At 42.3% G+C, this 72,089-nt stretch overlaps 1 protein-coding gene and 2 long non-coding RNA genes across 3 annotated transcripts; all 3 read left to right on the top strand.

The window, feature by feature from the left end:
• The first annotated feature begins 23,588 nt into the window (after nucleotides 1-23,588).
• Nucleotides 23,589-61,908, top strand: LOC143808947 (uncharacterized). Its single transcript, XM_077292123.1, has 15 exons — nucleotides 23,589-23,710; nucleotides 29,871-29,897; nucleotides 36,250-36,285; nucleotides 36,869-36,904; nucleotides 41,731-41,760; nucleotides 42,172-42,195; nucleotides 42,697-42,726; nucleotides 43,208-43,237; nucleotides 43,697-43,726; nucleotides 48,262-48,291; nucleotides 50,774-50,803; nucleotides 51,221-51,250; nucleotides 51,735-51,764; nucleotides 59,032-59,061; nucleotides 61,862-61,908. The coding sequence occupies exons 1-15, from the start codon at nucleotides 23,647-23,649 to the stop codon at nucleotides 61,906-61,908; spliced, it is 504 nt and encodes a 167-aa protein (XP_077148238.1). The 5' UTR covers nucleotides 23,589-23,646.
• LOC143806072 (uncharacterized) lies at nucleotides 43,963-47,290 on the top strand. The gene is made up of 4 exons (XR_013221381.1): nucleotides 43,963-43,998; nucleotides 46,162-46,191; nucleotides 46,743-46,772; nucleotides 47,260-47,290. It is a non-coding gene; the product is annotated as an uncharacterized LOC143806072 (long non-coding RNA).
• Nucleotides 61,909-62,344: 436 nt separating the features above from the next.
• Nucleotides 62,345-64,952, top strand: LOC143806071 (uncharacterized). Its single transcript, XR_013221380.1, has 5 exons — nucleotides 62,345-62,377; nucleotides 63,002-63,031; nucleotides 63,833-63,862; nucleotides 64,428-64,457; nucleotides 64,922-64,952. It is a non-coding gene; the product is annotated as an uncharacterized LOC143806071 (long non-coding RNA).
• Nucleotides 64,953-72,089: the final 7,137 nt, after the last annotated feature.

The raw sequence follows: 72,089 nt of genomic DNA, 5'->3' as shown, positions 1-72,089 counted from the left end.
CGGAGCTGAATGTGTATGAGGTGTACGGAGTGGAGCTGAATGTGTACGAGGTGTACGGAGCGGAGCTGTGTGTGTATGAGGTGTACGGAGCAGAGCCGTGTGTGTATGAGGTGTACGGAGCAGAGCCGTGTGTGTATGAGGTGTACGGAGCAGAGCCATGTGTGTATGAGGTGTATGGAGTGGAGCCGTGTGTGTATGAGGTGTATGGAGCGGAGCTAACTGTGTACGAGGTAAAAGGGGGAGAGCCGCGTGTGTACGAGGTGTATGGAGCAGAGCGCGTGTGTACGGAGTGGAGCTGTGTGTGCAAAGTGTACGGAGCACAGCCGCGTGTGTAGGAGTAGCTATGTGTGGCCATTATATGGTGCGAAGTATCATGTGCGGCCAATATACAGTATGGAGCATCATGTGTGGTCATTATACAGTATGGAGCATCATGTGTGGTCATTATACAGAATGGAGCATCATGTGGGGCCATTATACAGTATGGAGCATCATGTGCGGTCATTATACAGTATTGAGCATCATGTGGGGTCATTATACAGTATGGAGCATCATGTGCAGCCAGTATACAGTATGGAGCATCATGTGCAGTCATTATACAGTATGGAGCATCATTGCGGTCATTATACAGTATGGAGCATCATGTGTGGTCATTATACAGTATGGAGAATCATGTGGGGCCATTATACAGTATGGAGCATCATGTGCGGTCATCATACAGTATGGAGCATCATGTGTGGCCATTATACAGTGTGGAGCACTGTGTGGTCATTATACAGTATGGAGCATCATGTGCGGTCATTATACAGTATGGAGCATCATGTGCAGTCATTATACAGTATGGAGCATCATTGCGGTCATTATACAGTATGGAGCATCATGTGTGGTCATTATACAGTATGGAGCATCATGTGGGGCCATTATACAGTATGGAGCATCATGTGCGGTCATCATACAGTATGGAGCATCATGTGTGGCCATTATACAGTATGGAGCACTGTGTGGCCATTATACGGTATGGAGCATCATGTGCGGTCATTATACAGTATGGAGCATCATGTGCAGTCATTATACAGTATGGAGCATCATTGCGGTCATTATACAGTATGGAGCATCATGTGTGGTCATTATACAGTATGGAGAATCATGTGGGGCCATTATACAGTATGGAGCATCATGTGCGGTCATCATACAGTATGGAGCATCATGTGTGGCCATTATACAGTATGGAGCACTGTGTGGCCATTATACAGTATGGAGCATCATGTGCGGTCATTATACAGTATGGAGCATCATGTGCAGTCATTATACAGTATGGATCATCATGTGTGGTCATCATACAGTATTGAGCATCATGTGTGGCCATTTTACAGTATGGAGCACTGTGTGGCCATATTTTTTTGTTTATAATTATTGTATATGAAACAGTGTGATCAGCAGTGCTAAATGGGAGTGGTTGGGACGTGGATATGGGTGTGACTAATTATGAATGGGTGTGGTCAGAGTTGCGCGCCGCAAACTTTGTCCCTCTTTCACATCTTCAAAAGTTGGGAGGTATGGTGACAGCACCAGCAGAATAGTGAGTGCAGCTCTGGGATATAATACAGGATGTAACTCAGGATCAGTACAGGATCAGTAATGTAATGTATGTACACAGTGACTGCAGCAGCAGAGTAGTGAGTGCAGCTCTGGGGTATAATACAGGATGTAACTCAGGATCAGTAATGTAATGTACACAGTGACTGCACCAGCAGAATAATGAGTGCAGCTCTGGAGTATAATTCAGGATGTAACTCCGGATCAGTACAGGATCAGTAATGTAATGTATGCACACAGTGACTGCACCAGCAGAATAGTGAGTGCAGCTCTGGAGGAGGTTACTCAGGATCAGTACAGGATCAGTAATGTAATGTATGTACACAGTAAGGCTACGTTCACATTTGCGGCCAGCGCCGCAGCGTCGGGCGCCGCAGCGTCGCCGCATGCGTCATGCGCCCCTATATTTAACATGGGGGCGCATGGACATGCGGCGCACTTGCGTTTTGCGCCGCATGCGTCGCTGCGGCGCCCGCGTCGGGGCGCAGAGGACGCAGCAAGTTGCATTTTTGCTGCGTCCAAATTCAATGAAAAAAACGACGCATGCGGCGCAAAACGCAGCGTTGTGCATGCGTTTTGCTGAGTTTTTGTTTGCGTTGTGCGCTGCGGCGCCGACGCTGCGGCGCACAACGCAAATGTGAACGTAGCCTTACTGCACCAGCAGAATAGTGAGTGCAGCTCTGGAGTATAATAAGATGTATACTAAGGACTGGGCAGCAGCGATTACTGAGTCTATACTGTATATTATCATTTCTAATGACATTTTCTATTCCCAGGTCATCCTGGATTCTTACCACAGATCGGGTTTACAGATAAATAGGTCTTGAAAAACTGGTTAGTCCTTATCAGAGACAAGGTAAACAGAGTAGCAGGCGGAGGATTATATGTTCTTAATTATTCATCCCTTGTTAAAAGCTCTTAAAAACATAGATGAGAAAACTAAACTGATCCTTCTGTGTTGGAGGGAACGGCTTCAGCAAGGTTCTGTGGCTGAAACTGGTTTTATTGAGTGTAATACTAATTAATTGCTAAAAATACTGTGTATTATTTGATCACCATGTGGCATGGTGTATGAGTTGTATATGGCAGCATTCTCGTGATACTATATGGTGGAAATATGTGGTTTGTATGTGACATATCTTAACACTACATGGCAGTATTGTTTTGGTTGTTTGTTTCAGTTTTATCCTGCCACTACATGGTCGTTTTATGTGGGCTTTATATGGGAATATTATCTTGGCACTATATGGTGGTATTACATGGGTTGTACAGGGCAGTATTTTCTTGGCACTATATGGCTGTTTTATGTGGGTTGTATATGGGAATATTATCTTAGTACTATTTGGTGGGATTACATGGGTTGTATACGGCAGTATTATCTTGGTGTTACATGATGGTATTATGTGAATTGTATAAAGCAGCATTATCTCAGCACTATATGGTGGTATTATGTGAGTTGTATAAGGCAGTATTATCTCAGCACTATATGGTGGTATTATGGGAGTTGTATAAGGCAGTATTATCTCAGCATTATAAGATGGTGTTATGTGAGTTGTATAAGGGCTGTCCCACACATCCAGATAATTCCGGTACCGGAATAAATCGGTACCGGAGTTTTCCGTGTCCGTGTGCCTGGGAACTCACGGAGGCCATACGTGCGGCACACGTGTGCCGCCCGTATGGCGAGTGGGAACCACACGGAGCGTGTGGTACCCACTCTGCATGGTGCTGAAGCTGCGATTCATATCTTCCCTGCAGCAGCGTTTGCTGCAGAGAAAATATGAAGAATAGTGTTTAAAATAAAGATTTAGGTGTCCGCCGCCCTCCCACCCCCTGTGCGCCCCCCCACCCCCTGTGCGCCCCCCCGCTGGTCAGAAAATACTTACCCGCTCCCTCGCTGCTTCCTGGTCTGGCCGCGGCTTCTCCTGCATGCGGTCACGTGGGGCCGATCATTTACAGTCATGAATAGTCGGCTCCGCCCCTATGGGAGGTGGAGCCGACTATTCATGATTGTAAATGATCGGCCCCACGTGACCGCATACAGTAGGAGGCGCGGGGCAGAGAGGAAGGAGCGAGGGAGCGGGTAAGTATTTTCTGACCAGCGGGGGGGCGCACAGGGGGTGGGGGGCGGCGGACACCTAAATCTTTATTTTTAACACTATTCTTCATATTTTCTCTACAGCAAACGCTGCTGCAGGGAAGATATGAATCGCGGCTTCAGCACCATGTGGAGGGGACAGCGCTTACTGTAGCGCTGTCTCCTGCACGCACACGGACCCCAGGCGGAGAATGTCCGTGTGAGGTCCGTGTTTTACGCGGACCCATTGACTCTATTGGGTCCGTGTAAAACGTGCGCTCCCACGAACACTGACATGTCTCCGTGTTTGGCACACGGAGACACGGTCCGCAAAAAATCAATGACATCTGAACAGATGCATTGATTTTTATGGGTCTACGTGTGTCAGTGTCTCCGGTACGTGAGGAAACTGTCACCTCACGTACCGGAGCCACTGACGTGTGAAACCGGCCTAAGGCAGTATTATCTCAGCACTATATGGTGGTATTATGTGACTTGTATAAGGCAGTATTATCTCAGCACTATATGGTGGTATTATGTGACTTGTATAAGGCAGTATTATCTCAGCACTATATGATGGTATTATGTGAGTTGTATAAGGCAGTATTATCTCAGCACTACATGGTGGTATTATGTGAGTTGTATATGGCAATATCATCTCAGCACTATATGGTGGTATTATGGGAGTTGTATAAGGCAGTATTATCTTAGCACTTTATAGTGGTATTATGTGAGTTGTATTAGGCAGTATTATATTAGCACTGTATGGTGGTATTCTGTGCGTTATATAAGCCAGTATTATCTTAGCACTTTATGATGGTATTATGTCAGTTGTATAAGGCAATATTATCTTAGCACTTAAATTTGGAGGGGTTATATGGCAGTATTCTGTTGGCACTCAGTGATTGTATTATTTGGATTGTATATGTCAGTATAATCTTGGCACTATATGGTGGTATTATGTGGGTTACATATTTTTTATTTATTTTTCTCACTTATATAGCACCATTAATTGCACAGTGCTTTCCAGACATCATCATCACTGTCCCCAATAGGGCTCACAATTGAAATTTCATACCATTATGTCTTTGGACATACGGTCATATGGCATTTGGTCTATATGGCAGTAATATCTTAGCATCATATGGCAGTAGTAGGTGGGTTATATATAGTAGCATTGTTTTGGCACTACAAAGTGATATTTTCTGAGTTGTATGTGACAGCCATATCTTGACCCCATATGGCGGTATTATGTAGGCAGAAGTTGCTAGAAAATCTAAATATCATGCAGGGTGCTCTACTTTGCTTGTTGTCCTTTTTTAGATGAAACTTGCACCGTTTGGTGTTTGGGAGACAAATAATCCCTATGTCAGATATTTATATAATCCTCTATGTCACTGGGGTAGGGTGAAGGTACCTTCACACGAAGCGACGCTGCAGCGATAGCGACAACGATGCCGATCGCTGCAGCGTCGCTGTTTGGTCGCTGGAGAGCTGTCACACAGACCGCTCTCCAGCGACCAACGATGCCGAGGTCCCCGGGTAACCAGGGTAAACATCGGGTTGCTAAGCGCAGGGCCGCGCTTAGTAACCCGATGTTTACCCTGGTTACCAGCGTAAAAGTAAAAATAACAAACAGTACATGCTCACCTGCGCGTCCCCCGGCGTCCGCTTCCTGTACTGTGTGAGCGCCGGCCCTAACAGCAGAGTGGTGACGTCACCGCTGTGCTTTTACTTTCACTTTAGGGCCGGCGCTCAGTCAGAGCAGGAAGCGGACGCCGGGGGACGCGCAGGTGAGTATGTACTGTTTGTTTTTTTTACTTTTACGCTGGTAACCAGGGTAAACATCGGGTTACTAAGCACGGCCCTGCGCTTAGTAACCCGATATTTACCCTGGTTACCAGCGTAAAACATTGCTGGTATCGTTGCTTTTGGTGTCAAACAACGATACACGGCGATCGGACGACCAAATAAAGTTCTGAACTTTATTCAACGACCAGCGATATCACAGCAGGATCCAGATCGCTGCTGCGTGTCAAACACAACGAGATCGCTATCCAGGACGCTGCAACGTCACGGATCATTGTCGTTCTCGTTGTAAAGTCGTTTCGTGTGAAGGTACCTTGAGCCTGTGACAACCATCTGAAAGAGAACAGAATGGCATTTTCAGGTCATGAGCTGACATTATATTTACTTTCCAGTAGGTTGGAAAATGTTTCCAGAGATGACCTATTTGAGCGTCATGAACTTCACCTTTGATTTTCATTTGCAATAAAGAGTCCCCGATGTATTTAGTTCATGACTTGGAGGAAACTTATAATTATCTAATTATTTAGTATTGTCCGGGTGAGACAGGATTAAGGCAATGATTGCATAACTGTGCAAGGTTTATGTAAAGTATCCATTTTAAAAATGCCGCCAAACACGGAACCAATAATAATGGCTATATATATATATATATATATATATATATATATATATATATATATATATAAATAATACCACCATATAGTGCCAGATATCTGGACCAGAGACTATCTGTACAGAAGTGCCATACTATGTCTATATAATAAAGTATAAAAGTGATAAACATTGCATATATAATTAGTGCCACATAGGGCCCTTATAGATATGATAAACGTTGCAGATTTAATTATTGCCATATGGTGCCCATATAGAAGTGAGAAAAGTAGTGTCATATAGTCACTCCATAGAAGTGATACACTTTGGATATTTAATTAGTGCAATATAGTGCCAAAATAGAAATGATATAATTAGTGCCATATAGCGCCTGCATAAAAGTGATACACTTTACATATTTAATAAATGCCATATAGTGCATGCATAGAAATATACACTTTGTATATTTAATAAGTGCCATATAGTGCCCACATAGAAATGATATAATAAGTGCCATATAGTGCCCACATAGAAATTATATAATTACTGCCACATAGTGCCTGCATAAAAGTGATGCACTTTACATATTTAATAAGTTATCACATAACAACTTCACAAGACGCATGCCCACAATACAATATAATACAATGAATATATAAACATTAGTACTAGGTAGTGGGCTGATAAATGGATAATTCTGGGGTAATCGCACTTTAAAGTACCAAAAAACCACCGCAAACAACGATCAGAAAAGAACCCCAAAGGACTAAGTTGTTGATAAATATAGAAATATTTTTATTAATAAACAGGATCAGGGTGGGAGACAAAGGACAAAGCAAGGCAGATGTTAATCCACACATGTTAGGAAACGCTAGGGTGTATGTTGTACAGCTGGCTCAGAGTATGCAGAGGAATACAATTAATCATAGTTGTAAAATATATACACAGTATGAGCCTCTGAGTAGACAGCACAGATAACTACATCATTGGGTAATAGTCAATTACAACACAAATAGCCTGCAGATTACCTGAGAGATGTAGAGATAAGAACAGCCGCAGCATACACCCGCCCCAACGCGCGTTTCGGCGTGATGGCCTTTTTCAAGGGGTAACGTGAAGGGGAAGGGGATGTGCATAAAAAGGAACCAACCACCAATAGTAAATGGATCACATAATCATGTGATACCTCTGTGCTGGGACTGCTGGGAAAAGAATTAAGCCAATGTAAACGCCGCATTCACCCGCCCGCGTTCGTCCCCGCAATCATGCGATGTGTTAAAATCATAAGGCTGCGACACACCGTCCACCAATGATGACGCATGCACTACTACGGTAGCCGGAAGACACCAGTCGGCGCCGGCGTCATGTGCACGGCGGCGGGCGCCATGACAACAAAGACGCCGGAAGCCGACGAGCGTGTGAGGGTCCGTAGCGCGCATGCGTGCTGGTTAGGAGCGGTGCTGGAGAGTAGGCAATATTGGAATACCTGCAGCGTATACGGCATCTATGAAAATGCGGGGATTATGTCTAACGGTGGGAATAGAAGGCGAAATAGTTAGAATAAATGTTAATGCAGCAGTAAATAATATGGGTGAATGGATGGGGGAATAAGGTAGGGAACAGATCCCCGGGAGTAATATTTGTGCATAGTAATTTATCATTAATACGCTGACCACCAATGATAACTAGAAAACACATTATATAATTACTAATAATATGACATAATAATGTAGATGGTCAGTGTGAATGAACATATTATTTTTTGCAGCAAATGAATCATATTCCAATCCTGCGAAGATGAAATAAACGGCCTGAAGAAGGACATGTGCATCCAGTCTCAGACACCATCCAAAGGAACACCCATAGAGAACCAGCACAAGGTGGTAAGTACTAAATAAGAAAGATAAAAATAAGTTAAAATCACAAACATGTGGCAAAAAACCAAGAAGACCAAAACCTCTATAAAAACGGAACAAAACTAATTGTTTCATTAAGCCCTTTTGGACGGACAGTATCCAGTGCCCAGATCCATCTTGTTTCACAGCATGCCAATTTTTGTTTCAAACCACCCCCCCGAATGTTTGGAGTGATCATGTCAATCCCTCTAATCAATAGTAGGGAGCTATCGCATCCATGATGTTCTTTAAAATGCCGTGGTATTGTCCTAAGCGTGGTTACATCATCGCGGTCAGCCGCCTCCTGGATCCCCAGTATATGCTCGCGAACACGCACCTTCAATTGACGAGAGGTCATACCGATATAGATCATTCTACAAGGACAAAGAGCAAAATACACCACATACCGAGATGTACAGGTAATGTACTTTCTAATCTCATATGTTCTTGTTTCGGCTGAATTGAAAAATGTAGTGGTGCGTTCCACGTTGGGGCAGGCGACGCACCGGCCACAAGGAGTGCAACCACGCTTAGGACGTCCACCATCAAGGAAGGTGGGCTTGAGTTCATGTTGGTAGTGGCTGTGCACAAGATGGTCTCTGAGATTCCTGGCACGCCTAATGGTAATATTAGGTGTAGGCGAGATAAATTGACTCAAGACTGGGTCGGTCTGAAGAATGGGCCATGCCTTTTGAAGGCAGCCTTTCATTCGGGCAAACTGGGCATGATAATTAGTGATAAATCTTACTTTCCTGTCACATTTCTCAACCTTTCGTTTGTATAATAGAGATTGACGTGACGAGTACTTAGCCCTGTTGAAGGCTCTTTTGATTACTCTGCCACTTCAAAGGGCATGGCCCATTCTTCAGACCGACCCAGTCTTGAGTCAATTTATCTCGCCTACACCTAATATTACCATTAGGCGTGCCAGGAATCTCAGAGACCATCTTGTGCACAGCCACTACCAACATGAACTCAAGCCCACCTTCCTTGATGGTGGACGTCCTAAGCGTGGTTGCACTCCTTGTGGCCGGTGCGTCGCCTGCCCCAACGTGGAACGCACCACTACATTTTTCAATTCAGCCGAAACAAGAACATATGAGATTAGAAAGTACATTACCTGTACATCTCGGTATGTGGTGTATTTTGCTCTTTGTCCTTGTAGAATGATCTATATCGGTATGACCTCTCGTCAATTGAAGGTGCGTGTTCGCGAGCATATACTGGGGATCCAGGAGGCGGCTGACCGCAATGATGTAACCACGCTTAGGACAATACCACGGCATTTTAAAGAACATCATGGATGCGATAGCTCCCTACTATTGATTAGAGGGATTGACATGATCACTCCAAACATTCGGGGGGGTGGTTTGAAACAAAAATTGGCATGCTGTGAAACAAGATGGATCTGGGCACTGGATACTGTCCATCCAAAAGGGCTTAACGAAACAATTAGTTTTGTTCCGTTTTTATAGAGGTTTTGGTCTTCTTGGTTTTTTGCCACATGTTTGTGATTTTAACTTATTTTTATCTTTCTTATTTAGTACTTACCACCTTGTGCTGGTTCTCTATGGGTGTTCCTTTGGATGGTGTCTGAGACTGGATGCACATGTCCTTCTTCAGGCCGTTTATTTCATCTTCGCAGGATTGGAATATGATTCATTTGCTGCAAAAAATAATATGTTCATTCACACTGACCATCTACATTATTATGTCATATTATTAGTAATTATATAATGTGTTTTCTAGTTATCATTGGTGGTCAGCGTATTAATGATAAATTACTATGCACAAATATTACTCCCGGGGATCTGTTCCCTACCTTATTCCCCCATCCATTCACCCATATTATTTACTGCTGCATTAACATTTATTCTAACTATTTCGCCTTCTATTCCCACCGTTAGACATAATCTCCGCATTTTCATAGATGCCGTATACGCTGCAGGTATTCCAATATTGCCTACTCTCCAGCACCGCTCCTAACCAGCACGCATGCGCGCTACGGACCCTCACACGCTCGTCGGCTTCCGGCGTCTTTGTTGTCATGGCGCCCGCCGCCGTGCACATGACGCCGGCGCCGACTGGTGTCTTCCGGCTACCGTAGTAGTGCATGCGTCATCATTGGTGGACGGTGTGTCGCAGCCTTATGATTTTAACACATCGCATGATTGCGGGGACGAACGCGGGCGGGTGAATGCGGCGTTTACATTGGCTTAATTCTTTTCCCAGCAGTCCCAGCACAGAGGTATCACATGATTATGTGATCCATTTACTATTGGTGGTTGGTTCCTTTTTATGCACATCCCCTTCCCCTTCACGTTACCCCTTGAAAAAGGCCATCACGCCGAAACGCGCGTTGGGGCGGGTGTATGCTGCGGCTGTTCTTATCTCTACATCTCTCAGGTAATCTGCAGGCTATTTGTGTTGTAATTGACTATTACCCAATGATGTAGTTATCTGTGCTGTCTACTCAGAGGCTCATACTGTGTATATATTTTACAACTATGATTAATTGTATTCCTCTGCATACTCTGAGCCAGCTGTACAACATACACCCTAGCGTTTCCTAACATGTGTGGATTAACATCTGCCTTGCTTTGTCCTTTGTCTCCCACCCTGATCCTGTTTATTAATAAAAATATTTCTATATTTATCAACAACTTAGTCCTTTGGGGTTCTTTTCTGATCGTTGTTTGCGGTGGTTTTTTGATATTTAATAAGTTCCATATAATGCCCTTCTAGAAGTCATATAATTAGGTCCTCTATGGTCACCAATTAATATTGCCATTCAGTGCCTGAATAAAGCCACCATACAGTCCAACATGAGAGTACCATAGACTACTAATGACAGTACCATAGACTAGGCACTGCCATGCAGACCATGCCTAAATATTACCATAACGGGTAACAAGAGATTAGTTTTCAACAATCTTCTAGGAGGAAAGTGTGTGATAGGAATGGTTTGGTGGAGCCAGGGCTTTAACAAAAAGTATGTAGAGTAAGCAGTTGCCAAGGGCACCATGGAAGAGATGGCAAATTATGCATCTCTAACTAAAAAAAAAATTGGGAAATCCAGAAACCAGGGCACCAGACGTCCTCCTTTTGGTGAATTTATTAGTGCAGAAAAATCACGTTTCAGCTGCACAGGGCCTTTATCAGCCCATAGAAAAAGATAGAGATGCATATGATAAAGGCCCTGCGCAGCTGAAACGCTGTGATTTTTCTGCACTAATAAATTCACTAAAACGAGGATGTCTTGTGCCCTGGTTCCTGGATTTCTCCGAATTGCTACATTTTGCGTCCTCCCATTGAACTTTCATTGTATTTTTTTGCATTTTTGCAAATAGTAGGGCTCATGGGAAAATCTGTCCACGTCTGTGTATATTTTCTATGCAACCTGTAACCTTATCGTACATCACATTGGGTCACTCAAGGCTTGATCATGTTTTTGTTCCATGTATAATTGATTTTGAATGTGAGTAATACAGCAGCATTGTTTGGATAGTACAGCCCTATACATGTAGTATCCTGCCGTTCAGCACTGTTTTATAGAAAAGAAGCTCGGGCCTCTTTGTAAACCAGGAAGAAAACGTAAAATTTCTGGGCAATGGCCCGACCTTATTTTTAGACAGCACAATAGATGCCATTCATTCAGTGCTACACCCTCCGACAACAGGATCCCTACTGTACACAATAAAGACTTTCTTCTTCTATTTTACACCCAGTAGTCACCATAGATAAAGAATGAAAGAAGAACCAATGGCTTATCACTCAGAAGGACAAAAAATATTTAGTTCGGGCGACTTCATTGTAATGGTTATTGGGGGCTTCAGCATCAAGTGTTTAGTTTCCCTATAGCACCCCCACAAGGAAAACAAAGTATTGTACAACTGAAATAAAAAGCATGTCTACACAATATTCAGACATGCTGAATCAAAGAAGGATCAAACAGATGGCTTTATGTTTTATTCATTGACACTAAAAGGACTGTACTACAAGTTGTCGCTGGAACTTGATTTTGGAAACTGTATAAAAAACCTATATTCTTATATTCTTAAGTAGGAAAACCTGAAGAACATACACTATAGGGAAAAGTATTAGAACATCTCCACATTACACCTCGAAGAGCCTTTGTGACCTCCCATTTTACATCCATAGACATTAATATGGAGTTGTCCCCTCCATAGATGGAACAGTTCTCGCTCTTCTCTTAAGGATTTCTACAAGATTTTGGAGGCATCTGTGGGAGTTTTGACTACTTCATCCAGAAGAGCATTTGTGAGGTCAGCCCCTATGATGAGGAGAGGTCGGGCTCACAACAATCTCCAGTCTAGTTCATCCAAAGATGTTGGATGGAGCTCTGTGCGGTCAGTCATGGTCTTCTCACCAATCTCTCCCCTCCATGTTTGTATGAACCTTGTGCACTGGGCACAGTCAAGGGGAACAGATAAGGGCCTTCCCCAAATTGTTCCCACAAAGCTGGAAGCTACAATTGTCCTTAATGTCTTGTGCTGCAGCATTAAAGAGGTATTCCCATCTCAAAAATCCTATCCCAATATGTAGCAGGTGTAATAATAAAAATAATATTAGCAAATACCTCCAATTAGAAATTGCAGCTATGTAGTTAGCGGAGCGTTGGTGACTTTTCTTCGCCCTCTGCTCCTCAGCACTCGGTCCCCCATTCTGTCACGTTGCAGGGTCTCCACTCATGGCTTTGTTCTTTCCACTGCTCAATAATACCCCTCAGTGAGCATTCAATAAAAGTGTGAAGAGTTTTTTATGTGAATATTATAGGGCATCCACTTCAGTCCTACTTAAAAAAACTTTATGTGAACCTGGCCTGTGACGATATAGGCATTTCAGCACAAGTTCCAGCAAGATCTTAGAGATTTGCAGGCGCCATGCATTTAGGAAACTGGCGATGGTGATGACTAAAAATTTGTGACAGAAGTGGAGAGATCATTTACATATTGTAACAGGAAAAGGACATTTAGTGACGTATTGTCGCATTCCTCAATACTATTCTTTAATTCTCGTAAAGAAAAGACCATTGTTTTAACAGCCTAATTACAGGAGAGCTCGCCTTCATATACATAGTTGTGCCCTCTTCAGGAGATTTTCTCTGACGCCATATTTTCCACATTCCAGACTTGAGTTTGCTGTTTCAGTTTGGGCGGTGTCTCAGGATTAGCTTAATAAACCCTATGCTTTAAGTATCCCTATAGATAAAAGCAGCACACGTTCGGTCTGGTGATGATGGAGGTCACAATTTTGTGCTTAATTATTCTATGAATACCGAATTAAGTCAAGACTGGTAGTTGCCGAAAGTCGCCCAATCTTGCTGACAGAAACAATCCTCACACCGGTGACCAAGTAACTGTGCAGAGATTTACTGTAAGACGTCAATGTATATGGCCATGTAGATAATTGCTTTCCTTAGAGATTATCGGACCCACAGTCCGTGTGGTCATAGACGCCCACAGTTTTTTGGTTAGTGTAGTGGCTGCTGGAGCAGCTCGTGTGAATTTTCTGTGTGCCAGCGCCTATTGTTCTAGGAGGTAACACACCCGGGTATATAGAACCGCACATCACTGAACATGATGCAGTAGCCTACAACAATACACCATACGCTTTTTGTTTATCCCCTTCTTTAACCCTTACATTGGTAACACTTGGTGTTATGGTTCTCAATGGCAAGAGAACATAGCCCAGCAAACATAAGAACTAGCTCTTGGAAGGATGGAAACTAAACTGACCATGAACTAAACCTGCCGCACAACTAACAGTAGCCGGGTAGCGTAGCCTGCGTTTTATCCCTAGACGCCCAGCGCCGGCCGGAGGACTAACTAATCCTGGCAGAGGAAAATATAGTCCTGGCTCACCTCTAGAGAAATTTCCCCGAAAGGCAGACAGAGGCCCCCACAAATATTGGCGGTGATTTTAGATGAAATGACAAACGTAGTATGAAAATAGGTTTAGCAAAATTGAGGTCCGCTTACTAGATAGCAGGAAGACAGAAAGGGCACTTTCATGGTCAGCTGAAAACCCTATCAAAACACCATCCTGAAATTACTTTAAGACTCTAGTATTAACTCATAACATCAGAGTGGCAATTTCAGATCACAAGAGCTTTCCAGACACAGAAACGAAACTACAGCTGTGAACTGGAACAAAATGCAAAAACAAACAAGGACTAAAGTCCAACTTAGCTGGGAGTTGTCTAGCAGCAGGAACATGCACAGAAAGGCTTCTGATTACAATGTTGACCGGCATGGAAGTGACAGAGGAGCAAGGCTAAATAGCGACTCCCACATCCTGATGGAAACAGGTGAACAGAGAGGATGATGCACACCAGTTCAATTCCACCAGTGGCCACCGGGGGAGCCCAAAATCCAAATTCACAACAGTACCCCCCCCTCAAGGAGGGGGCACCGAACCCTCACCAGAACCACCAGGGCGATCAGGATGAGCCCTATGAAAGGCACGGACCAAATCGGAGGCATGAACATCAGAGGCAGTCACCCAAGAATTATCCTCCTGACCGTATCCCTTCCATTTGACCAGATACTGGAGTTTCCGTCTGGAAACACGGGAGTCCAAGATTTTTTCCACAACGTACTCCAACTCGCCCTCAACCAACACCGGAGCAGGAGGCTCAACGGAAGGCACAACCGGTACCTCATACCTGCGCAATAATGACCGATGAAAAACATTATGAATAGAAAAAGATGCAGGGAGGTCCAAACGGAAGGACACAGGGTTAAGAATCTCCAATATCTTGTACGGGCCGATGAACCGAGGCTTAAACTTGGGAGAAGAAACCCTCATAGGGACAAAACGAGAAGACAACCACACCAAGTCCCCAACACAAAGCCGAGGACCAACCCGACGCCGGCGGTTGGCAAAAAGCTGAGTCTTCTCCTGGGACAACTTCAAATTGTCCACTACCTGCCCCCAAATCTGATGCAACCTCTCCACCACAGCATCCACTCCAGGACAATCCGAAGATTCCACCTGACCAGAAGAAAATCGAGGATGAAACCCCGAATTACAGAAAAAGGGAGACACCAAGGTGGCAGAGCTGGCCCGATTATTGAGGGCAAACTCCGCTAAAGGCAAAAAAGCAACCCAATCATCCTGATCTGCAGACACAAAACACCTCAAATATGTCTCCAAGGTCTGATTCGTCCGCTCGGTCTGGCCATTAGTCTGAGGATGGAAAGCAGACGAGAAAGACAAATCTATGCCCATCCTAGCACAGAATGCTCGCCAAAATCTAGACACGAATTGGGTACCTCTGTCAGAAACGATATTCTCCGGAATACCATGCAAACGGACCACATTTTGAAAAAACAGAGGAACCAACTCGGAAGAAGAAGGCAACTTAGGCAGGGGAACCAAATGGACCATCTTAGAGAAACGATCACACACCACCCAGATGACAGACATCTTCTGAGAAACAGGAAGATCCGAAATAAAATCCATCGAGATGTGCGTCCAGGGCCTCTTCGGGATAGGCAAGGGCAACAACAATCCAGTAGCCCGAGAACAACAAGGCTTGGCCCGAGCACAAACGTCACAAGACTGCACGAAGCCTCGCACATCTCGAGACAGGGAAGGCCACCAGAAGGACCTTGCCACCAAATCCCTGGTACCAAAGATTCCAGGATGACCTGCCAACGCAGAAGAATGAACCTCAGAAATGACTTTACTGGTCCAATCATCAGGAACAAACAGTCTACCAGGTGGGCAACGATCAGGTCTATCCGCCTGAAACTCCTGCAAGGCCCGCCGCAGATCTGGAGAAACGGCAGACAATATCACTCCATCCTTAAGGATACCTGTAGGTTCAGAATTACCAGGGGAGTCAGGCTCAAAACTCCTAGAAAGGGCATCCGCCTTAACATTCTTAGAACCCGGCAGGTAGGACACCACAAAATTAAACCGAGAGAAAAACAACGACCAGCGCGCCTGTCTAGGATTCAGGCGTCTGGCGGACTCAAGATAAATTAGATTTTTGTGGTCAGTCAATACCACCACCTGATGTCTAGCCCCCTCAAGCCAATGACGCCACTCCTCAAAAGCCCACTTCATGGCCAAAAGCTCCCGATTCCCAACATCATAATTCCGCTCGGCGGGCGAAAATTTACGTGAGAAAAAAGCACAAGGTCTCATCACGGAGCAATCGGAACTTCTCTGCGACAACACCGCCCCAGCTCCGATTTCAGAAGCGTCGACCTCAACCTGAAAAGGAAGAGCAACATCAGGCTGACGCAACACAGGGGCGGAAGAAAAGCGGCGCTTAAGCTCCCGAAAGGCCTCCACAGCAGCAGGGGACCAATCAGCAACATCAGCACCCTTCTTAGTCAAATCAGTCAATGGTTTAACAACATCAGAAAAACCAGCAATAAATCGACGATAAAAGTTAGCAAAGCCCAAAAATTTCTGAAGACTCTTAAGAGAAGAGGGTTGCGTCCAATCACAAATAGCCTGAACCTTGACAGGATCCATCTCGATGGAAGAGGGGGAAAAAATATATCCCAAAAAGGAAATCTTTTGAACCCCAAAAACGCACTTAGAACCCTTCACACACAAGGAATTAGACCGCAAAACCTGAAAAACCCTCCTGACCTGCTGGACATGAGAGTCCCAGTCATCCGAAAAAATCAAAATATCATCCAGATACACAATCATAAATTTATCCAAATAATCACGGAAAATGTCATGCATAAAGGACTGAAAGACTGAAGGGGCATTTGAAAGACCAAAAGGCATCACCAAATACTCAAAGTGGCCCTCGGGCGTATTAAATGCGGTTTTCCACTCATCCCCCTGCTTAATTCGCACCAAATTATACGCCCCACGGAGATCTATCTTAGAGAACCACTTGGCCCCCTTTATGCGAGCAAACAAATCAGTCAGCAGTGGCAACGGATATTGATATTTAACCGTGATTTTATTCAAAAGCCGATAATCAATGCACGGCCTCAAAGAGCCATCTTTCTTAGCCACAAAGAAAAAACCGGCTCCTAAGGGAGATGACGAAGGACGAATATGTCCCTTTTCCAAGGACTCCTTTATATATTCTCGCATAGCAGCATGTTCAGGCACAGACAGATTAAATAAACGACCCTTAGGGTATTTACTACCCGGAATCAAATCTATGGCACAATCACACTCCCGGTGCGGAGGTAATGAACCAAGCTTAGGTTCTTCAAAAACGTCACGATATTCAGTCAAGAATTCAGGAATCTCAGAGGGAATAGATGATGAAATGGAAACCACAGGTACGTCCCCATGCGTCCCCTTACATCCCCAGCTTAACACAGACATAGCTTTCCAGTCAAGGACTGGGTTATGAGATTGCAGCCACGGCAATCCAAGCACCAACACATCATGTAGGTTATACAGCACAAGAAAGCGAATAATCTCCTGGTGATCCGGATTAATCCGCATAGTTACTTGTGTCCAGTATTGTGGTTTATTGCTAGCCAATGGGGTGGAGTCAATCCCCTTCAGGGGTATAGGAGTTTCAAGAGGCTCCAAATCATACCCACAGCGTTTGGCAAAGGACCAATCCATAAGACTCAAAGCGGCGCCAGAGTCGACATAGGCATCCGCGGTAATAGATGATAAAGAACAAATCAGGGTCACAGATAGAATAAACTTAGACTGTAAAGTGCCAATTGAAACAGACTTATCAAGCTTCTTAGTACGCTTAGAGCATGCTGATATAACATGAGTTGAATCACCGCAATAGAAGCACAACCCATTTTTTCGTCTAAAATTCTGCCGTTCACTTCTGGACAGAATTCTATCACATTGCATATTCTCTGGCGTCTTCTCAGTAGACACCGCCAAATGGTGCACAGGTTTGCGCTCCCGCAGACGCCTATCGATCTGGATAGCCATTGTCATGGACTCATTCAGACCCGCAGGCACAGGGAACCCCACCATAACATCCTTAATGGCATCAGAGAGACCCTCTCTGAAATTCGCCGCCAGGGCGCACTCATTCCACTGAGTAAGCACAGCCCATTTACGGAATTTCTGGCAGTATATTTCAGCTTCGTCTTGCCCCTGAGATAGGGACATCAAGGCCTTTTCCGCCTGAAGTTCTAACTGAGGTTCCTCATAAAGCAACCCCAAGGCCAGAAAAAACGCATCCACATTGAGCAACGCAGGATCCCCTGGAGCCAATGCAAAAGCCCAATCCTGAGGGTCGCCCCGGAGCAAGGAAATCACAATCCTGACCTGCTGAGCAGGATCTCCAGCAGAGCGAGATTTCAGGGACAAAAACAACTTGCAATTATTTTTGAAATTTTGAAAGCAAGATCTATTCCCCGAGAAAAATTCAGGCAAAGGAATTCTAGGTTCAGATATAGGAACATGAACAACAAAATCTTGTAAATTTTGAACTTTCGTGGTGAGATTATTCAAACCTGCAGCTAAACTCTGAATATCCATTTTAAACAGGTGAACACAGAGCCATTCCAGGATTAGAAGGAGAGAGAGAGAGAAAGGCTGCAATATAGGCAGACTTGCAAGAGATTCAATTACAAGCACACTCAGAACTGAAGCAAAAAAAAAAAAAAAAATCTTCAGCAGACTTCTCTTTTCTCTCCTTTCTCTGTCAATTAATTTAACCCTTTTTGGTCCGGTCAAACTGTTATGGTTCTCAATGGCAAGAGAACATAGCCCAGCAAACATAAGAACTAGCTCTTGGAAGGATGGAAACTAAACTGACCATGAACTAAACCTGCCGCACAACTAACAGTAGCCGGGTAGCGTAGCCTGCGTTTTATCCCTAGACGCCCAGCGCCGGCCGGAGGACTAACTAATCCTGGCAGAGGAAAATATAGTCCTGGCTCACCTCTAGAGAAATTTCCCCGAAAGGCAGACAGAGGCCCCCACAAATATTGGCGGTGATTTTAGATGAAATGACAAACGTAGTATGAAAATAGGTTTAGCAAAATTGAGGTCCGCTTACTAGATAGCAGGAAGACAGAAAGGGCACTTTCATGGTCAGCTGAAAACCCTATCAAAACACCATCCTGAAATTACTTTAAGACTCTAGTATTAACTCATAACATCAGAGTGGCAATTTCAGATCACAAGAGCTTTCCAGACACAGAAACGAAACTACAGCTGTGAACTGGAACAAAATGCAAAAACAAACAAGGACTAAAGTCCAACTTAGCTGGGAGTTGTCTAGCAGCAGGAACATGCACAGAAAGGCTTCTGATTACAATGTTGACCGGCATGGAAGTGACAGAGGAGCAAGGCTAAATAGCGACTCCCACATCCTGATGGAAACAGGTGAACAGAGAGGATGATGCACACCAGTTCAATTCCACCAGTGGCCACCGGGGGAGCCCAAAATCCAAATTCACAACAACTCGGAGCATTGTTGTTTCGGTACACGGCGGCATGTTGTTTTGGTGTCGTAAAGATGCAGGGATCATTTTCTCCATAAATTCCTCTCCTGGATGTCTGCAACAATGACGGGTGTCCAAATTCATCTTTACCTATTATTTGGGGGGTTTTTTGCATTTCCTTTTGATCTTCTGCTATATCATTTCTGTCCCAATCCATTTCTAACATACACTGTATACTCCTTTATGATGGAACATCAAAGTCAAGAAACTGAGCAACAGAACAGTCGTGTATGTCTGTGAATGATCTTGTGTCTACGTGGAACTCCGTTATCACAATACACCATGATGGACACCCCGTGTTGATCTATTTTTTTCTGTGAAAAAGATTGCTGTACGGTGTAGAAACTCATTGTAAAATAAAGGAACCTTCATTTACTATTTTTGCAGCAAGAGACGTCCGCCGCGCAGCATATTTTAAAGTGTTTTTTTTCTTCTAGTGAATGTTGGACATCATTACTGCCCTAAGATGGAAAACTACCTTAGGCGGCTTTCACACTGGCGTCGTACGACGCACGTCGCAATGCGTCGTTTTGCAGAAAAAACTCATCCTGCAAAGTTGTCTGCAGGATGCGTTTTTTCTCCATAGGCTTGTATTAGCGACGCATTGCGACGCATTGCCACACGTCGCAACCATCGTGCGACGGTTACGTCGTGTTGTGGCGGACCGTCGGCACCAAAAAACGTTGCATGTAACGTTTTTTGGTGCGTCGTGTCCGCCATTTCCGACCGCGCATGCGCAGTCGGAACTCCACCCCCTCCTCCCCGGAGCTCAAAATGGGGCAGCGGATGCGTTGTAAAACTGCATCCGCTGCCCCCGTTGTGCTGCGCTTTCACAGCATGCGTCGGTACGTCGCCACGACGCATTGCGTCGTGCGTCGTGCGACGCCAGTGTGAAAGCAGCCTTACTTGCAGGAAGGAGACGATGGCCCTCAATTATTTCTCACAATGCTGAGGTAAAGTGAAAGCTGAGCTCTGATTGGTTTCTCTGGGAAAAAAATGAAAGCTGAATTATGATTGGCTGCTCTGAGAAAATATAAAAACAGGGTTTTTTTGTCAGACAGTTCTGATAAGGCCCGATAAGGCTACTTTCACACTAGCGTCGGGCTCGGCCCGTCGCTGTGCGTCGGGCCGACGTTCCCGACGCTAGCGTTGTCTCCGCCGCACAACGGGGGCAGCGGATGCATTTTTCCAGCGCATCCGCTGTCCCATTGTGAGGTGCGGGGAGGTGGGGGCGGAGTTCCGGACGCGCATGCGCGGTCTGAAAAGACGTTTACAACGGAGCAAAAAACGTTGCAAGCAACGTTTTTTGCTCCCGACGGTCCGCCACTGCACGACGCATCCGTCGCACGACGGGTGCGACGTGTGGCAATCCGTCACAATGCGTCGCTTAATGTTAATCAATGGTGAAAAAATGCATCCTGCAAACACTTTTGCAGGATGCGTTTTTTCGGCAAAACGACGCATTGTGACGGAATGCAGTTAACGCCAGTGTGAAAGTAGCCTAAGCCTACATACAGTACCACACAAGGGATACAGTTGGCAGATTTGTGTGATCTACTATGTACTATAGTGATCATTGGCTTCCACTATCACAAAAAGCCATTTTGGATACTCACACACAACACTACAGCCTAAATGGAGAAAAACCCAGCTGGCAAGAAAGCAATAATGGGCCTCAGTTATTTCTCTCAATGCTGAGGTAAAGTGAAAGCTGAGCTCTGATTGGTTGCTCTGATAAACTATAAGCTCTGATTGGTTGTTATGGGCAATAAAAACAGTTTTACAGACCGACTGTTCTAATAAATGAGTCCGACAAGCCAACAGACCACTTCGAGCAGGGCACGGGAGCGCCGCTCTTACTGGAGATCCAGGACACCGCAGGTCCAGCACTCCTGGTACAGAAATATCATTGGGGACACATAGAACCGCTATCTCCCTTCATCTAAGTGCACCAAATTCAACTTGGCACATATGTGCCACTATTCCAGGATACCGCAGGTCTAGTACTTCGGGTGCAACATTACTATTGGGGGCACATAAACCCGCCATCCTCCTTCATCCTAGTGCACCATATCGAACTTGGCACGGATGTGCCACTATTCCAGGACACCACCAGCAATTTTGTTACAACTTTACTCCTGGCAGCACACAAATCCGCCATCTCCCCTGACATTAGCACACTACGTTCTACTGGACACGGGAACGCCGCCTTTATATGTTCTCCAGGATACTGCAGGCCCATCACAACTGTTACGGCCATCTCCCCTGAATTCCCACTACTTATTAGGAATTTTGCATACTCTCAACGCCTTTTACCAAGTGACAGGATTTATATTAAAGGGACTGTCCTCCTGCCCTCCTCCTTTGCCATTTATGTATGCACATCTGGAAACCAAGTCATCCCATGAATAAGACCCTGGTGGGTCGAAACGTTGGGTTGATTTCGCCTTACACGTACTGCTCTTGTTACCCTGTGGCAACCTTTTCTTTTTTGTTATGACAATAAATTTGTTGAACTCTTTTTTGCATCATATCAAGTTTGAGTGTGCGGTAATTTTTTGTATAAGCCAACAGACTACACATGGGGACACAGTTGGCAGACTTTTGTGATCCGCCATGTACTATAGTATATATATATATATATATATATATATATATATATATATATATATATATATATATATATATATATTAATGCATGAGGCTTTCATTAAGTAATAAAACCATGATTATAAGATCAACAATCAGCAGTAATTAAAGTAATTATTCAATTAATTGCAATACATTTTAATAATTACATGGCAGCTTCCATATATAAAGTTAGGGGTTTTTTAACTACTTTATCAGGTCACACATTTTCCTAGGTCAGACATTTGTCACACAATTCCTAGAGTTTCATTTTCTAGTCAAGCTCTCGCATTGAAGACCCACTAAGGTATTGGGGCCTCTCGCTCGGTCGACTCATTCAACGCCCTTTTGTAAAAATTTAGAACTAATATCACGTGAATCCCACTGTTATGTTCTGAATTGTCCAGGATCGCCATATCCCTTGCTGGTTGTTATGCGTTACTATAGACAATGTTGTTGTTTGGACACCATCTTGTTCCATTAAGGGGTTGTTCACTATTGAACAACCTATGATTAATCAATACAAGGCCCTGTAGAAAATAATAACAGTGTATACTCACATCCCGCCGAGGCGCTGATCCAGCAATGTTGGCTGGAACAGTGCCGATGCGGGAGGTGTGTATAAGCTTTTTTTATCTTACTCTGAGGATTCGGGCAATTAAGAAGAAGGTGTATAAGAAATGGACAACACCATAGTTTATTACTATGCAAATGTTAATCTAGAGCTAAATAAACGTTCAATCATGCCATTTCATGTGCTACATTATGTCATGTTAGGTAGGGTGAGTACAGCATAGCAATGTATGTTAATATCATTTTATTATGTGTGTTATGTGTCAGATCTGTGAAAATTATGTTCCAAATATGTATGATATGCAAGTTACTAGTGACATTAGAGCTACTGGTATATAGGAGATATATCCTGGGTAAAGAAATGCTTTATTTTTCACCAATGATAACTAATATTTGTATTATTGATCTCCTGTTTTGAGGGCATATAATCAAAGATGTTCTATGAATTGATAAGTGGGGATTTTCCATTTGGGTCCACATCTAACCCAACATTTCCCTTTTTTGTCAGAGAACAATATCTGGATCACCCATGAGCAACTTAACATTGATGGGTCTTTGGAAAAAAATGGTGATTGTCCATATAGAACAACCTATTTACATTAGAAATTTCCACGATCACTTTAACTTTATAAGTTGCATTGGCCATTGTCTTATTTTTGGTGCCCCTTGGTCTTCATAACAGGTTCTTCAAACTAGAAAGAGAGCAGAATCTTTAGCTGGACACGACCGTATGACAAGTTTGATAACTATCATTATACTAAACTCACAATAACAAGATAAGTCAAGTTCCTCCCAAACAAGTCCCTCCTAGACCAGTCAAATTCCTCGTAAACAAGTCCCTCCTAGGACCATTCAAGAGCCTTTTCAGAGAGATATCTTTACGATGAGACATGATAACAGTTGAGAAATTATTCTGTTGTTGCTTCTGCCAAAAAAGGTGTGTAACCAAGGCTTTAAATAAGCTAAGCCAAGAAGGAAATGTAGTATAATTATCATATCTGACCAAGAGCAGAACATCAGTCTGGCACCAGGAAAGATGATGCGCCCAACTTGTTTCGCAGCAATATTGATGCTGTCACTGCTCTGCTTTCAAGCACCAGGTGAGACATCCAGATATCAGCTATAACCTGGAGGTGATATAGATTAGTATATTGGCAAGTGTGTTGTACATTTTTAGAGTGTATCCTAGTTTTAGGTGCTAGGTATAGATATTGTAATAATTAGTTGGGGTGCATTCATCTACTAGATCCTCTATATATTGGTCGATTCTCAAGTAAGACAAAGATCTGCAATTATTCCAATATGGTAAGAGAAATTAGGAGTAATGGTTCTGTTGGTCCAAGTCCTTCTACCTCTACTATCACTAAAGGTAGTTTAAAGTTCCATAGGTGGTGTATAGTCCTGAAGGTGATGTAAAGTTCTGAAGGTGCTGTATAGTTCTCAAGATGGTGTAAAATTCTGTATGGGCCATATAGTTCTGAAGATGGTGTATAGTTCTGAAGGTGCTGTGTGGTTTTCAAGATAATGTATAGTTCTGAAGGTGCTGTATAGTTCTAAAGATGGTGCATAATTCTGTATGGGACACATAGTTCTGAAGATGCTGTATAGTTCTGAAGGTGCTGTGTGGTTTTGAAGATAACGTATAGTTCTGAAGGTGCTATATATAGTTCTGAAGGTGCTATAAAGTTCTGAAGGTTCCATACAGTTATGAAAGTGCTGCAAAGTTCTGAAGGTGCCGTTTAGTTCTGAAGGTGCTGTATAGTCCTGAAAGTGCTGTGTGTAGCTCTAACTTTTTGTATAGTTCTGAAGATGCTGTATAGTCTTGAAGGTGCTGTATAGTCCTTAAAGTTTATAGTTCTAAAGGTGTTTTTTCGTTCTGAAGGTGCTGCACAGCTCTGAAAGTGCTGTATAATTCTGAAGGTGTTGTATAGTCCTGAAAGTGCAGGATAGTTCTGAAGGTTCTGTATAGTTCTGAAGGTGGTATATAATGTAAAAATTCTGGGCCTTAAGAAAGTAGGCCTCCCCTGGTCTTACTTGATGGCCCCTGTCTATGGTTTTAAGGTTGTAGGATTCATTTTGATTTGTTCAGACTATGCCTAATTGGTCGGTGGTACATTCATTTTTTTAAATGTTTTAAAATCTAAAGTTTAGCATTTTTCTGTAATCCCATTAATTTTTTTTATGTATAACCATGCTCCCACCCTCTTTTCAGTTCACACCCAATGGTAAAAGGTACTACGGATAAATAGGAACCTATTGGAAGTCTATAGAATGCGTTGACTGGAAGGATATACTATGAGAAAAAAAAGATTACCTACTAAAAAGAACATGGGTCCTCACCTTATCTTAGTTTTGCTTTTCAACATCTCTCCAGATGTATGACTCTTATAGGGTTGATGCCATCCACACTGCGATCTGGGAGATTTATACATTGAGCTTGTTGACTTTTTTCACCCTTTTATTTTCAGAACGCACAGCTTTACTGAAATTCTGAGTAGTCTCTTAGCCAGCCCTAAACCCACTCTTTGGGCCCCAAAGGTTTCTACTTTGGTCCTTAAATTTTTCCATGACAACTCTAAGTTAAGATTACTTTCATAGTTCTAAACAGTGGCTCCCAACAGGACAGCGCACAGGGCATATGGACATAGGGCTGTGTAAGATTTTGCCCCCATATCCTGTAACCTGAGGGTCCTCCTCTATGAGCCTGGCCTTCTAGTATTTTTATTCTCACATTTTTGCTCATTCTAGCTTTCTTCTCCCAATGTAAAAAACACAATAAGGAACAATGAAAAAAAAAAATAAAAAGTCTCTAATTAAAGAGAGTGTAGGACGCCTCCAAACAAGGAACATAACCTGTAATTGTAGCAAATGGTGGTTACTTTATACCCTAAGTACAATCAATAAAAATAACAGCTCTTTATTATGAGCCAATTAAAGAAGTCCTCCCATGTAATCTGCACATGTGTGTTGATATTTTCCCCTTCTTTGGTATCCAGTGCCGTCCTGCTCATCTTCTCAGCGGCGTCACCACAATTTTGACTATCCGGCTCAATGTATGTTCTATGCTCGAGCCGGAAGTCTCTTTTACAATGTAAGGTTATGGGGCCTCGTTCTGATGCTCCATAGACTTATACTGTAAAAGCCACTTCTGGGTCACGCAGAGCACAGCGTGGTCAGGAAAGTCTGAAGAAACAGTGACGTCACTGGGAAGAAGAGTGAAATGGCGCTGGATCCCAGAGAATGCGGCAGTGAGTGAGCATATTAACACACACATACCTGATACATACTGTATATATACTGGTTTAATGAGAGGAAAAAAAACATCATGGCAGTGCTTTTTAATATAACCGCAACCTGGTGAGAAGTGTGTTCTAGTATTATATTGATTGTTGAACTGTAGAATTGCACAATATTACATATATAATGTACCGTATATGTATATAGTGTAGGAGATTGCTAAAGAGGTCACATTTTAATACTTATCATATTGTACATAAGGGGCAGTATTATAGTAGTTATATTCTTCTACATAGGGGCAGTATTATAGTAGTTATATTTTGGCACATAGAGGCAGTATCATAGGAGTTATATTCTTGTACATAGGAGGCAATATTATACTAGTTATATTCTTGTACATAGAGGCAGTATTATAGTAGTTATATTCTTGTACATAGGGGCAGTATTATAGTAGTTATATTCTTGTACATAGGAGGCAATATTATACTAGTTATATTCTTGTACATAGGAGCAGTATTAAAATAGATATATTTTGGCACATAAAGGCAGTATCATAGGCGTTATATTCTTGTACATAGTGGGTAGTATTATACTAGTTATATTCTTGTACGTAGAGGCAGTATTACAGTAGTTTTATTCTTGCACATAGGAGGCAGTATTATAGTAGTTATATTCTTCTACATAGGTGCAGCATTATAGTAGTTATAGTCTTGTTCATAGGGTCAGTATTATAGTAGTTATATTCCTGTACATAGGGGGCAGTATTATAGTAGTTATATTCTTGTACATAGGGGCAGTATTATAGTAGTTATATTCTTGTACATAGGGGGCAGTATTATAGTCGTTATATTCTTGTACATAGGGGCAGTATTATAGTAGTTATATTCTTGTACATAGGGGGCAGTATTATAGTAGTTATATTCTTGTACATAGGAGCAGTATTATAGTAGTTATATTCTTGTACATAGGAGACAGTATCATAGTAGTTATATTCTTGTACATAGGAGCAGTATTATAGTAGTTATATTCTTGTACATAGGGGTAGTATTATAGTTGTCATATTCTTGTACATAGAAGCAGTATTATAGTAGTTATATTCTTGTACATAGGAGCAGTATTATAGTAGTTATATTTTTGTACGTAGTAGTAGTAGTATTATAGTAGTTATATTCTTGTACATAGGAGCAGTATTATAGTAGTTATAGTCTTGTTCATAGGGGCAGTATTATAGTTGTTATATTCTTGTACATGGGGCAGTATTATAGTAGTTATATTCTTGTACATAGGGGCAGTATTATAGTAGTTATATTCTTTTACATAGGGAACAGTATTATAGTAGTTATAGTCTTGTACATAGGGGGCAGTATTATAGTTGTTACATTCTTGTACATGGGGCAGTATTATAGTAGTTATATTCTTTTACATAGGGAACAGTATTATAGTAGTTATAGTCTTGTACATAGGGGGCAGTATTATAGTTGTTATATTCTTGTACATGGGGCAGTATTATAGTAGTTATATTCTTGTACATAGGGGGCAGTATTATAGTAGTTATATTCTTGTACATAGGAGCAGTATTATAGTAGTTATATTCTTGTACATAGGAGACAGTATCATAGTAGTTATATTCTTGTACATAGGAGCAGTATTATAGTAGTTATATTCTTGTACATAGGAGCAGTATTATAGTACGGTAGTTATATTCTTGTACATAGGGGTAGTATTATAGTAGTTATATTATTCTACATAGGAGCAGTATTATAGTAGTTATATTCTTGCACATAGGAGCAGTATTATAGTAGTTATATTCTTGTACATAGGGGTAGTATTATAGTTGTCATATTCTTGTACATAGAAGCAGTATTATAGTAGTTATATTCTTGTACATAGGAGCAGTATTATAGTAGTTATATTCTTGTACATAGGGGTAGTATTATAGTAGTTATATTCTTCTACATAGGAGCAGTATTATAGCAGTTATATTCTTGTACATAGGGAGCAGTATTATAGTAGTTATATTCTTGTACATAGGGAGCAGTATTATAGTAGTTATATTCTTGTACATAGGGGCAGTATTATAGTAGTTATATTCTTGTACATAGGGAGCAGTATTATAGTAGTTATATTCTTGTACATAGGGAGCAGTATTATAGTAGTTATATTCTTGTACATAGGGGGCAGTATTATAGTAGTTATAGTCTTGTTCATAGGGTCAGTATTATAGTAGTTATATTCCTGTACATAGGGGGCAGTATTATAGTAGTTATATTCTTGTACATAGGGGCAGTATTATAGTAGTTATATTCTTGTACATAGGGGGCAGTATTATAGTCGTTATATTCTTGTACATAGGGGCAGTATTATAGTAGTTATATTCTTGTACATAGGGGGCAGTATTATAGTAGTTATATTCTTGTACATAGGAGCAGTATTATAGTAGTTATATTCTTGTACATAGGAGACAGTATCATAGTAGTTATATTCTTGTACATAGGAGCAGTATTATAGTAGTTATATTCTTGTACATAGGGGTAGTATTATAGTTGTCATATTCTTGTACATAGAAGCAGTATTATAGTAGTTATATTCTTGTACATAGGAGCAGTATTATAGTAGTTATATTTTTGTACGTAGTAGTAGTAGTATTATAGTAGTTATATTCTTGTACATAGGAGCAGTATTATAGTAGTTATAGTCTTGTTCATAGGGGCAGTATTATAGTTGTTATATTCTTGTACATGGGGCAGTATTATAGTAGTTATATTCTTGTACATAGGGGCAGTATTATAGTAGTTATATTCTTTTACATAGGGAACAGTATTATAGTAGTTATAGTCTTGTACATAGGGGGCAGTATTATAGTTGTTACATTCTTGTACATGGGGCAGTATTATAGTAGTTATATTCTTTTACATAGGGAACAGTATTATAGTAGTTATAGTCTTGTACATAGGGGGCAGTATTATAGTTGTTATATTCTTGTACATAGGGGCAGTATTATAGTAGTTATATTCTTGTACATAGGGGGCAGTATTATAGTAGTTATATTCTTGTACATAGGAGCAGTATTATAGTAGTTATATTCTTGTACATAGGAGACAGTATCATAGTAGTTATATTCTTGTACATAGGAGCAGTATTATAGTAGTTATATTCTTGTACATAGGAGCAGTATTATAGTAGTTATATTCTTGTACATAGGGGTAGTATTATAGTAGTTATATTCTTCTACATAGGAGCAGTATTATAGTAGTTATATTCTTGCACATAGGAGCAGTATTATAGTAGTTATATTCTTGTACATAGGGGTAGTATTATAGTTGTCATATTCTTGTACATAGAAGCAGTATTATAGTAGTTATATTCTTGTACATAGGAGCAGTATTATAGTAGTTATATTCTTGTACATAGGGGTAGTATTATAGTAGTTATATTCTTCTACATAGGAGCAGTATTATAGCAGTTATATTCTTGTACATAGGGAGCAGTATTATAGTTGTCATATTCTTGTACATAGGGAGCAGTATTATAGTAGTTATATTCTTGTACATAGGAGCAGTATTATAGTAGTTATATTCTTGTACATAGGGGGCAGTATTATAGTAGTTATATTCTTGTACATAGGGGGCAGTATTATAGTAGTTATATTCTTGTACATAGGGGGCAGTATTATAGTAGTTATATTCTTGTACATAGGGAGCAGTATTATAGTAGTTATAGTCTTGTACATAGGAGCAGTATTATAGTAGTTATATTCTTGTACATAGGGGCAGTATCATAGAAGTTACATTCTTGTATATAGGGGCAGTATTATAGTAGTTACATTCTTGTATATAGGGGTCAGTATTGTAGTAGTTATATTCTTGTACAAAGAGAGCAGTTGGGCTATTCAGTAACCAATAAAGAAATAAAAATGTGATTTTGGTACCTGCACTGCAGCTGGGGCCAGTTATTAGAATTCTTTATCACTAATAATAATAACGTAACGTAAATCTCATTAATGTCTCTTTTTTTCTCCCACAGTACCAGGATCAGCTCAAACCACAACATGTAAGAAGATAGATAATATTCTAGTAGTATTATGATTTATGTCATAGAACCCACAGTCCAATGATTAACATATCTAGTGGAGAAGTACAAAAATTGTATCTTGGTCTGCAATGGCAAAATTGGAATTTCTAAAATAGAAAAGGGGGTCATTTACTTTTGCACGAGTGACATCATTGCTGTAGGGGTATTAAATGAAACATTAATATAAAAACTTTGTAAATGTTTAAGTTCCTTTAAGGGCCATTTTCCGGAGTTTATCTTCCCTTGATCAACAAAATCACTGTCAGTCCAAAACCTAACCCAATTGTTACGGACTCCCAAAGGTCCTGGCATCTGCATGGACTGGCTTCATATTATTCTTAATCCTATCCCAAATATTTTGGGACTTATTAAGATGAAAAAGCGCAATAATTTGAATGGTTAACGTATGGGTTAATTTGATGTTTTTCCTCTCACATGCTTTCCTCCTCGTAACTTTCCTCTCCCGCTGTATAAATGGCAATACAATACGAAGCAATGAAAAAGAATAACATGTCTCTAATTAATGAGCGTGTACGACGCCTCCAAACAAGAAACCTGACCCGTAATTATACCAAATGGCTGCGACACTATCTCCTAGTTACAATTAATAAAAACAACAGCTCTAGTTTATGAGCCAATTAAAATAACCGCAAACAAGTGAGGAATGTGTCCAAGTATTATGACATTTGCAGAACAGTACAATTATGAAATATTACGAGGTTATTAGAGAGGCCGCATTCTAGCACTTATATTCTTGTACATAGGGGGCAGTATTATAGTAGTTATATTCTTGTACATAGGAGCAGTATTATAGTAGTTCTATTCTTGTACATAGGGGCAGTATTATAGTAGTTATATTCTTGTACATAGGGGGCAGTATTATAGTAGTTATATTCTTGTACATAGGGGCAGTATTATAGTAGTTATATTCTTGTACATAGAGACAGTATTATAGTAGTTATATCCTTGTACATAGGAGCAGTATTATAGTAGTTATATTCTTGTACATAGGGGCAGTATTATAGTAGTTATATTCTTGTACATAGGGGGCAGTATTATAGTAGTTATATTCTTGTACATAGGGGGCAGTATTATAGTAGTTATATTCTTGTACATAGGAGGCAGTATTATAGTAGTTATATTCTTGTACATAGGGGGCAGTATTATAGTAGTTATATTCTTGTACATAGGAGGCTGTATTATAGTAGTTATATTCTTGTACATAGGAGGCTGTATTATAGTAGTTATATTCTTGTACATAGGAGCAGTATTATAGTAGTTATATTCTAGTACATAGGGGCAGTATTATAGTAGTTATATTCTTGTACATAGGGGGCAGTATTATAGCAGTTATATTCTTGTACATAGGAGCAGTGTTATAGCAGTTATATTCTTGTATATAGTGGGCAGTATTATAGTAGTTATATTCTTGTATATAGTGGGCAGTATTATAGTATATTCTTGTACATAGGGAGCAGTATTATAGTAGTTAAATTCTTGTACATAGGGGGCAGTGTTATAGGAGTTATATTCTTGTACATGGGGCAGTATTATAGTAGTTATATTCTTGTACATAGGGGCAGTATTATAGTAGTTATAATTTTGTACATAGGGGCAGTATTATAGTAGTTATATTCTTGTACATAGGGGCAGTATTATAGTAGTTATACTCTTGTACACAGGGGCAGTATTATAGCAGTTATATTCTTGTATATAGGGGCAGTATTTTAGTAGTTATATTCTTGTAAATAGGAGCAGTATTATAGTAGTTATATTTTTGTACATAGGGGGCAGTATTATAGCAGTTATATTCTTGTACATAGGAGCAGTGTTATAGCAGTTATATTCTTGTATATAGTGGGCAGTATTATAGTAGTTATATTCTTGTATATAGTGGGCAGTATTATAGTAGTTATATTCTTGTACATAGGGGGCAGTATTATAGTAGTTATATTCTTGTACATAGGGAGCAGTATTATAGTAGTTATATTCTTGTACATAGGGGGCAGTGTTATAGGAGTTATATTCTTGTACATGGGGCAGTATTATAGTAGTTATATTCTTGTACATAGGGGCAGTATTATAGTAGTTATAATTTTGTACTTAGGGGCAGTATTTTAGTAGTTATATTCTTGTAAATAGGAGCAGTATTATAGTTATTATATTCTTGTACATAGGGGCAGTATTATAGTAGTCATTTTCTTGTACATAGTGGTAGTATTATAGTAGTTATATTCTTGTACATAGGGGCAGTATTATAGTAGTTATTTTCTTGTACATAGGAGCAGTATTATAGTAGTTATATTCTTGTACATAGGGGCAGTATTATAGTAGTTATTTTCTTGTACATAGTGGTAGTATTATAGTAGTTATATTCTTGTAAATAGGATCAGTATTATAGTAGTCATATTCTTGTACATAGGGGCAGTAATATATTAGTTATATTTTTGTATATAGGGGCATTATTACAGTAGTTATATTCTTGTACATAGGGGCAGTATTATAATAGTTACAGTATATTCATCTACATAAGGGGCAGTATTATAATAGTCATATTTTTGTACATAGATGATGATATTCTAATAAAATATATTGTACAAAATGGGACAGCATAATCAGAGCCATAGTCAATAGTACTATAGCATTCCAGAGATATAGTGTCCTTAGTACAATCCATCAATATACAAGTTGCTAAGATATAATCCATAGGACTCTCATCATTCAAGTTTACTTTCCTTTTACCAGAGTAAACACAAAAATCTGATAAGATTCTCTTTTCTTGTAGATGCCAAATGTGATAGTGGAGCTGATTCTATATAGTTAGTTGCTGCTAAAGGAATTATTCGTAAGAGAAGGATATATAGCTGATTCAATAGAGTTGCTCTACTAGAGGAGGACATAACTGCTTGTAAAGGTTTAAACTGTATATGGAGACATAGCTGCTTCTAAAGAGCTAATCTGAGTCTCTAAACTTAGGACATATACACAGAGTCCTTAGCAGTCACACCAAGTAGAAGCTGCAAAAGGTTTTACCACTTTTATTAGTTTTTCTAGTATCCTACCGCCCCATAATATACAGGAATTCATCACACATTGCTTTATGAAATTGAGGAGGAACAGAAGCAAAGATACGTCCTGTTAACATGCTATATAAAGTGATATCTCCAGCTAAGAGGCAGGAAATCTCACATATCTGTCAAGATAGTGAGACAGTGGATTTCCAGAACTTCAGCCCCCTTATTCTTAAAGGGCCGGAGCTTTAATGCTAACTTAATACAATTTTTTTTTCTTTTTAACTTTTCTGATTATAATAAATACATGAGAAAGGATTACAGTTTATTTTCTTTTCACCCCTTGAAAATCCCAATAGATTATTTGTATATCCTCTATATGTTTAGATTTTGCTGGTTAAGGTATTATTAGGAACTGTTATGTTTCATTGTTAAAAATATTAGAATGGTGATTATTTTTTATAGGTTTCTTAGATTGCAAGAAATCATCAGTGTGGCTGGGTAAATGGGTTGGGCCATTGGACTTAAAGGGGTTATCCAGTAAAAACAAGTTATCACGTATACTTGAAAAAGGTGATCGGTGACGGTTCGATCGCTGGGATCAGCACTGATAGGCTGACTGCGGAGATTTTTGTCCGACAGGGAACTTTGATCCCCTTTAAAAAATGGAGCAGCAGGTTGAATGCCTAACCACAGCACCATTTTTTTCTCTAAGGGGCTGACGGAAAAAGCCTAGGTCACTACATAGGGAGTGAATAGATCAGCGGTGGAGCATGTGCACGAGATAATAAAGCAGCGGTGGAGCATGAGCACTAAGAGGGATAAAAGTGCCGTATTCTACCAATCAGTGCCAATCCCGTAGGTTAGGCACCCCCACTAAACAATAAGTTATTATCTATCCCGAGATACATGATAACTTGTTTTTACCGGACAATCCCTTTAAGCTACTGACACTCATCATGGTGCTGTGTAACTGTGTGCGCACCCTATCATACACATAGTACATAATTATACCATGAGGCTCATGATAACCCGGGGAAATCGCAATCAGGATCACAGTGCTACAAGGCAATCACGACACCATTGTAAAATAGAGCAGTTTTATAGGGCATGAAATGGGCACTGTATGGTGGGTTTATATGAGTACTATATGGTGCTGTATCTACGTTCACATTTGCGTTGTTGGGCGCAGTGTCGTCGACGCATACCAACGCATGCGTCATGCGCCCCTATCTTTAACATGGGGGGCGCATGGACATGCGCCGGTATGCGTTGTAATGTGTTTTACGACGCATGCGTCATATTACACAAAAAAGAGAAAAAAGATATGCACACTAGTGGGATCAACCAACCACATTAATCTTTATTTAATTAACATTGCAAAAACAGGAGCAAAAGAAAAGGACACACAATTTAAAAACATTTAAAAAGGCCAAAGGGCTAAGTGTAACGACCAAGATTCCCCAGGAGATAATATGCATACAATTAATCATGCATTTGTATAGGTACAATCAAATCTGGTAATAAATATAGCAGTAACACATAACTGTGTACCATTAAATAACACAAAATATCACAGTACCAATTCTTAGACTAGTGCCCAATTGCCACACTTCCCCTGATGAAGACGCTCTAGCAGCATCGATACGCGTGGGGTCCTGATTCCCCCAGGAGTTTTGGTAACCTTGCCATGCACTTTGGGTCCTGACCCCTCCAGGATTCTTGGTAACCCTGCCATGCACTTTAGTTACTTGAATGCAGGATTTGGCACCTGCCAGCCTTGGGACGCTTCAGGGGATTGCTGACACCTTTTCTCTTACTTGATCACAAATGTTATAGCGCTCCGTAGGCCCTTACTATTTGGTCGCCCACTTTATATTATAGGTTTATTGGCTGGGGCAGGATTATGGCAATTGTGCACTAGTCTAAGAATTGGTACTGTGATATTTCGTTTATCCCTGTAAGATACTTATGGGAAACCAATCTGCACATGGACTGATGGCACTTGCTTGAGGTTAGCTGGCAGCATAGGTTATTGGTGTGTGTAATGCAGAACTATTTATCATCTTTGTGTGTGTTATTTAATGGTACACAGTTATGTGTTACTGCTATATTTATTACCAGATTTGATTGTACCATTTTCCCTGAGCCGAAAGTCCTGATCCTTACTATCTTATGACAACGCTTGCGTCGCAAAACGCTGCGTTGTGTACATGCGTTGTTGGTTGCGTCGCCGACGCTGCGCCCAACAACGCAAATGTGAACGAAGCCTTAATTGTACCCTAATATACAATTTTTCATCTTCATCAGCTTCTGCTCTAAGTACAGGTGCATTCTTATTTTACTCGGACACAGTATAGGGGTCACTTACACATCAGTAGTGAGACACATTCCTATATAATGAACATATGTGGCGCCATTCATACAAGTATTTGTGTGCAGCGCCTCCTGCTGGGTGTTATATAACTGCATCCTTAGTGTGTGTCCAAACGCTGCTTTTTTCAAGCCTTTTTTCGTGCATAAAAATGCTGCGTCAAGAAAAAAAGGAATGAGATTTCGGAAATATTATGCTTTCTGTTGTAATTGCGTATTTCAACCATCAATGAGTTTTTTTCTTTTCATATTTGCAGCATGTTAATACTTTCAGCTTTTTTATGCAATGTGTTTCACCCATTTCAATTATAACATGTTTCAGAAACACATTTTCCGGCCAAAAGATGCGTTTTTAGATCCGAATAAAAAACTCAAGGTGTAAGCAGCCCTATATGCTACTGCAGCGAATTACTGTTAAAGGGGTGTTCCCAAGGTGTAAGGAAGTTTGTGCAGATCTTCTGCTGCCGTCCGGACGAATGGAGCCGATACAAATGGTGAACTTTTGTACCACCGCTGTGCACTGCGCATGCTCAACCCGATCAATCTGCACATGTTCGGACTCACGCCACAGGGGAGAAAGGCCGTGCGCTAGACTGATAGCAGTGCAACCGCGCATGCTCCGCCTAATTCCCAAGAACTAATCTAGGGCACCTTTAGTAGAGACAAGGCCTAAACGCATGGTTAGTCGGGATTTGTTGTCGATAAATGATTTACTTTACAAAAATGAACATATTTGATAACGTTCTTTCATGTGCAAATAGGACGGAGTGAGATGCATTTTTTATTTTGGGAACACCCCTTTAAGACTGGCTTTAGGATTTACTATACTACTAAAGTAAAAACTACATGGTTTGAGTACCATATACGAATTGGAGTATAGCGCCACCTAAAGGTAATTTGTTTGTTATGTTTCTTTTATAAACTAACTCTCTGTATTCCCTTGACAGTCCCATCCTCAACATCATCACCACCACCAACCACCGGTCAGTAATGCTAATAATAACCATTTGCAGATCTCTTCTAAATCTAAAGGGCAGCGCCCTCTAAGTGGTCTTTGTTCGACAGCCACAACGCATGTTCATTTAGTGATATTTTTATGGTCTTTACAAAGGGGGTGTGGTTTACAAAATAATACGGTTGCGCAGCCTAAAGACACGCCCCTGAGGATCCCGTGAGTCACGCCCCCTTAGTAAACACCATAAACATTAGCACTAAATAAAAAGGTCCTTACCTCTAGAACTATATGGCAGATTTTTTTAAAAAAACTGATTACTCAGGGGAGCCACGGGTATAAAAAAAAAAGCAAACACTGCCCACTTTGGACATGGTGACAGGTCCTCATTAAATATGATTCACTGTTTACATGACTATCACAAGTTCACCACCACCTCTAAGTGTATTCTATCCACATGCGGTAAAATGGGTTCACTGTACTGCAAAAGTCCAACATTTCATATTACGATTGTGATGTAGACCCAATGAAGAATATGAGTGCAGCGCCTCTTGGTGGTTATTAATTCCCAGCATTTCTGACCAGTAAATTGACTCTTTATATTCCTTTCACAGAGCCAACCTCAACTTCATCACCACCTCCAAGTACCGGTCAGTAATTCTACTAACTCTTCGGAGATTACTTATGGATACATGTGCGCATGTGGTTTACAGCTTTGTTATGGCATGTGCGACCTATTTTACGTTAGCGAGTGTATTTTATGGGCACACAGCAACATGAAACATTGGCACACGGGATTATTAAATTGCACCTAAGATGCACCTAATGACCCTGTCTAATTCATAAAATGCAGATGCATCTACTGACCCTGTCTAATTCATGAAAAACAGATGTAGCTACTGAGCATGTCTAATTCATGAAAAACAGATGCACCTAATGACTGTCTAATTCATAAAAAGCAGATGTACCTACTGACCCTGTCTAATTCGGGATAAACAGATGCACCTACTGACCCTGTCTAATTCGGGATAAACAGATGCTCCTACTGACCCTGTCTATTTCATGAAAAACAGATGAACCAAATTACCCTGCCTAATAAATACTCTTAATTGCATCCTCATAGCCCTGACTGTGATGTTGTAGCACAGCTCTGTTATTTTATGCTCCGCTCTGCTGTGCATGCAGGAAGGGGAAAGCATGATCAAGTTCTGAAGATCCCCATGAACCATCTTAGAAAAGTAAATAGTAATGAAAATTGGTCACATAGTGGGTGACAGTCACTACATTCAAAAATATTAATGGTCTCCTTATCCATTGAAATAAAAAATTGTCCTTGCTAAGATCTATCTATATCGGGAGGCCAAGGGAGAGAAACATGCAGCACTGAGGAATAGCAGGGTGCTGCTGGGACATGCAGCTATAGCAGATAAGAAAAGGAAGACCCATTCAGTTATGTAAAACTGGATGCACCGAGGTGCAGAAGGAGATGAAAAAAGTGACATAAGTACAAGAAAGAAACTTAATATCGGGCTTAATTTTTATATTATGAATAAACATTCACAAACTGAGCTTCATAAAAAAAATAATATTGCCATTGTGTGGATAACCCTTGAACGCTTTATATTCCTTCCACAGGCCCACCCTCAACTTTATCACCACCTCCAAGCTCCAGTCAATTAATCAAATTAACCTCTTACTGACTTCCTAGCTCACTTCACTCTCATCTTGCCAATAACATGGTATTTTACTATTACCCCTACTCATATTATGTAATAATCTTTTTCTATGTGTTGCAAAAAAATAATACACATTTGTAACCTTTGAAACTGCACTGATAATGCAGGACTGGTATTATCAAAGCAGTTTCTAGCTTGTAAAGGCTGGGGACACTTTTGGGGATGTGGGTCCTGAACGACTTATCAGTAGTGAGATGAGCCCCTTCAGCTGCTGGACCGTGGTGAGCTCAAATCCCATAGGCCATAGGTTGACAGTTCTCAGTAGGGCCCACATGTGATCGGCTCAGCTGTCTGCAGCACCCCGCTGCAAACTTCAGAGCTTATTCCGGGACATCTCAAGGGTTATGTTGTACTGCCGGACCAGAGCATGCTTGATATCCTCATAGCTCGGGGTGGTCTCATTGGGCAGGTACCCAAAGATTTCCAGGGCCTTACCCCTGATGTGAAGGGTTAAGAATAAGACCCACTGGTCCTCAGGCAAATGGTACTGATGAAAGTCTTTTCAAATGCCAGCAAGAAGGTGTCCAGGTCCCCTCCTTTGACCAGCAGGGGAAAGTCTTCCACCTGTAGCTTTGCGACTCAGATCTCAGGGGACTCGCGATTGGCTGGGGTGGACTGCTGGAGCATGAGCATTTGTAGCTGGTGCTCGTGCTCACGTTGATGTTCTTCAGCTTCCTTGCGACGTGCTGCCATGAGAGTCTCATAGGTTGCCTGGTCCCCAACCTGGAGAATTGTCTGTCCGGCTTGCAGGAGGGTATCCAACCCTGTGTAACAGGGGCCAGGGCAGTAGTCGTGACTCTCGATGGCTGCTCTGTCGCACCCTGGCCCTCCATCACATAAATACATTGTCCCTTCTGTTGTGCATTCAATGGTTCAGTTACTTGCACATCCTGTCCAGTCTGCTGGGGGTTTCTTCCTTTAAATACCATGCAAAGACAGGCAGAGTCCAGATCCAGTTTTAAACAAACAACTTTATTCAGTTCTTTTCTCAGCTCATCCAGATTAGTCACAGGTACAACACAGGGTTCTTCACGTCATAACCTTTCCTTTCCCTGTGCTGTCCCTTACGCCTCCAGGAATATCGCAGGGTCATATCGTCGTCTCCGGTACCGCAGCGTTCTGTCTGGCCAGCCTAACTACCTTCAGGAGTTCCCTGTCTGTTTCGCACTGGACATTTAGGCGTCTTCCCACGCAGTTTACAGCAACCATGTTGAAGCTGCCCTGCATTCCTTCATCTCCCAAATGACCGTTGTTCCTAGGCCCTGGACGAGCTGGGCTCCTTTACTTGAACATTGCATGGCACAGCTGCCCTGTCCGGGCTCCCAGGCCCAACTACCTCAATTCAGGAAACCCTCTCTATCTTACACAGTTGGCCCCTCCTAACTTAACTAGTTCCTATCTTATTCTTATTACTATCCAACAATGCCCCCCTCTAGTGGGCTAATCCAAATACTACACTTTCCCTATCTATATAGTACCGGAAGAAATATATTATACAGCATAGCAGCATTATGATACAAGGCATTATACAGCATAACAACATATATAGGTATATAGCAAGTAATGGTAAACTGACTGAACTGAGAACTAGTCTGAACTGGTGCATAACCAAAAACAACTTACATAGCAAATAGATAAATGGCTGCACTCAATTGTACTAAAGCAAGGAAATGTGCAATACATGAAATGTGAATAGCATAATGGCTTGTGAAATCTATGAAAAAAACACATGAGATGCTTAGCACAAAATTTGGCCAAAAAATGTGAGCCCATCCACCAACGTCAAGGTAATCTCATGGATAGGATGGGTCCCTGACCTATTTGCCTAGTGTGAACACTTACCTCTGGCTAATATCATGGTAAAGCCTGCATTTATAGGAAGGTCGGAACCAACCTTGGTTGGTTGGTTACTTGAATGTATCACCTACAGTAAGTTATTTATTGTTTTGCTCCCATTCCTGTCTTATTCACAACCCCGGTGACTCCAACTCCCTCACTGTTACCTACAAGTACGTTTTTGACATTTTTATGATAAAAGACCAAAAAAACAAAGGGAAAAATAACTTTGTAGATGTTTTTGGCTAAAAATTAGATAATAGAGTAGTTTAAAAGCTGTTCTCTTCCTGATACAGCTCCACCTACCTCATATATCAGCAAATTTTCTTGCTCTCTACCTGGTCTTAAAGGGACTCTGTCACCTCAATTTGGCGGGATATTAAAATGAGTTGTTACAGGTCAGATGGGCGGCGTATCCTCGTAGTTTTTCCACTCCGTCCGTCCCTTTTTTCCGCAATAGTTTAGTGCATAAGAGTATGCGTGCGCCATAGTTGGCGCGTGCACCTGCAGTCTACGGTGGCGCACGCGCAGTATGCTTTGCCCTACTGAGGGCAAAGCAGAAAACATTACTGCGCATGCGCCCGCGTACTATGTCCCGGAACACAGCAAAATACTTCTGGAACATAGTGCGCTGGCGCATGCGCAGTAATGCTTTTCGGCTTTGCCCACAGTAGGGCAAAGCATACTGCGCGTGCGCCACCGAAGACTGCAGGCGCACGCGCCAACTATGGCGCACGCATACTCTTATGCACTAAACTATTGCGGAAAAAAGGGACGGTCGGGGTGGAGAAATTACGAGGATATGCTGCCCATCTGACCGGTAACAACTCATTTTAATATCCCGCCAAATTGAGGTGACAAATTGAGGGGTGATCACGTGCTCTCCACCGTTCTCTTACTGCTGAGATGCAGGAATTTATGTTGTACGTGGTCCAGGGTGACCAGGTACGTTCCGGCGTTGAGCCGCTAGTGCACAAGGTACGGGACTTCCCAGGCCACCTGAAGCTTGTCCTGGGGTACAGGGACCAGTACCCACACCTTTTGACCCACCTGATAGGTCCTCTCACCAGCATTCTGGTTGTACCATCGCTTCTAGTCAGCCCGGACTTACGCCATATTATTGTGCACTAACTGCTTCAAGGCCTGCATCTTGTCCCGGAAGCACATGACATTATCGATAACTGACACTCCAGGGGTGGTTAAGTCTCCTTTCCAGGCCTCTTTCACACCATACATGTTGCCCATACAGGAACTCAAAGGGGGAGAACCCCGTTGAGGCCTGTGGAACCTCCCAATAGGTAAATAGCAGGTGTGGGATGTACTACAACCAACATCTTTAACATCTGCTTCAGAGAGCCATTGAACTTTTCGCACAGGCCGTTAGTCTGTGAGTGGTACGGGCTGGTCACCAGATGATGCACCTGTATCTGCTTACAGAGGGACTCCATCAGCTGAGGCATAAACTGGGTCCATCCGTCTATGAGCATTTCCTGGGGAAAACTCACTAGGTAGAAAATCTCCAATAAGGCAGTGGCCACCTTGTCAGCCTCAATGGAAGACAAGGCTATCGCTTTCGGGTACCGGGTGACATAGTCTACTACCGTCAGTACGACGCATTTCCCAAAGCTGCTGGGAATGGACAGTGATCCAGCCAGATCCACAATCACCTGCCTGAAAGGCTCTTCAATAATGGGAAGAGTTACCAGTATGGCTTTGGGGCGCGGCCCCACCTTCCCTACCCTCTGACAGGTCTCGCACAAATGTCTTTGTAATGTACAAATGTGTCCAGTCCTTTAGAAAGCTCTAATACCTGAGGATCCTGAATGAGGGACCTTTCTTTATTATCTCCAGATGTCATGTGGATTTTAAACCTCATTAATTTTCTCCTTTTATTTATTTTCCAGGCACAACAGTTTCTACATCACCAAATACAGGTCAGTTTCTACCATCAATTTCTAGTAATGGTCAATGATTTTACTACATTCTTACAGACCTCTTTTCTCCTACTATTCTTAATAAGATTCAAAAATGTATTGGCAGTAAACTGATTGTAGGGATCCCTTCCACAAGGATCCCATATGATCAGCTGTAATCTGAATTGTCTAATTCAACTACAGTGCCCCCGCAGGGGAAATAAGGCATTACGTAATTGTTATTAAAATCAATGTGCGGTCTATGCAATGCACAAATGTGCCCGCTGCTCCAGAGTGAAAGTTATTCCTTGTTCCATGCTCTAGCGAGAAGATAAAAGTTCACAATGGGGGATCCCTCTTTATTATCTGAGTATCCCCTATAGAGTTTTAAACCAGACGCCCCATTCATTCTCTCTAATCTTTATTTTCCAGGCACAACAGTCTCCACTTCTCCAGGTACAGGTCAGTCATTAGATAATTCAGGTTTATTACACGCAGAAATCATTGGACTCAGTCCAGACAGTTTACTGACCACAGGAAGCCTTTTTACTAGGACATCCAGTGATCATCTGTAATCAGGAAGGGCTCTGGAAGAACGTGTCTGTTCTCCCCACACTTCTCCCACAGGCAAAATAAGGCATTACACAGCTGTTATTGAAATTAATAGGCTGTCTGTGTAATGAGTGGATGTGCGGATTCCTGTGATCCAGTGATCACCTGTAATCTAAATTATCTAATTCAACTGCAGTGCCCCCACAGGGTAAATAAGGCATTACACCATTTTTAAAAAAAAATAATAATTCGCTATCTGGTCCTCCACAGTTGAGGATACTCTTTGTTACAAATTCTAGTTAAAAGATAAGAATTCTGTTTGGGGGATCCTTCTTTATTATCTCAGTATTCCGTATGGAGCTGCAAATCGGACATCCCATTAATTCTCTCATCTTTATTTTCCAGGCACAACAGTCTCTACTTCTCCTGGTACAGGTCAGTCATTAGATAATTTAGGGTTATTTACACACATAAGTAATTGGAAATATTCCACTCATATTTTCTATTAAAGCAGTTTTGAACTGTCATCTCACGACAGAGGTCTGAGTGTTGCCACATGGGTGATTGATCCGTTCTAATAGTGGATAAAGAGGAGGTAGAGTCCAAAAATGACTATCCCATAAATACATTGATCACAAAACTATAATGATTAAAACAATGGAGTATAGATTTGTCATGAAATTCATTTACAATTTACATGGATTTCCCTGCAGCTCCCCCACAGGAGAAGTAAGGCATTACACAGTCGTTATTGGAATTAATGGGCTGTCCTTGTAATGATGGATGTGCCCGGTTCTCTAAAATGGTCTAATAAATGAGGATCCTGAATGAGGGACCGCTCTTTATTATCTCCAGATTTTCTGTGAATTTTATAAACCAGACACCTCATTAATTCTCTCTATTCCTTATTTTCCAGGCACAACAGTCTCTACTTCCCCGGGTACAGGTCAGTTCCAACTATCATATTCTTGTCATACTCGCTAGTGACGCTACTAAATTCTTCCAGACCTCAATTTTCCTGAAAATCTAAATAAGACTCATATGGATTCTTCTTCTTCTGTCGTTATAGATGCTTTTCTCTTTTAATATTTTTTTTCTATTAAAAAAATTCTAGACAATAAATTGATAACAAGAATCCCCAGGAATCAACTTTAATATGAATTGTCTAATTTAACTGCAGTGCCCCCACAGGAAAAATAAGGCATTACACAATTCTTATTGAAATCAATGGGCTGTGTAATGCACAAACGTGCCTGGTCCTCCAGTGTGAAAGGCGCTCTTTGTTACATACTATGGCTAATAGATGATGATTCTCAATAGTGGATCCTAGTTTTCTAGCTCAGTGTTCCCTATTGTGTTTTTAAACCAGACACCCCATTAATTCTCTCGCATCTTTATTTTCCAGGCACAACAGTCTCTACTTCCCCGGGTACAGGTCAGTCCTTACTATCATTTTCCAGTGATGGTCAATGATTCTATTACTTTTTTCCAGACCTTAATTCCAATCTCCACAGATCTGATTACACAGAATCTGATTACACAGTCATTATTGAAATCAATGAGTTCTTTGTAATGAAGAGACGTGCCCCATGATGTGGGACGGCTCTTTATTAGGATTTCCTGTGGATTTCATAGACCAGATACCCCATTTATTTTCTTTTTTTATTCATTGTCCATGCACAACAGTTTCTACATCCCCTAACACAGGTCAGTCCTTCTCATCAACTTACAGTAATGGTCAGTAATCTTTTTGACTGCTTTCACACTTTTTTTCCTGTTTCTACTAATCTCTGGGAGGCTCATTCTCAGAGGAAACTCTGCTGCCACCAATCGTCAGGACAATTACGCAATTGACTGACGAGTGATTGGGGAGCTTACACTGAGTGAATGGTATATACAACTCTGATTCCAACACATGGAATATGCAGACATGGCCGAAAGTGTTGGCACCCTTGAAAGTGTTTCAGAAAATTAACTACTTATCCCACAAAATTAATGCAATCACACATGTTTTGTAAACACGTTTATTTCCTTTTTGTTTACTGGAACAACATGAAAAAAACAGATGAAAAAAAGGCAAATTGGATATAATTTCACACAAAACCCCCAAAATGAGCCTGGCAAAATTATTGGCACCTTTCGGAAATTTTGGGTACACAAATTTGTCAAAGCATGTAATGCTTGTTCAAACTCACCTGTAGCAAGTAACAAGTGTGGGCAATATAACAATCACACCTGAAACCAGATAAAAAGGGGTGAAGCTGACTCAATCTTTGCATGTTATCATTCTGTGCCACCCTAAGCATGGAGAAGAGAACTGTCTGAGGACTTGAGAACCAAAATTGTTGAACAATATCAATAATCTCAAGGTTGCAAGTCCATCTCCAAAGATCTTGATATTCCTTTGTCCATGGTGTGCAACATCAAGAACCTTACAACCCATGGCACTGTAGCTAATCTCTTTGGACATGGATGGTAGAGAAAAATTGTTGGAAGGTTGCAGCACAGGGTAGTATGGATGGTGGATAAGCAGCCTCAATCAAATTCCAGAGACTTTCAAGCTGTCTTGCAGGCTCAGGGTGCATCAGTGTCAGCACGAACTATCCGTCTACATTTGAATTAAAGGAGACGCTATGCAGAAGACCCAGGAGGACCCCAGTGCTGACACAGAGACATAGCAAAGCTAGACTCTAGTTTGCCAAAATGTATGTGAGTCAGTCAAAATGTTTCTGAGAAAGCATCTTGTGGCCTGATGAGTCCAAGATAGAGCTTTTTGGCAAAGCACATCATTTTACTGTTTACCAAAAGGGAATGAGGCTACTCAAAAAGAACACAGTACCCAAAGTGAAATATGGTGGAGGTTCAAAATAGTTTTGGGGTTGTTTTGACGCCTTTGGCACTGAGTTCCTTTGACTGTGTGCAAGGCATCATTAAATCTGAAAATTAGCAAAGGATTTTGGGTCGCAATATAGTGCCCAGTATCAGAGAGCTGTTTTGGGGTCCTAGGTCATGGATCTTCCAGCGAGACAATGACCCTAAACATACATCAAGAAGCACCTAGAAATGGATGGAAACAAAGCACTGGAGAGTTCTGAAGTGGCTGCAATGAGTCCAGATCTAAATCCCATTAAACACCGTTGGACAGTTCTTATAATTGCTGTTGGAACAAGATGCCTTTAAATATGATATATCTGGAACAGATTGCAAAAGAAGAGTCATCCAAAATTCCAGTTGAGAGGTGTAAGAAGCTTGTTGATGGTTAAAGGAAGCGATCAATTGCAGTTATTTATTCTAAATGGTGCGCAACCAATTATTAAGTTGAGGGTGCCAACAATTTTGGCCAGCCCATTTTTTGGATTTTGTGTGAAATTATGCCCAATTTTCAACTCATCTGGTTTCTTCTGCTCATATCTTTCACCCCATTTTTCATTAGAATGTGAATTAACGTCTTGTCCAGGGGTCTGCAAGTATGGAGCAGGCTCGAGAGCATTTTGTTGTGTCAGATTCATCAGAATTCTTCTACTTATTTCTTTAATGATGTTCTCCATATGGGACAATAATTTTTTTTAGAAAGGTATCCATATAGTAAACTGATCATATGAGGCCTTCTGCTAGGACATGCAGTGATCATCTGTAATCTGGGATGACCTGGAAGCAATTGTCTGATTTTCCCTACAGCTCCCCCACAGGAGAAATAAGGCATTACAAAGCTTTTATTGAAATCAATGGGCCGTTTTTGTAATGAGCGGACTTCTAGAATATTCCAACTAATAAATGAAGATCCTGAATTAGGGACCACACTTTATCATCTCCGGATTTCCTATAGATTTTATATACCCCATTAATTTTTTCCTTGCATTTATTTTCTAGGCACAACAGTTTCTACTTCACCAAATACAGGTCAGTCCTTAACATCAATTTCTAGTAATGATCAATGAGTGATTCTACAACATTTTTCCAAACCTCTATTTTTCTAATGTGACTGAAATAAAATTCCTATAAATCTGCAGAAGATTCATCTGCATTCTTCTGGTCCTGTTGTTAAACATATTTCTCTATCTTAATTTTTTTATATGAAAAAAATTGATAGACAATAAACTGATCACAGGGATCGATACTGGTAAGGGGTGTCGAAAATTGCTTTTCCCATAAATGCATATATCACAAAACTACGATGATAAAAACAAACAAAAATGGATTTACTATGAAATTCATTTGCAATTTACACTGATTTCCCTGCAGCTCCCCCACAGGAGAAGTAAGGAATTACGCCGTCCTTATAGAAATCAATGGGCTGTCTTTGTAATGAATAGATGTGCCCAGTCCTCTAGAATGCTCTAACTAATAAATTTGGATCCTGAATGAGGAACCTCTCTTTATTATCTCAAGATTTCCTGTGGATTTTATAAACCAGATACCCCATTAATTTTCTCCTTTTATTTATTTTCCAGGCACAACAGTCTCTACTCCCCCTAATACAGGTCAGTCCTTACTATCAATTTCTAGTAATGATCAGTGATACTACTGGATTTTTCAAGACCTATATTTTCCTACAAATCTGCTTAAGATCTATCTGGATTCTTCTGGTTCTGTTCTTAAAGAAGTTCTCTATCTTATTTTTTTATATAAAAAAAGATTCTAAATAATAAACTGATCACAAATTTATAGACAATAAACTCATTCCTTCCGCGAGGATCTCCAGCGATCAGCTGTAATCTGAATTGTGCAATTCAACGGCAGTGCCCCCAAAGGGGAAATAAGGCATTACACAATTCTTAATTAAATCAGTGGACTGTTCATGAAATACACAAATGTGCCCGGTCCTCCAGAGTGAAAGGCGTTCTTTGTTACATTCTCTGACTAATAGATGAGAATTCTGAATGGGGGATCCCTCTTTATGATCTCAGTATTACCTACAGAGTTTTAAACCAGACACCCCATTAATTCTATCTTACGTTTATTTTCCAGGCACAACAGTCTCTGCTTCTCCAGGTACAGGTTAGTCATTGAATAAAGTAGGATTATTATACAAATAATTCAGATTTTATATTAAATGGGATGTTCATTTTTGAAGTATCAACTCACGACAGAGGTCTGAGTGTTGGGACTCGTGTGATCGATCCATTCAAATGCCCCATTAATTTTCTCCTTTCGTTTATTTTCCAGACCGGGTACAGGTCAGTCCCAACTATCATATTCTAGTAATGGTCAATGATACAAATACATTTTTTCCAGACCTCAATCTTCCTGCAAATCTGCAGATTAATCTGGATTACTGTTATGACTGACAAAGTACTTTCACACAAGTAACGTACAAACCAGGTAGCCAAATACCTGAACCTGACAGACTGTTCAGACTAGGAAAAACCTTTCTCTGACCCTGGTCTTTCCCTACCTGACCGCAGAGGTTGACAGCCTAAGATAACGCAATGGTGCCCCCACTCGTCAACGTCTTACCATGAATGTCCTTAGCACCTCCTAGGATCACTAGAGTTCCCTAAGAAATAATGTAATCACACACACAACTAGTGCAACCAACACAAACTACAGCAGGGTGAATGAATCCAACAAAGTCTATCACCAACAGGAAACACCAGTAAGGAAAGGTATTAAAAGCTGCACCCAAAAGGTGATAGGACAGATAAACAGAGTAAATCAAAAACACCCAAAACAGACAGGAGAAAAATATAACAGGAATAAAACATCCAAAGAAAAGATGTTGTTCTTGTGGCTCAGCAGATACCGACCACAGAACACAGAGTCAAGGGCTCGAATCCAGAATCATGACAATTACACAGTCCTCATTGAAATGAATGTCTTTGTAATGAACAGATGTGCCTGATCCTCTAAAATGCTCTAACTAATAGATGAGGATCCTCAATAAGGGACTGCACTTTATAAAATTCACAGGAAATCCGGAGATATTAATTTCGATAACCCATTCATTTTTTCCTTTTACTTATTTTCCAGGCACAACAGTCTCTACTTCTCCTAACACAGGTCAGTCTCACACATCAATTTCTAGTAATGGCCAATAATCTTTTTAGCCCCTTTCAGATTTTTTTCACATTTATACTCCTTCCTGTGAAATTCATCTGAATTTTTATATCTTCTATCTTTAATCCCTTCCTGCATTACAACACAAATTAACGTCTTTGGCAGGTGTAACAGAGAGTGGTAGTCATGACCCAGATGTTGTCCCTGCTCCATCTTCAGGAGCCTCAGCACAGAACTCAAGGGACAACAAGCTCATTTCAACAAACAGAAATCTACTGGATAGTTCAAGTTCATCAGATTGTGACATGTGGGATAGGACACAACACTTCTTGTTCCTTCCTTAACACAACACATCTTCAGCCCTACCATCCATTCCTCCTGGAATATCCCTATACCCCCTGGTTCCATCAACCCCAGGTATTTCCCATCCAGTTTCGCAGTACACCCAGGATCCATTACGTTTTCTTCACATGGTTCCACGTCCATCTTCCCCTGTGCCCGAGAAGACACGATGCGCTCTTTAGCTCTTATGTCGGGCCTTGAGCTCCTTATGTTGTCGGAATCTCTGCATGGGATTCTTGTACAGCCTACCACTGCCTTGAGCAAAAGGTACATTCTGGCCCTAGCAGCCCACTGGACTTGAACTTGACTTTGTTACTTTACTTTGTGGCGCCCCAGAGTCCTAGTCACAGTGGTTTTGCTTTCCTCCCAGGGAGAGTGATGCTACGTTTGGAGGCAAGGAAGGATAACTGCATCCAGGTATCACAAACATGCAACACAATCACACTCCAGGCCACCAGGGGGAGCTTCTGCTCCTATTTACTAGGTGACTCCCCATATATAGATAACTGGTAGACTGTAGGGAGAGTGAGTCAGTTCCTGACAGTCAGTCCTCCAGGGAAGCTGTTCCTGACAGGAGCGAATTTCTTTCAGAGGAAAGAGGAAAGGGTCCTTGGAGCTGTGCATGCCCTAAGAGCTGCAGCTCCCAGAAAGAGACATTTCAGAAAGGAGAATTGTATTGCAGCAAGCGTGAAGGAAAGCAAAGCAAAGGAGAGGATACCAAAAGGGGACCAGCCCCGAACAGGCTGCCTCCTTCTGAGGCGCAGAACACCGGTAGCCGGAACACCGAGGTAGTAAGGACCTCTATGCCTTACTTCAGAGACCGGCAGGACAGCTAATTGCATGTTACCTGTCTGCACCTACACCCAGGAGGCACGGTGGCACCCCTCAGAGGCCGGGGCATGCTAGAGTCCCTATAAACAGCCTCAAGCCACCAGGTATACGGGTTTTGTCCTATCCAACTACGGGGGACAGAGAGAGACACCACATCTGTAAGGCCCTTATTTGAAGCTTACGCAGTAAGGGACAATACCACTACAGCGCAAGGGAAGGCTATTGATTTCCACCTGGACAAGGGGACTCTGGACTTGCCTCCAAACTGGCCGGACTCTACCTGCCCTGTGATCTAGTGCTCTGGACTGTGGATGCTGATGTCCTCAGTAAAGGTAAAGAGACTGCAACCTTGTGTCCTCGTTCTTCACTGCGCCTCACACCATTCTATCATCTACACACTGGGAAGCCCTGGGGATACACTTCACCTGTGGGAAGGTAAACCATCTAGCTGCCATCATATCACCCCAGCGGACCCCTTAAAGCAGCGTCGGTCACCTTGACCGAATACCACAGGTGGCATCACAAACATAAACTTTACCCCTTTAAAGACCTTTCCCTTTTATACGGACGTCCCAGGGCCACGGACCGGGATCAGCAACCGTGACATCCCCCTGTGAACCGCAGGACCCGGTACCAAGTACCCCTTGCCCTGATGGGGCTCCAACTTCACTAACTGAGTCACTACCAGAAAGTGCCGCCTTTTCGCTAGCACTACCCCCTCCCACTGTGGGCTCGTCCCAAACATTATCTGTATTTTGTCCTATAATAGAATGTACTAAGCCTATTGTCCCTATCCTTATACGGGAACAGACAATATTCTTATTATACATTACATTTATATATTAACATTAATTATACTACCCCACAGTGCATTACACGCTAGATGTACAGAAACGCATAAGTGACTAAGTATATTTTCCTCCTTATCTGTATCAGATTCATTAGGATTCTTCTGCTTGTGTTTTTAAATATGTCCTCCATACAGGATAACCCCTTTTTTCAGAAAGGTATCCAGATGGTAAACTAACCCCAGAATCCTTTCTGCTAAGACATCCAGTGATCATCTGTAATCTGGGAGGACCTGGAAGCAATTGTCTGATTTCCCCACACTGCCCCCACATGAGAAATAAGGCATTACACAGCTCTTATTGAAATTAATGGGCTGTCTGTGTAATGAGCGGATGTGCCCGGTGCCCTAGAAAGCTATAAGTAATAATTGACGCTCCAGAATGAGAGACCGCTCTTTATTGTCTCCCGATTTCCTGTGGATTTTATATACACCATTAAATTTCTCAATTTATTTATTTTCCAGGCACAACAGTTTCTACGTCACCAAATACAGGTCAGTCGATATCACAAATTTCAAGTAATGGTCAGTGATACTACTAAATTTATCCAAACCTATATTTTACTACAAATCTGCAAGAGATTCGTGTGGATTCTCCTGTTTCTGATATTAAAAATCTTCTCCATCTTAATCTTTTTTACATAAAAAAAAGTTCTTGATAATAAACTGTCGATCCTTGCGGATCCCTGTGATCCAGTGATCATCTGTAATCTGAATTGTCTAATTTAACTGCAGTGCTCCCGCAGGCTAAATAAAGCATTACAACATTCTTATTGAAATCATTCGGATGTCTGTGTAATGTTCAAAGTTGCTAAGTCCTGAATGTGTCACCGCTCTTTATTATCTCCAGATTTCCTATGGATTTTATAAACCAGATACCCCATTAATTTTCTCATTTTATTTATTTTCCAGGCACAACAGTCTCTACTTCCCCTAATACAGGTCAGTCCCACATATCAATATCTAGTAATGATCAGTGATATCACTACATTCTTCAAGTCCTATATTTTCCTTCAAACCTGCTTACGATTCATCTGGATTCTTCTGGTTCTGTTCTTAAAGAAGTTCCCTATCATATTTTTTGTATAAAAAAAATATTAATAACAAACTGATCACACATTTTTAGACCATAAACTTATCCTTCCGAAAGGATCTCCAGCGATCAGCTGTAATCTGAATTGTCTAATTCAACTGCAGTGCCCCCGCAGGGGAAAAAAGGCATTACACAATTCTTATTGAAATCAGAGGGCTGTCTGTGTAATGCACAAATGTGCCCGGTCCTCTGGAGTAACAGGCGCTCCTTCTTACATATTCTGGCTAATACATGAGGATTCTGAATGGGGGGATCCCTCTTTACTATCTCAGTATTCCCTATGGCGTTTTAAAAGAGACACCCCATTAATTGTCTCTTATCTTTATTTTCAAGGCACAACAGTCTCTACTTCTCCTGGTACAGGTCAGTCATTATATAATTTAGGGTAATTTACACACACTAGTCATTGGACATATTCCATTCATATTTTCTATTAAAGGGGATGCCCAGTTTTGAACTGTCAGATCACAACAGAGGTCTGAGTGTTGGCACCTGGGTGATTGATCCGTTCTAGTAGAGGAAAAAGAGAAGGGGAGTCCAAAGATGACTATCCCATAAATGCATTGATCACAAAACTAAAATGATTAAAACAGCAGAGTATAGATTATCGTGAAATTAATTTACAATTTACATGTATTTCCCTGCAGCTCCCCCACAGGAGAAGTAAGGCATTACACAGATCTGATTGAAATTAGTGGTCTGTCCTTGAAAGGAGCGAATGTGCGCGGTCCTCTAGAACGCTCTAACTAATATTATCTCCAGATTTCTGACTCAGGTTTTTATAAACCAGATACCCCATTAGCTTTTCCTTTTATTTATTTTCCAGGCACAACAGTCTCTACTTCCCCTAATACAAGTCAGTCCTACACATCAATATCTAGCAGTGGCCAGTAATTTTTTTTTTATCCCTTTCAGACTTTTTCATGTTTCTACTATTCTGGTTCTGTTAAAAAATTTCTAGACAATAAACTAGTCACCCTCCGCAAGGATCCCCTGTAATCAGCTGTAATCTGAATTGTCTAATTAAGAGGTAATAAAGGCAGATACTATAACAGCTGTTGAAAAAGGTCCGGATGATTTCTTCAGAACACATAATATTGAAGGTTATAGATAATTTAGTGACAAAAAATGTAAAATTGGTGGAGAAAGGTTGAACTTGATGGACCTAGGTGCTTTTTCAACCTACAAAACTACATAACTATGAAATTGCAGTGCCCCCGCAGGGGAAATAAGGCATTACACAATTCTTATTTAAATCAGTGGGCTGTCTGTGTAATGCACAAACGTGCCCGGTCCTCCGTAGTAAAAGGCGCTCTTTGTTAAATACTGATTCTTAATAAGGGATCCTGTTATGACCCCAATGGCGAGGGTCTCAGAGAAACAAGTAAGTCTGCGACGTACAAAAATCCAGCTCATAGGGCAGTGGTAACTGGGTTGACCATATATCTACTCCTAACGCCAACACTAGCAGTAGCCGGGGAACATGCCTACGTTGGTCGCTAGATGTCTCGCGCCAGCCGGAGGACTAACTACCCCTAGAAGAGGAAAACAAAGACCTCTCTTGCCTCCAGAGAATAGACCCCAAAAGTAGGATAGTAGCCCCCCACAAATAATAACGGTGAGGTAAGAGGAAATGACAAACACAGAGATGAACTAGATTTTAGCAAAGAGAGGCCCACTTTACTAATAGCAGAATGTAGTAAGATAACTTATATGGTCAACAAAAACCCTATCAAAATCCACGCTGGAGATTCAAGAACCCCCGAACCGTCTAACGGCCCGGGGGGAGAACACCAGCCACCCTAGAGCTTCCAGCAAGGTCAGGAAACAGATAATATGCAAGCTGGACAAAAATGCAAACAAAAACAAATAGCAAAAAGCAAGAAAGCAGACTTAGCTTAATCAAGCAGGAACCAGGATCAGTAGACAAGAGCACTACAGATTAGCTCTGATATCAACGTTGCCAGGCATTGAACTGAAGGTCCAGGGAGCTTATATAGCAACACCCCTGACCTAACGACCCAGGTGAGCATACAAGGGATGAATGACATACCCAGAGTCAAATCACTAGTAGCCACTAGAGGGAGCCAAAAGGTAAATTCACAACAGTACCCCCCCCCTTAGTGAGGGGTCACCGAACCCTCACCAAGACCACCAGGGCGATCAGGATGAGCGGCGTGAAAGGTACGAACTAAATCGGCCGCATGCACATCAGAGGCGACCACCCAGGAATTATCCTCCTGACCATATCCCTTCCACTTGACCAGGTACTGAAGCCTCCGCCTGGAGAGACGAGAATCTAAGATCTTCTCCACCACGTACTCCAACTCGCCCTCAACCAACACCGGAGCAGGAGGCTCAGCAGAAGGAACCACAGGCACAACGTACCGCCGCAACAAGGACCTATGAAATACGTTGTGGATGGCAAACGACACCGGAAGGTCCAAGCGAAAGGATACAGGATTAATGATTTCCAATATCTTGTAAGGACCAATGAAGCGAGGCTTAAATTTGGGAGAGGAGACCTTCATAGGAACAAATCGAGAAGACAGCCATACCAAATCCCCAACGCGAAGTCGGGGACCCACACCGCGGCGGCGGTTGGCAAAACGCTGAGCCTTCTCCTGTGACAACTTCAAGTTGTCCACCACATGCCCCCAGATCCGCTGCAACCTATCCACCACGGAATCCACCCCAGGACAGTCAGAAGGCTCCACATGTCCCGAGGAAAAACGAGGATGGAAACCAGAGTTGCAGAAAAATGGCGAAACCAAGGTGGCGGAACTAGCCCGATTATTAAGGGCAAATTCAGCCAACGGCAAGAAAGTCACCCAATCATCCTGATCAGAAGAGACAAAACACCTCAAATAAGCCTCCAGAGTCTGATTAGTTCACTCCGTTTGTCCGTTAGTCTGGGGATGGAAAGCGGATGAAAACGACAACTCAATGCCCATCCTACCACAAAAGGATCGCCAGAACCTGGAAACAAACTGGGATCCTCTGTCCGACACAATATTCTCAGGAATGCCGTGCAAACGAACCACGTTCTGGAAGAACACAGGAACCAGATCAGAAGAAGAGGGCAGCTTAGGCAAAGGAACCAAATGGACCATCTTGGAGAAACGATCACATATCACCCAGATGACAGACATGCCCTGAGACACCGGAAGATCAGAAATGAAATCCATAGAGATGTGTGTCCAAGGTCTCTTCGGGACAGGCAAGGGCAAGAGCAACCCGCTGGCACGAGAGCAGCAAGGCTTAGCTCGAGCACAAGTACCACAGGACTGTACAAATAACCGCACATCCCTTGACAAGGAAGGCCACCAAAAGGACCTGGCCACCAGATCTCTGGTGCCAAAAATTCCCGGGTGCCCTGCCAACACCGAGGAATGAACCTCGGAAATGACTCTGCTGGTCCATCTAGCAGGCACAAACAATCTGTCAGGTGGACAAGTCAGGCCTACCAGCCTGAAATCTCTGCAACACACGTCGCAGATCTGGAGAAATAGCAGACACGATAACTCCTTCCTTAAGAATACCCACAGGTTCAGCGACTCCAGGAGCATCAGGCACAAAGCTCCTAGACAGAGCGTCGGCCTTCACATTCTTAGACCCTGGCAAATACGAGACCACAAAGTCAAAACGGGAGAAAAACAATGACCAGCGGGCCTGTCTAGGATTCAGGCGTTTAGCAGACTCGAGATACATCAGATTTTTGTGATCAGTCAAGACCACCACACGATGCTTAGCACCCTCGAGCCAATGACGCCACTCCTCAAATGCCCACTTCATGGCCAACAACTCCCGATTGCCCACATCATAATTTCGCTCTGTCGGCGAAAACTTCCTAGAGAAAAAGGCACAAGGTCTCATAGTAGAACAACCAGGGCCTCTCTGTGACAAAACGGCCCCTGCCCCAATCTCCGAAGCATCCACCTCAACCTGAAAAGGAAGTGAGATGTCAGGCTGGCACAAAACAGGCGCCGAAGTAAACCGGCGTTTTAACTCCTGGAAAGCCTCCACGGCAGCAGGAGCCCAGTTAGCTACATCAGAGCCTTTCTTGGTCATATCCGTCAGCGGTTTAACAACACTAGAGAAATTTGCGATAAAACGACGGTAGAAGTTAGCAAAACCCAAGAACTTCTGAAGACTCTTAACTGACGAGGGTTGAGTCCAATCATGAATAGCTCGGACCTTGACTGGATCCATCTCCACAGCAGAAGGGGAAAAAATGAACCCCAAAAAGGGAACCTTCTGTACACCAAAGAGACACTTTGAGCCTTTTACAAACAAAGAATTTTCACGCAGAATCTCAAAAACCATCCTGACCTGCTCCACATGCGAGTCCCAATCATCAGAAAAAAACAGAATATCATCCAGATAAACAATCAAAAATGTATCCAGATACTTCCGGAAAATGTCATGCATGAAGGACTGAAAAACTGAAGGTGCATTAGAGAGACCGAATGGCATCACCAAGTACTCAAAATGACCTTCGGGCGTATTGAATGCGGTTTTCCATTCATCGCCCTGCCTAATGCGCACAAGGTTGTACGCACCACGAAGGTCTATCTTGGTGAACCACTTGGCACCTTTAATCCGGGCAAACAAATCTGACAACAGCGGCAAAGGATACTGAAATTTGACAGTGATCTTATTTAAAAGCCGATAGTCAATACAAGGCCTCAAAGATCCATCCTTTTTGGCCACAAAAAAGAATCCCGCACCAAGAGGGGAAGAAGAAGGACGGATATGCCCCTTCTCAAGAGACTCCTTGATATATGAACGCATCGCGGTATGTTCAGGTACCGATAGATTAAACAGTCTCCCCTTAGGAAACTTACTGCCAGGAATCAAATCTATTGCACAGTCACATTCCCTATGAGGAGGCAATGCACTGGACTTAGACTCGCTGAAGACATCCTGATAATCAGACAAATACGCCGGAACTTCCGAAGGCGTAGAAGAAGCAATAGACAAGGGCAGGGAATCTCCATGAATTCCATGGCAGCCCCAACTTGACACTGACATAGCCTTCCAGTCCAAGACTGGATTATGGGTCTGTAACCATGGCAACCCCAAAACAACCAAATCATGCATTTTATGCAGAACAAGAAAACGTATTACCTCCCGATGTTCGGGAGTCATGCACATGGTAACCTGTGTCCAAAACTGCGGTTTATTTTTTGCCAATGGCGTAGAATCAATACCCCTAAGAGGGATAGGATTTTCCAATGGCTCAAGAACAAATCCGCAGCGCTTGGCAAATGACAGATCCATAAGGCTCAGGGCAGCACCCGAGTCCACAAACGCCATGACAGGATACGATGACAGTGAGCAAATCAAAGTTACAGATAGAATAAATTTAGGTTGCAAATTACCAATGGCGACCGGACTAACAACCTTAGTAAGACGTTTAGAGCATGCTGAGATAACATGTGTAGAATCACCACAGTAGTAACACAAGCCATTCTGGCGTCTATGAATTTTCCGCTCATTTCTAGTCAGGATTCTATCACATTGCATTAAATCAGGTGCCTGTTCAGACAACAGCAACCGCCGGTCAATTTGAATAGCCAGGGCCATAGAATCATTCAGACCTGTGGGAATGGGAAAACCCACCATCACATTCTTAATGGCTTCAGAAAGGCCATTTCTAAAATTAGCAGCCAATGCACACTCGTTCCACTGGGTCAGCACGGACCATTTCCGAAATTTTTGGCAATACACTTCAGCCTCGTCCTGGCCCTGAGACATAGCCAGCAAGGCCTTTTCTGCCTGAATCTCAAGATTAGGTTCCTCATAAAGCAAACCGAGCGCCAGAAAAAACGCATCAATGTCAGCCAATGCCGGATCTCCTGGCGCCAGCGAGAAGGCCCAATCCTGAGGGTCGCCCCGTAAAAAAGAAATAACAATTTTTACTTGCTGAGCGGAGTCTCCAGATGAACAGGGTTTCAGGGACAAAAACAATTTACAATTATTCCTGAAATTTCTAAATTTAAATCGGTCTCCGGAAAACGGTTCAGGAATCGGTATCTTAGGTTCTGACATAGGACTTCTGATAACATAATCTTGTATGCCCTGCACACGAGCAGCAAGCTGGTCCACACTTGTAATCAAGGTCTGGACATTCATGTCTGCAGCAAACACAAGCCACTCAGAGGTAAAGGGGAAAAGAAAAAAAAATGAGAGAGAGAAAAAAAAACTCAGAACTTTCTTTCTTATAATCCCGCTTCTGCAATGCATTAAACATTTAATACTGGCCTAGCAAACTGTTATGACCCCAATGGCGAGGGTCTCAGAGAAACAAGTAAGTCTGCGACGTACAAAAATCCAGCTCATAGGGCAGTGGTAACTGGGTTGACCATATATCTACTCCTAACGCCAACACTAGCAGTAGCCGGGGAACATGCCTACGTTGGTCGCTAGATGTCTCGCGCCAGCCGGAGGACTAACTACCCCTAGAAGAGGAAAACAAAGACCTCTCTTGCCTCCAGAGAATAGACCCCAAAAGTAGGATAGTAGCCCCCCACAAATAATAACGGTGAGGTAAGAGGAAATGACAAACACAGAGATGAACTAGATTTTAGCAAAGAGAGGCCCACTTTACTAATAGCAGAATGTAGTAAGATAACTTATATGGTCAACAAAAACCCTATCAAAATCCACGCTGGAGATTCAAGAACCCCCGAACCGTCTAACGGCCCGGGGGGAGAACACCAGCCACCCTAGAGCTTCCAGCAAGGTCAGGAAACAGATAATATGCAAGCTGGACAAAAATGCAAACAAAAACAAATAGCAAAAAGCAAGAAAGCAGACTTAGCTTAATCAAGCAGGAACCAGGATCAGTAGACAAGAGCACTACAGATTAGCTCTGATATCAACGTTGCCAGGCATTGAACTGAAGGTCCAGGGAGCTTATATAGCAACACCCCTGACCTAACGACCCAGGTGAGCATACAAGGGATGAATGACATACCCAGAGTCAAATCACTAGTAGCCACTAGAGGGAGCCAAAAGGTAAATTCACAACAGGATCCCTCTTTATTATCTCTATATTCCCTATGGAGTTTTAAACCAGAAACCCCATTAATTCTCCCTTATAATTATTTTCCAGGCACAACAGTCTCTACTTCTCCTGGTACAGGTCAGTCATTACATAAATTAGGGTTCTTTAAGCCAATCAGTCATATCCCATTCAAATTTTCCTTAAAAGGGGATGTCCAGTTGTGAACAGTCAGCTTATGGCAGAAGCGTGAGTGTTTGTACCTGTGTGATCGATCTGTTCTAACAGAGGAAAAGGGTGGGAGTGCTCAAAGATGGCTATCCCCATAAAAGCATGAATGACAAAACTATAATGATAGAGTGTAGATTTACTATGAAATTCATTTACAATTTACATGGATTTCCCTGCAGCTCCCCCTCAGGAGAAGTAAGGCATTACACAGCTCTTACTGAAAACAATGAGCTGCCTTTGTAACGAATGGATGTGCCCAATCTTCTTGAATGCTCTATCTAATTAATGGAGGTCTTGAATGAGGGAAGGCTCTTTATTATCTCCTAATTTCCTGTGAATTTTATATATTCCATATACCCCATTAATTTTATCTTTTTATACGTTTTCCAGGCACAACAGTTTCTACTTCACCAAATACAGGTTAGTGCTTACTATTAATTTCTAGAAAATGGTTAGTGATATTAATATATTATTCCAGACCTCTATTTCCCTACAAATATGTGAAAGATTAATCTGAATTCCTCCAGTTTTGTTGTTTAAGATCACTTCTATCTTACTCTTTTTTTAAAAATAAATAAATACCTTCTAGACAACAATCTGATCACAGGGATCCCTTCTGCAAGGAAACCTAGGGATCAGCTGTAATCTGAATTGTCTAATCCAACTGCAGTGCCCCCACAGGGGAAATAAGGCATTACACAATAGGATGCTCCCACACAACCTCTCAAGCAGCATGCTGTCCCCTCACAATGTATGATCATAGAATGTTAGAGTAAAGGTACCTTCACACGAAACGACTTTGTAACGATATCGCTAGCGATCCGTGACGTTGCAGCGTCCTCGCTAGCGATATCGTTTAGTTTGACACGCAGCAGCGATCAGGATCCTGCTGTGATGTCGCTGGTCGCTGAATAAAGTCCAGAACTTTATTTGGTCGTCCGATCGCCATGTATCGTTGTGTTTGAAAGCAAAAGCAACAATACCAGCGATGTTTTACACTGGTAACCAGGGTAAACATCGGGTTACCAAGCGCAGGGCAGCGCTTAGTAACCCGATGTTTACCCTGGTTACCAGCGTAAAAGTAAAAAAACAAACAGTACATACTCACCTGCGCGTCCCCCAGCGTCTGCTTCCTGACACTTACTGAGCGCCGGCCCTAAAGTGAAAGTGAAAGCACAGCGGTGACGTCACCGCTGTGCTGTTAGGGCCGGAGCTCAGTCAGTGTCAGGAAGCAGACGCTGGGGGACGCGCAGGTGAGTATGTACTGTTTGGTTTTTTTACTTTTACGCTGGTAACCAGGGTAAACATCGGGTTACTAAGCGCGGCCCTGCGCTTAGCAACCCGATGTTTACCCTGGTTACCCGGGGACCTCGGCATCGTTGGTCGCTGGAGAGCGGTCTGTGTGACAGCTCCCCAGCGATCAAACAGCGACGCTGCAGCGATCGGCATCGTTGTCGCTATCGCTGCAGCGTCGCTTCGTGTGAAGGTACCTTTAGAAGGGACCTCCAAGGTAATCGTGTCCAACCCCCCGCTCAATGCAGGAGTCACTAAACCATCTAAGACAGAAGTCTTCCAGCCTCTGTTTGAAGTCTTCCATTGAAGGAGACCTCACCACTAGGGTTGAGCGAAACGTATCGGTCATTTTCAAAAGTCGCCGACTTTTGGCAAAGTCGGGTTTCGTGAAACCCGACCCCAGCGTGGGATCGGCCACACGGTCGGCGATCTTCGCGCCAAAGTCGCGTTTCGTATGACGCTTTCCCCGCCATTTTTTCAGCCAATGAAGGAGTGTGTGCAGCGTGATGACATGGGTTCCGGCTCGCTTTGTGCAGCGTCACAGGGGGTAAAACCGCCATCTTAACGTTTGGGATATAGCGATTCCCACAGTGAAACACAAATTTTGCAGGGACGGAGGGGAGAGAGAGAGAGAGAGAGAGAGAAATATATATATATATCCATTGACTCGCATTGGGTTTCGTGTTTCGGTCGGCCCCCCGACTTTTCCCAATAATCGGCCGATTTCACACGATCCGACTTTCGAGACGGTCGGGTTTCACGAAACCCGACTCGATCCTAAAAAAGCAAAAGTCGCTCAACCCTACTCACCACCTCTCGTGGCAGCCTGTTCAACTCATTGATCACCCCCACTGTCAAAAAGATTTGTCTAATATCTAATCTGTATTTCCTCCCTTTCAGTTTCATCTCATTGCTTCTAGTCTTGCATTGTGAAAATGAGAATAAAGCTGATCCCTCTATACTGTGACAGCCCTTCAGATATTTATAGACAACTATGAAGTCTCCTCTAAAGGTACCGTCACACTCAGCAACTTTGCAATGAGAATGACAACAATCCGTTGCCGCGTCCTGGATAGCGATCTCATTGTGTTTGACACGCAGCAGCGATCTGGATCCCGCTGTGCCATCGCTGGTCGGAGCTAGAAGTCCAGAACTTTATTTCGTCGCCAGGTCAGCGTGTATCGTCATGTTTAACATCAAAAGCAACGACGCTAACAATGTATGTAATGGAGCTAACAACCAGCGAGAACGAGAAGTGAGTCGCCGTTACGTCACTGGATCGCTACTGCATCGTTCTGGAGTTGCTGTGTTTGACGTCTCTACAGCGACCTAAACAGCGACGCTCCAGCGATCTAGTTTAGGTCGGCTCGTTGTCTATATCGCCGCAGCGTCGCTGAGTGTGACGGTGCCTTTAGTCTTCTCTTTTGCAAGCTAAACATTTCCAGAATGTCTAACTGTTCCTCATAGGACATTGTTTGCAGACCAGTCACCATTCAGGTCTCTTTTCTCTGAACTTGCTCCAGTTTATCTATGCTTCTGTTAATACATCCTGGAACTATGTTTGCCCTTTTTTTGCTGCTGCATCACACTGTTGACTCATGTGCAGCCTGTGATCTATTAGCATTCTCAAGTCTTTTTCGTATGTGCTGTTGCTTAGTTCTATTCCTCCCATTCTGTATATGATATCTTCATTTTTCTTGCCCAGGTGTAGGACTTTGCATTTTTTCCTGTTAAAAACCATTCTGCTAGTTGCGGCCCACAATTCCAGGTTGTTTAGATTATTTTGAATCCTTTCTCTTCTTTCGTCATCAGAAAGCTCCCTATAGGAGAAGAGAGGCATTACACAGCTATTATTGATATTAAATAGGTCTGTCTCTGTATAGATTTTATGTATCCCATTAATTTTCTCTTTTATTTTATTTTCTAGGCACAACAGTTTCTACTTCACCAAATACAGGTCAGTCCTTGTTATAATTTTCTAGTAATGGTCAGTGATACTAAGAGATTCTTCAAGACTTCTATCTTTCTATCAATATGAATAAGATTCATCTGGATTCTTCTTGTTCTCTTGTTAGAGAAGATCTTTATCTTAAGGTTTTTTTATATAAAAAAATTATAGACAATAAACTGATCACAAGGATCCTCAGCAATCAGCTGTATTTTGAATTGTCTAATTGAACTGCAGTGCCCCCACAGGGGAAATAAGGCATTACACAATTCATATTTAAATAAGTGGTCTGTGTGTGTAATGCACAAACATGCCCGGTCCTCCAGAGTGAAAGGTGCTCTTTATTACATTCTCCAGCTAATAGATGATAATTATGAATGGGTAATGTCTCTTTATTATCTTAGTATTCCCTAGGAAGTTTAAAACCAGACGCCCCATTAATTCTCTCCTATCTTTATTTTCCAGGCACAACAGTCTCTACTTCTCCTGGTACAGGTCAGTCATTACAAAAATAAGGGCTATTTGTGCACATAAGTCATTGGACATATTCCACTCAAATTTTCTATTAAAGGGTCTGTCCAGTTTTGATCTGTCAGTTCACAACAGAGGTCTGAGTGTTGGGACCATTGTGATCAATCCATTCTAACATAACAAAAGGCTATTTTTTGCCTTTTTTGTTGCTGCATCACACTGTTGACTCATGTTCAGCCTGTGATCTATTAGTATACACAAGTCTTTATTGTATGTGCTGTTGCTTAGTTCTATTCCTCCCATCCTGTATATGCTTTTTTCTTTTTGCTTTTGTCCAGATATAGGACTTTGCATTTCTTCCTGTTAAAAACCATTCTGCTAGTTGTTGCCCACAATTCCAGTCTGTTTAGATCATTTGAATCCCCTCTCTTCTCTCATCATCACAAAGCCCCCATAGGAGAAGGAGGCATTACACAGCTATTATTGATATCAATAGGCTTTCTCTGTAATGAACGGATGTGCCCGTTCCTCTAGAACGTTCTAACTTATAGCTGAAGATCCTGAATGAGAGACCGCTCTTTATTATCTCCAGATTTCCTATGAATTTTATATATCCCATTAATTTTTTTCTTTTTAATTATTTTACAGGCACAACAGTTTCTACTTCACCAAATACAGGTCAGTCCTTACTATCATTTACTAGTAATGGTCAGTGATACTAAGAAATTCTTCTAGACCTCTATTTTTATTACAAATCTGAATAAAATTAATCTGAATTCTTCTGGTTCTGTTGTTAGAGAAAATCTTTATCTTAATCTTTTTATGTATAAAAATTTTTTACAGACAATAAACTGATCACAGGGATCGATCCACAAGGATCCTCAGCGATCAGCTGTAATCTGAATTGTCTAAATGAACTGCAGTGCCCCTGCAGAGGAAATAAGGCATTACACAATTCTTATTTTAAAAAGTGGGCCGTGTGTGTAACGCACAAACATGCTCAGTCCTCCAGAGAGAATGGCGCTCTTTATTACATTTTTATCTCGATCCACTAATCCATACATCCATTTCTCAGTTTAACTTTTCATGCTACCGGGGTTGGTTTCTGGCCAGATATAATTCCGTTAACGGACTGGGCTTATATGTAATGAAGAACTGGTGGCAGTACTACCGGGATGGCAGCACTCTGTGTCAATGGTGCTAATGGAAGGGACCTCTCAGCCTGTCAGGAACGTGTGATGCCACATCAATGACTGCGGGGGCCACATCACCTCACTCCCTGCCTACCTGGCCCTGTGCGGACAGTGGGTGTATGTGTAAAACATGCCCAGTCCTTCAGAGTGAAAGGCGCTCTTTATTACATTCTCCAGCTAATAGATGAGGATTCTGAATGGGGGTATCCCTTTTTACTATCCCAGTTTTAATTCTAGAGTTTTAAACCAGACACCCCATTAATTCTCTCCAATCTTTATTTTGCAGGCACAACAGTCTCCACTTCTCCTGGTACAGGTCAGTCATTGCAAAAATTAGGCATATTTACTCAAATAAGTCATAGGACGAATTCCACTCAAATTTTCTATTAAAGGGAATGTACAGTTTGGAACTATCAGCTCAAGACAGATGTCTGAGTGTTGGAATCATTGTGATCGATCCATTCATAGGAAAAGGCTAGGGGGTGTCCAAAGATGGCTATCCCCGTAAATGCATGTATCACAAAACTATAATGATGGAGTGTACATTTAATCATTTACAATTTACACTGATTTCCCTGCAGCTCCCCCACAGGAGAAGTAAGGCATTACACAGCTCTTATTGAAATCAATGGGCTGCCTTTGTAATGAACGGATGTGCCTGGTCCTCTAGAATGCTCTAACTAATAAATTAGGATAACGAATGAGAGACCACTCTTTATTAATATCTGGATTTCCAATGGATTTTATATACTTCATACACCCAATTAATTTTCTTCTATGTATTTTCTAGGGATGAATGGGGATGTCTCTTTATTATCTCAGTATTCCCTATTGTGATTTGAAAAAGGCACTCCATTAATTCTCTTATCTTTATTTTCCAGGCACAACAGTATCTACTTCTCCTAATACAGGTCAGTCCTTACTATCAAATTCTAGTAATGGTCAGTCATACTACTACATTCTTCAAGACCTCTGTACTTCTACAACTCTGCTTATGATTCATCTGGATACTTCTGGTTCTGTTGTTAAATAAGTTTTCGATCTTATTTTTTTCATATAAAAAAATGATCACAAATTTGTAGACAAAAAACTCAAAAAAGGATCTCTGGCGATCAGCTGTACTCTGAATTGTCTAATTTAACTGCAGTGCCCCCACAGGGGAAATAAGGCATTGCACAATTGTTATTGAAATCAGTAGTCTGTCCATGTAATGCACAAACGTGCCCGATCCTCTGGAGTGAAAGGCGTTCTTTGTTATATTCTCTGGCTAATACATGAGGATTCTGAATTGGGGATCCTTCTTTATGTTCTCAGTATTCCCTATGGAGTTGTAAACCAGACGCCCCATTAATTCTCTCTTATCTTCATTTTCCAGGCACAACAGTCTCTACTTCTCCAGGTACAGGTCAGTCATTGGATAAATTAGGGTTACCTACACACATAATTCAGATTTTATATTAAATGGGATGTTCATTTTTGAGGTGTCAGCTCACGACAGAGGTCTGAGTGTTGGGACTCGTGATCGATCCATTCAAATAGGGAAACGGGGTGGGGGGTGTCCAAAGATGACTATTCCTATCAATGCAATGTTGTTTTAATATTTCATCTTTCATCATCTGTGAAACTAGCCATGTGATTTATAGAACAGTTCGACATTTAAAAAAAACAAAACATGAGGGTATTATGGATCGCTTCAGGTTTTTTGGTTTGGAGAAAGTAGCTAAGCCGAATCGAGGCGGTATCCGGCAGCAAAAGCTTTTCATGAGCGAAGCCCTATGGATTATTTCCCTGGACACAAAGCAACCAAAACTGAATGTAGTTCACAACAATTAGGAATATGCCATTTCTTTATACATATACTGTATATGTGGTTGTGTTTACCATATTATATTAATTCTTTATGTTTGGTAATTATCGATACACTTCATCAACGTACAGTATATGTTATCTATGTTACATTCTCTGACTAATAGATGAGGTTTCTGAATGGGGGATCCCTCTTTATGATCTCAGTATTCCCTACAGAGTTGTAAACCAGACGCCCCATTAATTCGCTCTTATCTTTATTTTCCAGGCACAACAGTCTCTACTTCTCCTGGCACAGGTCAGTCATTGGATAAATTAGGACTATTTACACACATAATTCATATTTTCTGTTAAATGGGATGTTCAGTTTTGAGGTGTAAGCTCTGAGTGTTGGGACTCGTGGGATTGATCCATTCCAATAGGGGAATGTGGTGGGCGTGTCTAAAAATGACTATTCCCATAAATATATTTATTACAAAATTATAATGATGAAAACAATGGAGTAAAGATTTACAGAGAAATTCATTGTACAATTTAGTCTACGTTCACATTAGCGTTCGGCGCCGCAGCGTCGGGCGCCGCAGCGTCGCCGCATGCGTCATGCGCCCCTATATTTAACATGGGGGCGCATGGACATGCGTTGTGCTGCGTTTTGCGACGCATGCGTTTTTTCGGCCGCAAGCGTTGGGCGCTGATAACGCAACAAGTTGCATTTTTTTTGCGTCCAACTTTCGGCCAAAAAGGACGCATGCGTCGCAAAACGCAGCGTTTTAGCGTGCATTTTGTTGCGGTTTTGTTTGCGTTGTGCGTTGCGTCGCCGACGCTGCGGCGCACAACGCAAATGTGAACGTAGCCTTACACAGATGTCCCTGCAGCTCCCCCACAGGAGAAGTAAGGCATTACATGGTTATTACTGAAATCAATGGGCTGCCTTTGTAATGAGCGGATGTGCCCGGTCCTCTAGAATGCTTTAACTAATAAATCAGGATCCACAATGAGGGACCGCTCTTTATTATGTCCAGATTTCCTGTGAATTTTATAAACCAGATATCACATTAATCTTCTTTTATTTATTTCCAGGCACAACAGTCTCTACTTCTCCTGGTACAGGTCAGTTCTTACCATCAATTTCTAGTAATGGTCAATGAGACTATTAGATTCTACTACACTTCTATGTTCCCACAAATCTGAGTAAGATTTGTCTGGATTCTTCTGGTTCTGTCATTAAAGATTTTCTCTATCTTAGGCCGGGTGCCCACGATCCGGAAGTAGCGGTGCTTTGGACACAGCACATGTTCGCTGCGCCAAAGCACTGCCGGCTATTGAATGCAGGTGAATCCGCATGTGCTCACTGACCCATGTGGCTTTAAAGAGTCCAATACATTCTATGGGTGAAACTTCATGATGTGATGTGGAAAGATGCATGCCTGTCTCTGCGGCTTGATTTTTTGAAATCCCATCCACTATGCTGTAACATTAGACCACTTTGAGTTTCACGCTGCATAAGTACGCAGTGTCAACCCGCAGCAACTCTGGATCATGTGCACATACCCTTAACCTTTTACTGTTAAAACAAATTCTAGTCAATTAATTGATAACAAGAATCCTCAGCGATCAGCTGCAATCTGAATTGTGTAATTCAACTGCAGTGCCCCCACAGGGTAATAAGGCATTACATAATTGTTTTTTAAATCAATGAGCTGTCTGTGTAATACACAAATGCGTCCAGTCCTCCAGAGTGAAACGTGCTCTTTGGTACATTTTCTTTCTAATAAATGATCATTCTGAATGGGGATGTCTCTTTATTATCTCAGTATTCCCTATTGTGATTTGAAAAAGGCACTCCATTAATTCTCTTATCTCTATTTTCCAGGCACAACAGTCTCTACTTCTCCTGGTACAGGTCAGTCATTAGATAATTTTGAGTCATCTAAACACAGAAGCCATTGGACATATTCCACTCATATTTTCTATTAAAGGGGGAAATCCAGTTTATAACTGTCCGCTCAGGACAGAGGTCTGAGTGTTGGGACCTGTGTGATTGATCTTTTCGAATAGGGGCAAAGGGTGGTGTGAAGAACATTGGAGATAAAATTTAATGCCAATTATTTGGTTCCTATCTGGCATGGGATTATAAAACCCCCTTGAGTGAACAACTAGTTCAGCAGGGGGTAAGCCCCAAAGGCTATAAGTGACAGATCTCACACCTTGAGTCAGCTCAGAGCAGAACAGAAGGCTTGCTGGCCATACGGATACCATACAGTCGAAACTGCTTTGTTGAGTCAGCTATGCTTCCATAAGGAGTTATGGAGATACCATAAGTCCTAGCCGTACATCGTGTATATTTCCGAGATCCCTAGAACATGGCGTATGGCCACCTGGGTCTACACCAGTTCTAGTACCCAAAGGTATGGAGTTACATAGAACAGCCAATAGAAACCAGATAGCAAAGCTTTGTTAGGTTTTAACACGTAGCAGGGGCCCGGCTGGATCCAATTGTGCAAGAACCCCCGCCCTATCACCGTCCAGAAAGGAGTTGTGAAATTTCATAGGTTTTGGCGTTAGCAGCTGCAAAGGCAAGGGGGAGGGATTTAGGTTCACACCAGAGGGCAGGAGGGGAGTGACCCAAAGGGGATAAGGGCTAGTTGACGGCCATGTGGTCCCTCTCTATGTTATGCATGCGGTCCACTTCATAAGTGGGTACCACATTTAGTAATGTGCTGAGAAGGGACCAAGGAGACAGCTGGCAGCCCATGCCCCCTGGGGCCCAGTGCACCTATGATCTAACATCACCCAGTAATTGACATATATTCTACTAATATATTTTGTCCTACCACTATCTGTATTTGATTATCTGGCCATTGTATATGTGTAGCCATCATGTATATAATGTATTGTCTAATGTGCCCTTAAAGGGCCACTGTCACCCCCTCCAGCCGTTATAAACTAAAAGAGCCACCTTGTGCAGCAGTAATGCTGCAGTCTAACAAGGTGGCTCTTTTAGTTTTTGATTCATTTATTACCTCAATAAAGTGTTTTAAAAATTGGCCACACATACCAGATATTGTACCAGGAGGCGGTCCGAAGCGTCCTGTATGAATCCCCCAACTGCCGTTACTCTTCTCTTCAGGGCCGATGGTACCCGCCCCCTTCGCGTTGTTGCTTCTTAAATCCGGCGCCTGCGCTGTGCGTGCCTGCCTGGGGCCTGCGCAGTGTTCTTTGTCAGTCACATCTCAGATGCCGGGTGCCTGACTGCGCCTGTGCGGGCAGTGCGGCCGCCCTGTTACTGAATCCCCGCCCCGCACTGTGTTATTCATTATGCACAGTGCGGGGCTGGCATTCCTGGGCATGCACACTGCGCTGTCCAGGTGCTCACCCATCTCGGACGCTCTCCCATCTCTGACGCTCCCCCTCCTTCCCAGGAACCCCAGCCCCGCACTGTGCATAATGAATAACACAGTGCGGGGCGGGGATTCAGTAACAGGGCGCAGTCAGGCACCCGGCATCTGAGATGTGACTGACAAAGAACACTGCGCCGGCCCCAGGCAGGCACGCACAGCGCAGGCTGTTATGACCCCAATGGCGAGGGTCTCAGAGGAACGTGGAAGTCTGCAGAATACAAAAATCCAGCTCATAGGGCAGTGGTAACTGGGTTGACCATATATCTACTCCTAACGCCAACACTAGAAGTAGCCGGGGATCATTCCTACGTTGATTCTAGATGACACGCGCCAGCCGGAGAATCTAGCTACCCCTAGTAGAGGAAAACAAAGACCTTTCTTGCCTCCAGAGAAGGGGACCCCAAAGCTGGATAGAAGCCCCCCACAAATAATGACGGTGAGGTAAGAGGAAATGACAAACACAGAAATGAACCAGGTTTAGCACAGAGAGGCCCGCTTACTGATAGCAGAATAAAGAAAGGTAACTTATATGGTCAACAAAAACCCTATCAAAATCCACACTGGAAATTCAAGAACCCCCGAACCGTCTAACGGTCCGGGGGGAGAACACCAGCCCCCTAGAGCTTCCAGCAAAGGTCAGGATATAGATTTGGAACAAGCTGGACAAAAATACAAAACCAAAACAAATAGCAAAAAGCAAAAGGCAGACTTAGCTGATATAACTGGAACCAGGATCAGTAGACAAGAGCACAGCAGACTAGCTCTGATAACTACGTTGCCAGGCATAGAACTGAAGGTCCAGGGAGCTTATATAGCAACACCCCTAACTAACGACCCAGGTGCGGATAAAAGGAATGACAGAAAAACCAGAGTCAAAAAACTAGTAACCACTAGAGGGAGCAAAAAGCAAATTCACAGCAGTACCCCCCCCCTTAGTGAGGGGTCACCGAACCCTCACCACGACCACCAGGGCGATCAGGATGAGCGGCATGAAAGGCACGAACTAAATCGGCCGCATGAACATCAGAGGCGACCACCCAGGAATTATCCTCCTGACCATAGCCCTTCCACTTGACCAGGTACTGAAGCCTCCGCCTGGAGAGGCGAGAATCCAAGATCTTCTCCACCACGTACTCCAACTCGCCCTCAACCAACACAGGAGCAGGAGGCTCAGCAGAAGGAACTACAGGCACAATGTACCGCCGCAACAAGGACCTATGAAATACATTGTGAATAGCAAACGACACAGGAAGATCCAGACGAAAAGATACAGGATTAAGGATTTCCAATATCTTGTAAGGCCCAATAAAACGAGGTTTAAATTTGGGAGAGGAGACCTACATAGGAACAAAGCGGGAAGAAAGCCATACCAAATCCCCAACGCGTAGTCGGGGACCCACACCGCGGCGGCGGTTGGCAAAGCGCTGAGCCTTCTCCTGTGACAACTTCAAGTTGTCCACCACATGATTCCAGATCTGCTGCAACCTATCCACCACAGAATCCACCCCAGGACAGTCAGAAGGCTCCACATGACCCGAAGAAAAGCGAGGATGGAAACCAGAGTTGCAGAAAAAAGGCGAAACCAAGGTGGCGGAACTAGCCCGATTATTAAGGGCAAACTCAGCCAACGGCAAGAATGTCACCCAATCGTCCTGATCAGCAGAGACAAAACACCTCAGATAAGCCTCCAAAGTCTGATTGGTTCGCTCCGTCTGTCCATTAGTCTGAGGATGGAAAGCAGACGAAAACGACAAATCAATGCCCATCCTACTACAAAAGGATCGCCAGAACCTGGAAACGAACTGGGATCCTCTGTCTGACACAATATTCTCAGGGATGCCGTGCAAACGAACCACGTTCTGGAAAAACACAGGAACCAGATCGGAAGAGGAAGGCAGCTTAGGCAAAGGAACCAAATGGACCATCTTGGAGAAGCGATCACATATCACCCAGATAACGGACATGCCCCGAGATAGCGGAAGATCAGAAATGAAATCCATGGAGATATGTGTCCAAGGTCTCTTCGGGACAGGCAAGGGCAAGAGCAAACCGCTGGCACGAGAACAGCAAGGCTTAGCTCGAGCACAAGTCCCACAGGACTGCACAAATGACCGCACATCCCTTGACAAGGAAGGCCACCAAAAGGACCTGGCCACCAGATCTCTGGTGCCAAAAATTCCCGGGTGACCTGCCAACACCGAGGAATGAACCTCGGAAATGACTCTGCTGGTCCACTTATCCGGGACAAACAGTCTGTCAGGTGGACAAGACTCAGGCCTATCAGCCTGAAATCTCTGCAACACACGTCGCAGATCCGGAGAAATAGCTGACAAGATAACTCCATCTTTAAGAATACCAACAGGATCAGCGACTCCAGGAGCATCAGGCACAAAGCTCCTAGAAAGAGCATCGGCCTTCACATTCTTTGAACCTGGTAAATACGAGACAACAAAATCAAAGCGGGAGAAAAACAATGACCAGCGAGCCTGTCTCGGATTAAGGCGTTTAGCAGACTCGAGATACATCAGATTTTTGTGATCAGTCAAGACCACCACACGATGCTTAGCACCCTCGAGCCAATGACGCCACTCCTCAAATGCCCATTTCATGGCCAACAACTCCCGATTGCCCACATCATAATTTCGCTCGGCAGGCGAAAACTTCCTAGAGAAAAAGGCACAAGGTTTCATAACAGAGCAACCAGGGCCTCTCTGCGACAAAACGGCCCCTGCCCCAATCTCCGAAGCATCCACCTCAACCTGGAAGGGAAGTGAGACGTCAGGCTGGCACAAAACAGGCGCCGAAGTAAACCGGCGTTTCAACTCCTGGAAAGCCTCCACGGCAGCAGGAGCCCAGTTAGCTACATCGGAGCCCTTCTTGGTCATATCCGTCAAAGGTTTCACAATGCTAGAAAAATTAGCGATAAAACGACGGTAGAAGTTAGCGAAGCCCAAGAACTTCTGAAGACTCTTAACTGACGAGGGCTGAGTCCAATCAAGAATAGCTCGGACCTTGACTGGGTCCATCTCCACAGCAGAAGGGGAAAAAATGAACCCCAAAAAGGGAACCTTCTGTACACCAAAGAGACACTTTGAGCCCTTGACAAACAAAGAATTTTCACGCAAAATTTTAAAGACCAACCTGACCTGCTCCACATGCGAATCCCAATTATCAGAAAAAACCAAAATATCATCCAGATAAACAATCAAAAATTTATCCAGATACTTCCGGAAAATGTCATGCATAAAGGACTGAAAAACTGAAGGCGCATTGGAGAGCCCAAAAGGCATCACCAAGTACTCAAAATGACCTTCGGGCGTATTGAATGCGGTTTTC

This window comes from Ranitomeya variabilis, chromosome 2, assembly GCF_051348905.1.
Source record: "Ranitomeya variabilis isolate aRanVar5 chromosome 2, aRanVar5.hap1, whole genome shotgun sequence".
Lineage (NCBI taxonomy): Eukaryota > Metazoa > Chordata > Amphibia > Anura > Dendrobatidae > Ranitomeya > Ranitomeya variabilis.
This window is presented reverse-complemented; position numbering and strand designations above follow the sequence as displayed.

Bases quoted from the DNA above. Each gene is read 5' to 3' on its own strand.
- LOC143808947 (XM_077292123.1), top strand. From the start codon at position 23,647: ATGATGCGCCCAACTTGTTTCGCAGCAATATTGATGCTGTCACTGCTC. The intron at 42,196-42,696 runs GTACAGGTCAGT...TTTATTTTCCAG, and splicing joins AACAGTCTCCACTTCTCCAG to GCACAACAGTCTCTACTTCT. The intron at 42,727-43,207 runs GTCAGTCATTAG...CTTATTTTCCAG, and splicing joins CTCTACTTCTCCTGGTACAG to GCACAACAGTCTCTACTTCC.